The 70,273-nt window shown below is 42.3% G+C and overlaps 5 protein-coding genes across 6 annotated transcripts; 3 read left to right on the top strand and 2 right to left on the bottom strand.

Moving 5' to 3' along the window:
- Positions 1 to 3,686: 3,686 nt before the first annotated feature.
- OSGEP (O-sialoglycoprotein endopeptidase) lies at positions 3,687 to 10,708 on the bottom strand. Of its 2 annotated transcripts, none has more exons than XM_087822552.1 (11): positions 10,087 to 10,708; positions 7,931 to 8,050; positions 7,573 to 7,748; positions 5,697 to 5,792; positions 5,513 to 5,562; positions 5,291 to 5,369; positions 4,687 to 4,752; positions 4,522 to 4,603; positions 4,210 to 4,285; positions 4,017 to 4,115; positions 3,687 to 3,872 (listed from the first exon to the last, which is right to left on the bottom strand). In XM_087822552.1, exons 1-11 carry the CDS (start codon positions 10,199 to 10,201, stop codon positions 3,833 to 3,835), a joined length of 999 nt encoding a protein of 332 aa, XP_087678678.1. In that variant the 5' UTR covers positions 10,202 to 10,708; the 3' UTR covers positions 3,687 to 3,832. The 2 variants fall into 2 exon arrangements, with proteins under 2 accessions (XP_087678678.1, XP_016055044.1); XM_016199558.2 differs by having other exon boundaries at positions 4,513 to 4,603.
- Positions 10,709 to 10,760: 52 nt separating this feature from the next.
- On the top strand, positions 10,761 to 13,384 carry APEX1 (apurinic/apyrimidinic endodeoxyribonuclease 1). Its single transcript, XM_016199555.2, has 5 exons — positions 10,761 to 10,825; positions 11,111 to 11,230; positions 11,429 to 11,625; positions 12,248 to 12,440; positions 12,610 to 13,384. Exons 2-5 carry the CDS (start codon positions 11,173 to 11,175, stop codon positions 13,125 to 13,127), a joined length of 966 nt encoding a protein of 321 aa, XP_016055041.1. The 5' UTR covers positions 10,761 to 10,825; positions 11,111 to 11,172; the 3' UTR covers positions 13,128 to 13,384.
- Positions 13,385 to 13,472: 88 nt separating this feature from the next.
- On the bottom strand, positions 13,473 to 16,955 carry PIP4P1 (phosphatidylinositol-4,5-bisphosphate 4-phosphatase 1). Its single transcript, XM_016199557.2, has 7 exons — positions 16,770 to 16,955; positions 16,236 to 16,426; positions 15,782 to 15,888; positions 15,253 to 15,358; positions 14,986 to 15,038; positions 14,797 to 14,887; positions 13,473 to 14,321 (listed from the first exon to the last, which is right to left on the bottom strand). The coding sequence occupies exons 1-7, from the start codon at positions 16,909 to 16,911 to the stop codon at positions 14,178 to 14,180; spliced, it is 834 nt and encodes a 277-aa protein (XP_016055043.1). The 5' UTR covers positions 16,912 to 16,955; the 3' UTR covers positions 13,473 to 14,177.
- Positions 16,956 to 28,466: 11,511 nt separating this feature from the next.
- On the top strand, positions 28,467 to 34,643 carry PNP (purine nucleoside phosphorylase). Its single transcript, XM_016199560.2, has 6 exons — positions 28,467 to 28,537; positions 30,290 to 30,459; positions 32,769 to 32,872; positions 33,071 to 33,246; positions 33,359 to 33,549; positions 33,972 to 34,643. The coding sequence occupies exons 1-6, from the start codon at positions 28,527 to 28,529 to the stop codon at positions 34,187 to 34,189; spliced, it is 870 nt and encodes a 289-aa protein (XP_016055046.1). The 5' UTR covers positions 28,467 to 28,526; the 3' UTR covers positions 34,190 to 34,643.
- Positions 34,644 to 60,879: 26,236 nt separating this feature from the next.
- Positions 60,880 to 61,527, top strand: RNASE10 (ribonuclease A family member 10 (inactive)). The gene has a single exon (XM_016199630.2). It carries the CDS (start codon positions 60,880 to 60,882, stop codon positions 61,525 to 61,527), a length of 648 nt encoding a protein of 215 aa, XP_016055116.2.
- Positions 61,528 to 70,273: the final 8,746 nt, after the last annotated feature.

Consider the following 70,273-nt stretch of genomic DNA (forward strand, 5'->3'; position numbering starts at 1 on the left):
TTAAGCCTGGCTATTCAACATCATCAAAGTGTGTCAAAAGGGATGGGCCTAAGAGAAGGATGAGGTGTGAAGGTATAGAAATTGTCTGTCAAAGATAGTGATGGGAGGTAAGTGTATTTACTTAGTTACCAGGACTTGAGACCTCAGGTAACACAATGTCAGAAAAATCAATTTTTCTTTGAAGATCCTACCTGTTATGTCAAGTTCTCCTGAAACCGTAGGGACGGGGGAAATCTTTAAAGTTATCTCCTAAATTCAGGTGGCAGGAATGTGGACAAAGAGATATAACAGTAGGGTGAGGGTGAGCTGAAGTGTGGTCAGGAGGGGGTATGACCCAATACCAGAACAGGGTTTCTGGAAATACTCCAATTCTAATAATAGTACACATCTACACTTGATCTTAGCCAAAAGGCTGAGACGCAATTAATAATAGTACACATCTAACTAGCCTACACTTAGGGTGTCCCCACTGACTGGGTGAGCTCGAGGAAGGATGCAACAACATTCTTTTGTGTTATCCTTCTACGTTTGCCAGTAAATACAAGGTTTTTTGGATGCCATAGGAATGGATTCTCAGAAGGGAGAGGGGACCAATTCTAAAACAGATCCTGTTTTAGGGGAAATAGAGTTGGGGAGTGGGGAAGAGAAGAGCAGGGCACCCAGTAAAGTGAAAACAAAAGGGAATGTGAGAGAAGCTGCATGACATTTCTCTGGGATAGCAACAATTTTGTTCTGGGAGAAGGAAGGTCTGATATTGAGTTGGGGGCAATTGCTACGCTGGATAAGGATTTGCCTTACTCTTTCCCTCTCTTCCTGGGTAGTATCCTTACATTGGATACTCAAACCCTGTCCCAGTCCAAGCAGGGCCTGTGGACAGTGGACATGTACTGGCTCAGTGATGATGGAGATAGGAGCTCTGTGGCTCCCTAAAAGCCCCAATTTCCCTGCAAGTTCCAGAGGAGAACAGGAAAGGGAGGATAGGGTATAAAGTAGAGGGAGGACTTGAGAAGAAACCCTGTACATACGAAGCACCCAATACCCTCCTCCCACCTCAGAGGCCATCACGGTTTGCTCCCTTGTCCCCAACAGAAGGCAGGCAGGGAGGCCCATTTGCTCTCTTATGATCAGAGGGCTGACTGCGCTGATCTCCTACTTACTGGCACAGAAGAAAACCCAAGGTTATGGCCTAAAATGCAGAAGACAGGAAGGGGAGGAGGGTGTATTGGGCTACTTGTTGCAGATGGAAGGACAGGAAAAGGTACTGGGAAATGTAGGCAAAATGTCCAGTTCCTCTCTTGTCTTGCCCTAGGATACATTCCATCCTCAGAGGGTTCAGGCTTGGCTTCCAACATGTGACCACTACCTGAGCTCACAGACAAACCTCAAGAGATGTGGTCGGAACCAACCCCCCTACCCCGTACACTTCTCTTCCTGTCTTCCTTCCTCCTTCATAGCTAAGTACCTAAAGGAGCAAGTGCCAGACAAGCTATATTTTCACTGAATATTCTGGCAAACGAGAGAGAGGAGCCAGAATCTGATGGGAAAACAGAAGCTGTAGTTTCTACTGACATCTGAATGAGTTTATGGTTTCCAGTTTGGAAGAAATGCAAGTTTAGACAGAAAAACAGAAAAACTGAAGAGTAAAGAAGCCCTGTTATTCCTAAATCCCCAGGGACAGAACTCTCTGGGGAAGACAGATACTCTCTGATCCTTGCTAAGTCTGGTGTTTCCTTTCTCTATAGCCAAAGGCTTTTGAAAACTTGGTGACCTTACACCAGTTGCAGAAGCCACCACCACACAGGGACCTGGAATCTGCCTCTCTCAACACTCCTGCTCCTTTAGGCTACATCTCTGAGCAAGACCTGTAGACAAACCAAAAGCAGGTATATAGGAACAGGGCCAGCAAGTGGGGCAACTATCTGGGATCAGAGTAGGGACTGACAATGGCACTTACGTTGTCCTCTGCTTGTTCTTCCTAGCCATGTAGTTGGAGTGGCACATGTGTCTTCATGAAGTCCTATGGCAATGTTTCCTCGGGATGCTGCCCTCAGTCATGTGAGTCTGGGAAAATTCCAAATTGCAGGGCATAGATGCTAGGGGTAGGGCTAGTCCAATGGCTGGAGAAACTGAGGAACAGGCTCCATTCCTCACACTGTATTCCCTAACAGGAGCCTACCCACAATCCCTCAGTCAGCCTGCCCTGGGGCCTGACATCCCCACCGCCTTCATTCTGGTAAATCAGAATGCACTGAACCTATAGGAGACTGAGCCAGGAGGAGCCTCACAAAGCCATGATTTTAGTCTTTTGGCTCCATGAACTTTGAGGCTATTCTTGGGAAGCATCAAACAAGAGCCCAAAGCTTGCTAAAGTAAGAACGCCCTACTACAGTGCCAAAGGTCCTCCCTTCAAGATCCACTCCACCCCATGATATTAATAAAAACTTACACATAAATACCAAAGGCAAATGTTAATAACTCACTTGATTCCCAATTACAAAATTACCCAAGCCTAGAGAGGCAGAGATCATTCCTCTTCTCAAATATATTCCAGGAGGGGAATTTATCTTCTTGCTACTTGTATTCCAAACACTTTATCATCCATCCCAAAGTTTCTAATTTTAAACTTCATTGTTTTAGTGCATTTTCAACCCACTTATGTATCTATTCTTTGTAAATGAAAAAGTACTTATCACTATTTTCTACTTAGTAATCAGAAACTTACTCTTTTCCCAAGCTCACATAATTCCAATTCTTTTTTAAAAAATTTTGGCCCAAATTTTAGTTTATAGTCCTTTGATTATCTCTTTGGTTTACTTCCCCATCAATGTATTCATCCCTCAGCAAATACTGACTGAATGGCCATTCTAAGTACTGGAAGATAATATGGCAATGAATAAAATAAGATTAAAATTCCCTCCTCTCATGGAGTTTATATTCTTTTTTAAAAATTATTTTTCGATGATGTACGATATTATATTAGTTTCAGTTGTATAATATAGTGATTACACATATACCTTACGAAGTGATCAACCTGAGGGTTTATATTCTAATGGGAGGAGACAAACAATGATCATAAGTAAAACCATTAGAGTAGAAGGTGATAAGTGCCATGAAGAGAAATAAAACAGAGAAGAGAGCTAGAAAGTCTTGGAGGAGTGCAATTTTAAGTCGGGTTGTGAGAGAGAAACAGCGATCAATTGCCTCCCATACATGCCCCAACTGGGGATTGAACCTGCAACCTAGGTAATGTGCCCTGGCCAGGAATGGAGCCCACAACCTTTTAGTGTACAGGATGATGCTCCAACCAACTGAACCACCTGGCCAAAGTGGAACAGTTTTATTCTTGAGTTATAAATTAGTATGCAACGAGACCTGGCTCCAGGCTATTTTGAGGGAAGTTCTGAGCACCTACTTCAAAGAATTTAAATGAGACAGTGAATGTAAAGCAGTAGTACAGGCCTGATACTAAAATATTAGTCAGGATACCATTGTTAAGGGGATGTTTAAAAGAGGGCCCAAGATATCCCTTCAATCTTAGCCACAGAGCAGCAATCCCCAAGGCGACCTGCAGTCAGCCAGGATGCTGCTCTGACCTCTGCCTCTTTATCCATTCACCCCACCACCAACAATTTATTCAGTGCCATCTCTATATTGTTCCTGAAAAACATAAGCCAATTACCAACATACAAGAGCAAGAATATTTTATTGCTGTATCATCTTGAGGTTCAAATGATGGGAGCGGGGAGTCCACAGCCTGACCAGGACTTGCATGTCAGGATAGACATAATGGGTTCCACTTAGTGCACTATCTACTCTGATCCCGTTAACCTTGTCAGTCCCTCCAGGTCACTTCTACTTCATCTGTCCGATACCTGTGAAAAAAATGGAAAAACTTGGTGGATGACTATCCCTTAGCATCTTCCATTCTCTGCCTTCATGATTCTGGTCCCTCTGCTCTGCTGATTTTTGCCTACCTCCCATATAATACTATCTACACCCCCCAAGGGGGTACTCACCTCTGCGTGACCCCAGAATCACTGAGGGGAGTCCTGTGTCCTGCCCGAAACATCTCCCAGCCAGCCTGGGCTATCATGGCTCCATTGTCAATGCAGAATCTGGGAAAGAAAAGAGAGATGAGATTTGGGATCTAAAGGTGCAAAACCACAGTAATTGGAGAGAAAAAAATCAGGAAAGGACAAGGGCCTTTACCTCTCATCTGTGGCAAAAAGCTTGGCTCCGCGTTCCTGACACATTGTCTCCATCATTTTCTGTAGCCTCATGTTACCTACAATGAGGTGGGGTAGGGTTAACTTAGTTCAGTCATTTCTCCAGTCTAGCTGTATACTGCGTGTGCATTTACTTAGAAAAGTGAAGTAGAGGTACTAGGGGGCAAGGATTGGGAAGCATAGGATAAGAAATAAAACTAGTAATTTTCCCAAACCCTTAAACTATCAGGAGGAAGATGCACATGCCCAAGAATAGGAAAGAGGAGCACAGTCCAATGATACATACACCCCACACCTCCCACGATGAGGGCCTCCTGGGAGCCACAATGCGCCATGGCCCGCTCTGTGATCTCTACCAGCATTGCAAACACAGTTTCCTGTGGGGGACAAACAAAGTGAAAATATCAGAGGGAATCCCAACGTAGCCCCAACTTTCTGTCCCAGCTCTTTATTCCATTACCTGCAGGGAGAAACACAGATCCTCAGGAGTACACTCGCCTGTGGCCAGCATCCGCTGGGCTACATCCTATAATTAAAGGGGAAAACAAACAGATTAAACAATGGTTTGGGAGATGCCATGAGAGCAAAAATTAGTGCACTTGGAGTATCACCATGTTTCATACATCCAGCACACCCCGTACCACACTTTGCCCTTCACTGGCACCAATGGACAGAATGGGTAGCGTTCATTTAAGATTCAATAATTATGAATACCTGCCCTGGCACCACCCCCTACCCCTCTCTTATCCTGCTGAATTTCTCTCCATTACACTAACCCCTATCTAACCCTTCATATTTTATTATTGTCCCCTTTTTGTTCCTTTTTCTCTTTTGTATCTTATTCTGTCTCCCTGTTAGAATGCAAGCTCCAAGCAAGCAGGGATTTTTGTTTTGCTCTATGCTAGATCACTATTGCCTAGAGCAGTGCCTGGCACACAGAAGATATTTGACATCGAATACGGGCCAGTATTGTGTTATATGCAGGAAATACAGTGGTGAGCAAAACAGATATACTTCATTAAAAAGCATGTAAGTGCCCATCTCCTCACCTCTTCCACACTCACCTCAATGAAAGACAGGATCCCTGAGAATGACACGTCCATTCCTTTTACAGTGTACGGCAGCTCAATTAGCTTCTTGCCTCTATGTGGGAGTATATGAGGCACTAAGCCTGCAGTCAGCTGGCTGCTCACCGTCCAAAGCCCCTCCCAAACCTCATTAATACATGTACAGGAAAGTCCCTGAAGCCCCAGCAGTCAGCCTCCTTCCACCTTACGGCCCCTTACCGCTTTGCCATCTGTTCAATGTTGTAGCCTGGACTCGGGTCGTTGGAAATCTAGCAGAGAGAAAAAGAGGATTAAGTCGGATATCCAGGAAGCATAAGCAGCTAATTTACTACTTTTCCCTCCATTTCCATGGCTTCCCAGAAATTCATCCACATCTTATGTTCTCTGCAGCCCAACGGCTTACCTTCAGCACTCGAGCAAAACGATCCAGACAATTACCCACAGCAATATCGATGGTTTCCCCAAAGATGCGGTACCGATGTTCTGAATATGCAATCACCTAAGGGTGATGAGGGTGTCCATGAAACCTCAAGTCTGTAAAGAGGAGTATTTGGCTTTGGGGAAGAATATAGCAGAGGATCAACATGGCCACTAGAGCGTCCAACAAGAAATGGGAAGAAAGTGCTTTGCCAAACCTTGAATGGGTATTTTTTGTAGCACTTATCTGAGAAGAAAATCACATATACCTTGAATATTCCCAGAGCAGATTCCTAATCTATAGAAGACAGTCTAGGTCAGGGCAGAAGCAAACTGTCGTTTCAAATACATTTTTCTAGCTTAGAGGTTCCTGATATATGCCTTATAAGCAGTCTTGACAGTGTAGACGAGGGAATAGGTTTTCTTGCTTAGAGGCAGGGAACCAGAGTCCCTTTAGAGTATCTTATCAGGGCAGCGCTATTTGTAAACAGAACAAGAGGTAGAGATAAAAAACTCAAAAATCCCCTACTGTGTCAGACTAATGGCTGACCCAACTCAATCCTGGCAATCAACTTATGTCCATTCTTCATATGTGACCAACTTCTAGCACAGAAAATATTTATCACCTGCTAACACATATGCTCCATATTTCTGGCAGTGAGTGTTTCCTAGGGACTACATAAGTGCTACTCAGGATTTCCTTCTCTTCTGATGTAGATTTTACTCTGCTGTCAAAAGGCTGGTGACAGCCCTGGCTGGGTGGCTCAGCTGGTTGGAGGGTCGGCCCATACACCAAAAGGTTGTGGGTTCGATCCCTGGTCGATGCAGCAGGTCGATGTTTCTCTCTCCCCGCCCCCCACCTCCTCTTTCTAAAATTCAATAAAAACATATCCTCTGGTGAAACTTAAAAAAAAAAAAGTCTAGTGACAAAAGGGGAAGGAAAAATTCCTGCGTTTGGTCTTCTATCATCTACTCTTCTCCACCCAATCATCTTCCGTTTTTTACACCAAAGCAGGGAAGAGGAAAAGAGAAGACTTGATCACGCTCCTCTTAACTCTTGAAAACCACCATTGCTCCTTTCCACACCCCAAGTCCCTAACCTCGCATGTCATCCTTCAGGCCTCAACCAGCTACATGCCCACTACCTGTTAAAGCTCCCACATGGTTTTCATGGAAGTGTGTGCTTCATCTTTAATAACTATTTCACACAATGAAGTTTTAGAACATAACTCTTTCATAGGCTGGGGACAATGACTATTTCTGACAATAACTTCATCATGTGTTCTTTGGCAAAAAAAGCTGAAGTTCTCCAATCCCAACCTAAAAAGATCTTGTGAGGCCAACAACTCTGGCTTCCCCTGTAAACTTAAAATATATTCAACCATTTATAAAGTGTTTTAAAAATTATTTATATTTTCACAGCCTTAGAATAACAACTTCTATATATTTACTACCAGCAATGCAAAACAAAACATATAATTATCATAAAGAAACAAACTGAGTAGTGCCCTTTAGTTTTAATTGCTAAGATCTGTAGAAAAAAATAAGCTCCAAAATAATGACATTGAAAATCCTTTAATTATTTTGAGGGCTTCCATATTTACCATTCTTTCTGTTTCTAAGGAAATTCCTAAGAAATTCCTTATCTTTATAACCATATATATACAAGTCATTTTATGTTCTGATTATCCTGCCCAAATTTGCAATGTTACAAACTTTGTTGTGGATTTTCTAGTGTGTCACATTTTAGGTTCAAATGAGCCTAGTTTTGTTCTTGCAGTTCCTGCCACTCAGGTAGAGCATAAAAGGTGCTGGTACAGTGCTTTAGAAATTAAAAAGAAATGGTGGAGTATTCTAAATACCTGTGTATTTCCTCCACTGACATACAGCACAGTTGGGCTGGTGGCTCCAGTGATGAGACGGCCCATCTCAATGTGGCCTATACAGTGGTTCACACCTACCAATGGCTTATTCCACAGCTGGGCCACAGTACGGGCCACAACAGCCACAGAAACCAGTGGGGCACCCATGCCAGGGCCTAGGAAGATAGAAATGGGAGTGAGAATCCTTTAGAGATTGGGAAAAACAGAGCTGGAGAAAGCAGGAAATGTGAGAGGTGGGGTCTAGGTAGTGATGGTAGCAGAGGTGAGCTGTCGGCTATTTGGACATAGCCAAGCTCCAGGTATATTCTTCCACTGCTCACCACTCACCCAGCCATACCTTTCGTGTAGGCAATGCAGTCAATATCCTGGGAGGTTAATCCAGCCTCTGTTAGTGCCTCCTGCAGCAGGTCCAGGATAACGGCTCGGTGGTGCCTGGCAGTATCGCCTGGAAGAAACCCTAGGACATGAACACAAGTCAGAAATCATAGGGGATTTTTGTAGCAAAGGTACACAGAAATCTAAGACAGATGTTTTAGTAGTAGGAAGCGTCCCATTCACTCTTCTCCAGCATCCTGTCTTCCAGGTGCTCAGATATACTGTTCCCAGCCTGTTCAGCTAGGCTGAACAGCCCCTTCTGAAATGCCCTTTTTCATAACCAACTTCTACTTAGTCTTCAGGACTCAACCCAAGTGACACCTATCTCATACCCTTTGGTGATTTTCTCTGTGACCCTATAAACTCTGTGCATGATCACATCATTGTATTTAATATACTGTATTTAACCATGTCCAGTATTTTCATCATAAGCCTGTTTGCTGTAACATTTTTGCCACAAGCATTTCCTCCATAAACATTTTTGCAGCATAATTGGCCTTAAGGCAATTTCACAGTAAAAGAGGAAATAATGGAAAATAAAAGAAGGACATTGAAACATGAAAATTAATAGCAAAATTTTAAAAACTTTATAGTGAAAATACATTATCTTTGAAGTCTTTTGTTCATAGTATTATACATTTTATTTTTTTGCTTGTTGATTTCACTTTGTTTGGCATCACATTTTTTCTTTTTCACTATAATTCTTTCATTAAGAGAGGTATCAGTTTCAACTAAAGAAATCAACAATGAATGCTCTCGGAGATTGTTGTGAATTGATAGCCCTCTTTTCTATTTGCCATCGCTTGGTAAACTTTTGGTTTTGATGGGTGGGAGGGAAGACTGATCACAAAGGATTTGAAAACTGATTAAGTTAACATTTTCTAGTATAGTATGCAATCTAGCTTTCACACAGCTGAGTAGTCTGGCTTATACATAGCTGTTATCATCCACTATTTTAAGACTACCATATACACTCATCACTGCAGAGACCATTATAAGGGCTATGATTTATTTAATATAAAAATGGGAGTAACTGTGACAATTTCCTCAGTGGAAAAATGAAACCAAACTGTCAACTAGCTGAAATACATTAAGTCTGCCAAATGTCAACCAAACTGTCAACCAGTTATTTTATCTTTTACAGTGAAACAGTGAAATTGCCTTATGATCAATTAGTTGTGCAGTGAAAATGTTTGTGGCAAAAATATTTAAAACCACATTTAACATGTAACAGTTATAGCATTATAGTTATTTGTAGTTTCCCCAGTTTAACTGTGAGCATCTCAAAACATTGGCTATTTTATTCATCTATGTATTCCTGGTGCCAAAATGCCTAGAAGAGGAGTGCTAAACGTGCATGTATTTCTAAGGAGTAGTAACCTGTCACATCATCACCTGTTCAGGGAGGCTTTTCAGGTATATCCAAGTCAGTTGCCCTCTCCTATATATATATATGTGTATATATATGTATACACACACACACATACATATATATATACACACACACGCACATACACACACACAGGTGTTTTGGGGAAGGGTAGGCATGATATAACATCATAACTTACAAATAACATTTATTAAAAGGTGTAATGTGACTGGCACTTTCTCACGACCCAGTGATGCAGGTGTCATTCCCATTTTAAGAGTAAAGAAGTCCAGAAACATATACTGAACATGAATATTGTAAAGCCAGCCAATTCTGCTTCCCACCTGAACTGGGCGTTTTTACGCTCATCCTAAAATAGTCTGATCGCATCTATATGTTATACTCTTTATCATACTGTAAAATTCTGTTTACACGTCCAACTCCATAGCAGGCTCATCACATCTACTTTCGTGTGCAACTATTTTTGTATCCAACAGCCAGCTGACTGACAATCAGCACATAAAAGGCGCTCCATAAGAGTTGAATGAGCCCTGAAGACCCAGGTGCAAGTGCCTGTGGCTCTTCTATCCATCAGCTCTGTGACGTAAACGTCACAGAATCTCTGAGACTCGAATCGAAAACTCTACGAGCGGACAATGCGCTCCACGCCCTCCTTCGCTAGTGTTTAGGAAGATGGAAAATGATGCCGGGCGGAGAAGCACCCTTCAGATGTTCAGTTCCCTACTCACCTGTGCCGGGAGGCGTGACGTAAGTCCGCCGCGGGTTTGCCAGCACCGTGCCATCCCGCACCACTCCCACGCCAATCTTGTTGGCGCTGCCTTCAAAACCCAGCACGGTTGGCATGGCCGAGGCTGGGAGAAAGCGCCCGCGGGGCTCCCGGCTACCCCCGCAGCCGTGGAGTCCTCGCGGGTCGGTGCAGAGCGCAGACCCCGGAGGGCGGAGGGAGATGAGCCCGCAACTGCTAAGGGGCCGCACGCACACCCACAGGCTCCAAACTTGGGCGCGCTGCGCCGGCCCGCCCCCGTCGTCACGGCGACCGTCAAGGCCCCTTGAAGAACCTGTCCTCCGAACTGCCAGGGACGCCGAGCCGGCACCTGCTCCTTACATTCCTGCCCGTCCCTTCGCCTGTCGCCGGTCGTCCAGCCCAGCCTTCTGCACGCATTTGTTGTCCCTCGCGCGCAGCGCCGAGATCGCGGTTAGAGTGGCAGAAGCAGTCACGCAGCTGGCACACCGATGAACAATCCGAGAATGGAGGGCTGGGGCCTTCACCCCTGGAGACTTTGGAGGAGGGGAGGCCTAGCTTCTCCGTCACGTGGTGCAGACCGACTAATCGCGGGAATTTCTCCGCTACGTGGGGGGAGGGGAGAACTACCCCAGATCACGTGACCAAGCCAGTTACCCACGTGGGAGCACAGCGTGCTCCATTCTTTGTGCTGGGTGAGAAGGATTCCGGCTGAGCTCGAGCAGGTCAGACACCGGGTTGCTTGTTCTTTTGCCCATCAGAGGGGCGTCTCTGGGCTGCTGACCCGCCAGCGTAAGCCGAGACCCTTCACTGAGGCCCCCGAGTGGCCTGAGGGACGATCTCGCGAGGAGGGTGCAGAGATCACTCTGAAACGGTCTCGGGTAGTGGGTGAGGGGCTAATGGGCCCATGGCGCATGTAGGCTGGGAAGGGATTCACAGGTAACGCGCCGCGCACGGGAGGAGCCTTTTCCCCAGCTTTAGCTGGTTTCACCACTTATTTGCGTCTGTAGGCAGGGCGGTAAAAATACAGCTCCGCTGGGCGACGTGGTGCCGGAGGGCGTTCGTTACAGTTATGCCGAAGCGTGGGAAAAAGGCAGCGGTGGCAGAAGACGGGGAAGAGCCCAAGACTGGTAAGAGCGTGAAATAAGGCCCCCTCCCTAGAGGCTGTGATGGTGGTGCTTCTAATTTCTTCGGTAAACGGGAAGTACGGACCGACGCACCACGTTTTTGCAGTTTGTGAAGTCGTGGCAACTGCAGGCTCAGTGGGCCTATAGTTAACTTCGGGTGAAAGTTGTATACCTAGTTTATCACTATGTGTTATTTTATAGAGCCAGAGGCCAAGAAGAGTAAGGCGGGAACGGGAGCAAAGAAAAAAGAAAAAGAGGCAGCAGCAGGAGAGGGGTCAGTCCTGTATGAGGACCCCCCAGATCAGAAAACCTCGCCCAGTGGCAAATCCGCCACCCTCAAGATCTGTTCCTGGAATGTGGATGGGCTTCGAGCCTGGATTAAGAAGAAAGGTTTAGATGTGAGTGGAAATCAAGTTGGGGAAAAAGACAGTCTTTAGTATTGAATGATCTTGGAGTTTAATCACCTTTTCCCACTTTAGTCTGGTGGTTTGGTTTTTTTAATGGCTTTCTTGTGGGAGAGGTACAAGGAGGGGCTTCACCAAGTCATACCAACAGTTTCTTGCATATCCATTCCTTGCATTCCATTATCAGTCTTAAACGTCTTATGTCTTCATCTCTTCCCCAGCATGTTGAAAACATCTTACTGGACTTGCTCTATTTTTATCTTCAGCATATTCTGTTTTTAAATAACTATTGCTTACACAATGCAACATACAGATGATGTATTATAGAATTGTATACTTGAAATTTACATAATCTTATTGACCAATATCACCCCAGTAAATTTAATAAAATGTAAAAAAAGAAATAACTAATGCTTAAAAATCTTAGCAATCCACTGCTTATAGAAAAAATACAATCTCAGGGTTGCATGTCTTATCTCCTTCTAACTGCTTAAATTCTGTGCTGCTAAAACTGTTAAACTCCTTATGCACAGGGACTCTTATCTCTAGTACTTAGCACAGATTCTTCAATGTCTGCTGAATTGATACTATTTTTTATACCTTTCCTTTCACTCAGTGGGTAAAGGAAGAAGCCCCAGATATTCTGTGCTTGCAAGAGACCAAATGTTCAGAGAATAAACTACCAGCTGAACTTCAAGAGCTGTCTGGACTATCCCATCAGTACTGGTCTGCTCCTTCAGACAAGGAAGGGTACAGTGGCGTGGGCCTACTCTCTCGCCATTGCCCACTCAAGGTCTCCTATGGCATTGGTGAGACCCTATTGATATATTAGTGCCTGAGCTCTTCCAAACCAATTGCTAATCCCCCACTCCAGCCCCAATTCTTGATCCCTTTATTCTCCACTCTTGTCTTATACTTTTATTTTAAAAAAATGTTCCCCTTATACTTCTTTATACTGATATTTCATCCTTTCTGCAGGTGAGGAGGAACATGATCAGGAAGGCCGAGTGATTGTGGCTGAATATGACACATTTGTGCTGGTAACAGCCTATGTACCTAATGCAGGCCGAGGTCTGGTGCGCCTGGAGTACCGACAGCGTTGGGATGAAGCCTTTCGCAAGTTCCTGAAGGGCTTGGCTTCCCGCAAGCCCCTTGTGCTATGTGGGGACCTCAATGTGGCTCATGAAGAAATTGACCTTCGCAACCCCAAAGGAAACAAAAAGAATGCTGGCTTCACTCCACAAGAGCGACAAGGCTTTGGGGAATTGCTGCAGGCTGTGCCACTGGCTGACAGTTTTCGGCACCTCTACCCAAACACGGCCTATGCCTATACCTTTTGGACCTACATGATGAATGCTCGATCCAAAAACGTTGGTTGGCGCCTTGATTACTTTTTGGTGTCTCACTCTCTGTTACCTGCATTGTGTGACAGCAAGATCCGTTCCAAGGCCCTGGGCAGTGACCATTGTCCCATCACCCTATACCTAGCACTGTGATACCTCCCCCAAATCATTTTAAGCCTGGGAAATAAGCCCCCTAAACTAGCTTTAAAACTTCTTTGCTTTCTAGAGAATTCTGCACTGTATTTCCCTTGTAAAAATACGAATCCTTCAACCAGGCTCCCAATGAGATGGGTTTCAAGTCCCAAGGTTTTATTTTTGTGTGTGTGGAGGGTTTTTTCCCTTTTTTACATTAAAAGCTACTGACAACTTCTTTTGAACTGTCCATGTGAAAATAAAGAGCCATAGTTTCAGCCTTGCTATCTCTGTATTCTATCCCTGTGGAGCTATAAATTCCCCTCATTTTTTTTTCTTACATACAGATTAACAACTGGAAAATGGTAGAGTCATGACCTTATTTATTTACAAGCACAGGATGAGTCCCTGACTTCCCCCAACACAGTACCCCTACCTAGCCCAGTGAAATACTACAACTGGGGGGGAGGAAGGGGTAAGGTTGGAAGGAGTAATTAAGGGAAACACAGGACTAGGGGAACATACCCCATATTAAATAGTTATATACACATTAGTTCCTGTGGTTCTGTACAGAGCAGCAGCTGACCCCACCCCCACAGGACACGGAATGGGGGGAGAGGAGACTGAGGGTACTGAGGCCACAGCCAGTCCCTGGTGAAGTGCAATAGCAGCAGCAAGGTCCTAATGGTGCACAAGAGGGAGGGAAACCCCCAGGGCTACACACCCTAACCCTGCCCTGGAATGTATAAGGGACAGGAATGGCTCAGGGAGCATATAGGAAGGACAAGGCTAGAACTGTCTTTTAAGACCCAGGTTTAGGGGTAACATTTCTCCCACTTCACCCTAAACACAGCGACCCTTGGAGGAAAGCAGATGGCCAGCAGTGGTCTTATCTACCCCTCCGAACTTAGGTGAGGGCCTGGTTCCTTCCTACCTCTCCCCAGGGAAAAGGAAGGCAGCTGCTTCGCTCCTCTTAGAGAAGCCCAGGGAGCCTTTTGTCACGGTTCCCTTTGAAGTGTCACTGTCCCCACCAGGGAGGGGCCAGGCACAGTCTGTGGGTGATCGTGGGGCTCAGGAGAAGTTCTGGACAGGGTGGCTGACCTTCATACAGGCCCAATAGAGGGCCCGCCCCAAACACAGCACAGCCAACAGGATGACAAATGCCCAGGCTGCATAGATGCCTCCATATCGCCGTGCATGGTTCCATGTCCCAAACTGACAAAGGAAAGAAATACTGGGTTACTGTGATGTCTCACCACCTTCTAGGAGCCCTGGCAATAGTAACACAACTCAAGCCTCAGTCCCTGTTCCCTATCTATGTGCAGCCTATGTCAGGGACCTGGTAAAAGGCCCAGTTGTTTAGTTTCCTTCCCCTAGGCAGGAATATACTGATACAATCCCAAACATCTGTCAGTTTTTCTTAATGTCTTATAATTGTGTCAGGTCCCTAAATAGCAACCCCTAATTTATACCACTTCTCCATTGTCCTATCCTCTGCATAAAGAAGATGGCTGTTCTTTACTATAGTAACAATGAAGACTATCAGTTACTTTCAACTTCAGCTCATCTATACATTAAAACACAAACCAAACGCCCTTGGTCTCTTTCCCTTTTTTTAGGTTAGCCATTCCCAAATCTTAGCCTATAGAGATGAGGCTGGAGAATGAAAAGAGTTGGATCAGTTACTCACAGCAAGGCCAGTGGCAGTGATTGCCAATAGTAAGCCAAGCAAGAAGCAGCAGACACATCTCTTTCGTGGATATCTACGCCCAATAGATGACCTGTGGGGATGCAAACAGAAATAGATGCTTGAAACGGTCCTGTAATTTTTACATATTACCCGATTACCAGCTCAATGATGCTACTCGTAATCACTTACACTTTCCTGCAGTGAGGGCAACGTGCCAAGGTTCGGTCTGTGAACTCTGTCCACTATGGAGAAAGAAAAAGGGAGAAAACCAATTAATAGTACAAGCAGGGTCATCTATTTTGAGAGTCCTGGGGCAGGGGATGGTGGGAAATGATACTCATGGAACAGTCCTGTTTAGGATTCATTATCATAAACCAGAAATACATTCATTTATTCCTCCTGGGTCTCCTCCCCCCCGCCCCCCCGCCCCCAGGACTTCCCAGTAGCCCTCCTCACCAGAAAAGTGTTCTTGCAATGTCCACAGATGACCCTGACACCCATGGGTTGTGGTTCTGGACTTAGAGGTCCTGGGTGTACAGGTCCCAGATTAATGATTCTTTTGCTGTACAAGGAAAAGACTATGTTTAAAAAGCTTTTAATCTTAAGGACCCCTACACTATCCCTCCTTCATACCCCCCACTCTGTGCCTCCCTATGTTCCTCTAGTTCGCTGTACATTTAACATACTCTGCAAAGAATCCTTGAGGAAGAGCACTGCTTTAACTACAGGTCTCTAACTTCCCTTTTATTTCAGGATAACTAACCCAGGCCCTGAAACACTCCATCTTCCTAAAGCATGCTGTTTCATCCCAGTCTTTTTATTGAGATGAGAAAGATGGCTATAACATTCTAGAAGCACAATAGTCCTTAGCTTTTACTTCTTCTAAATAAACACCAGGCTGTCTCACCTTGACATTCTCTATAAACATTCATCTTTTTGGGTTTTCCAATTTTCCTCACTGATGCCCTTTCCTGATGCCTCTTACCAGTAGGGTCGAGGACAGGCAATCCGCTGGGAAGTCACTTTGCAGATAAGAAGACAGTTACACGGGCATCGAACATATTTTTTCCCTGGGGGTGCATTCTTGATTGGCTAGAGAATAATGGAATATTGGTAAGCAAATCTCTAATCCCAATCCCGTTCATTTCCTCCAAAAACACCTTCTAAGGAAAGATCAGATAGATAAGGTCTTAGCCAAGACAGAGAAATGAAAGAAAGGCATACAGGGTAAGATTAGCAAATGAAAACCAGGCTTAAGTACCCAGGATAGGTATGAAGGTGAGGGATTGTAAACATTAGCTTTGGTGAGTGGTTTCTGGGGAAAGGGCTGTATGAGATTACTGAAATCTGAAGTGCACTGGTCAGGGTCTAGAATCAAGGAATCAGAAAGAGGATCTAGGAAACGGGCCCATTTATATATACGTATATGTATAACTCACGGTGGCTTCATTGCAGACGCCACATTTGACTACGTGCTGATGCATCTTGCCTTCCACGTTGATGAGCGACTGGCAGACTCGGCAGGTGATCATGGGGGCATTCCCACTGTCTGGGCTGGTCAAGGGTGAGTAGGGGGGTGGGTCATCCCCAGGCAACACGGCTGGGTGTCCCTCGGGGAACGGGGGAAATGCTGGGGAGGAAGGTAAAAAGAAGGGCTGGCATCACTTGCAGACACCCCCACTGATGCTCCACGGGGTCAGGGATCTGTTTCTGTTCCTCAACCCTTCTGACCAAACTCGGCGGGCTTCTTTCTTAGAGTCCGTACTTCAGCTTCCTCAGACACCCCTTCCGTTTCCCAGCTCCGGTGGCGATTGAGGAGGAAGAAAGCCTCACCCTGTCACAAGTGCAGCAGCTCCGCACCTGGCGCTCGGGCCCCGCCCTCCGCCCGCGGCCCCGCCCCCTCCCGCCTCTCGGAGCACCCCCGGGAACATCTCCGACCCACCCCGGCTTACCCTGGGGTGGGGCATGTTTACCGGCTCCGTACGGTGGTGCTGAGGGGGTCAGGCCTCCCCCGGGCCCAGCCCCACTCCCGCCTGGCCCCGCTAGTCCGTTGCCGCCGGCGCCGCCGTCAATGGGCTCGGAGAGCAGCGGAGACCGCTCTCCATCCGCCGCCATGGCCGTCACCACCGCCTTCAGCTTCGGCCAAGGATCCGGCTCCAGTCGCCGCAGCCACGGCCACCGCCGCTACCGGGTCCCCAGGGCGCCTGCGCGCCCCGCGCCCAGCTCGCCCCGCAACCAGTGGCCTACCCCGCCCCGGCCCGGCCCGCAGCACGTGATAGGCTACCCCCGCCCCCGCCGGGTTATCATTCGTGGAGAAAAACCAATTCCTGGTCCCGTGACGGCAGCTCTCCTTTACCATTGGGGAGCGTCGCAGAAACGTCAACTGTCACATGACCTTCCGAAAGGCCGCTGGGCTTGCAAAACCCGCACGTGATGAGAGGTTCCGCGAGCCATTGGCGGCGCGGGCCGTCGCGCTACCTCCAGACCAGGAGGCGGCGCCGGGCCGCCCGACTCGCTGGTCACGTGTCGGGAAGCCGCGAGTCCTCTGTACGCGCCGGAGCGGGCGTGTCGTCGTTGCTCCCCATTGGTCCAAAGACCCCATTTAAAAAGTTTTCTCCCTTTTTGCGCTTATAATTGGCATCCCATTGGCTGGAGGCTTCCATTCCTCGTCCTGTGATTCTTGGGGCGCAACTTCGTTGGCCCGAATTTAGCGCCAGAACCCGGAGGCGTGGCTCAAGGAAGCGGCGTGGGAGCGAGCGGGGCCCGGGCTGCCCGAGCGGCGGCGGGGCCGGGAGACGGCGCTCACACGCTCCGCTCCAACGAACACGCTTCAGGAGCCAGCGAAAGCTGTGCCACGAGGAACTGGATTGGAAGGCTAAGACTGTAACGCCAGCCTTTCTTGGAGGCGCTTCTGGAACAGGACACAAAACTGGGTCAGGAAGCTGGTCTGCAGACTTCACTCTTTCCCCTGTCCATAATTAGATTGTGAGATTTTCTTTGCATGAGTCTGCATCTGCCACCTAAAGGAGGTCTCAGCGTTTTACTCAATTTTATGACCCCCCGCCGGATCCTAAACACATCAGCACGAGGTGCTTTTCGGTGGAGTTAACCAATCAAGACCGAGGATATTTTCATCACCTTGTTTGGCGGAGGAGACAGTCTTGAGACTGGTAAAGAGTCAACTTTGCCTCCAGCCACAAGGCTGCAACGGAGGTTGCCCTGACAAGTATTGGAAAAGATATTAAGCAGCTCAGGACTTTAAACATACAGCCAATCCACCTACCCCCTCTCCTGTTCATCCATATTCGTACATATTCAGCTTGCACAGCAGCTAAAACTACTTTTCAAATCTTAATAGGTGCTCTACTAAATGGGTACCCAGGCAAAGATGGACTGTGTAGGTTCCCCGCCTTCCCGATTAGTAGAAGGAAACTGTTTTTGTTTCAAGTTTATTCGTTATTTCAGGGTAGAGCAGGGCAGTCAAGGTGAACAACTCTGTTATGCAAAGAATAATTTAGAAGGATTTCCTGTATTATGTAAGGGTAGAGTGAGTAGGCTGTTATTCTGGAATTCAAAAGTGAGTCACTTTAGAGAATCTTTGTTTTATAGTGTTAAATAATATCCTTTAGTTAAGCCAGTACAGGATAGGAAGGGCCTCGCTGTCAAAGGGAGATGGTTCCAGTTCCTGCTCTTGGAAATATCTGATTGCTACAAATGGGAATACTTTAGCTCAGGTCTATTAAATGTAGGGGTACCTTGACCAGCCAGCGTGGTTCAGTGGTTGAGCATTGACCTATGATCCAGGAGATCCTAGTTCTGTTACCTGTCGGGGCACATACCCGGGGTTGTGGGCTCAATCGCCAGTATGCCCATCAATGACTCTCTCATCATTGATGTTTCTGTCTCTTCTCCCTTCCTCTCTCTCAAATCAATAAAAATCTATTTTTTTTTAAAAAAAGTAGGGGTTCCTTGACTGAGAATAATGCTGGAATGGCCACCTTTTGCCGAAGAGCCCCTCAGATGAGGATTCCATCTTACCCCTTCCCAGAAACCAAAGCAGAACCCTGAAAATCTATCAATAACCTCTGAACCCAACCTCTGATGACAGTGTCCCGCCAACCCCCTTCCATAACCTTGTGTAGCCTTCATGGAAGCTTGAACCACGCCTGGATTCCCCACCGTTCCTCACACGTCATAGTCCGAATTGTGACTAACTTACACCAGAGAGGCAACAAGGAATTAAAAAAAAACTTTGAGGACCATGACCAGTTTAGCTAGAAGCCTCCACTGAGCCTAATTTTGAGGAAAGTGCAGCCCTTCCCAGATATTTAATAATAAAGGTACTGTTGCTGTCCCAGCCTTTAAGGCTTCTATAGGGGCTGGAGACTTCCCCTGGGTTCTGATTTTTAGACACAGCTTTTTCAGCTCAGCTTCTATTTAGAAGTAAATATCCATCCATCAGTTAGGTCCCATGGACACTTAAAGAACTATAAAACCTCTGGATACAAAATAGGGAACGGGTTGTAGCTATACAGGGGGACAGGCCAGTCTGCTGTTTGTGGCACACACATGCTCAAGTGTTCACTCTGGGGTGGAGTAGGTTCATTATTTGCACCTTGGTTATACATATTCCAAAACCTATCCTTTTGTGACTCTCCCACCCTCACCAAAGCCATACTTACAGTTCACTTAAATCTAGTAGTATCAAAGTGTGAGAAAGATGGAGGATTGGATACAGTACCAAGAATTCTCTAGGGATGGGTGAGTAGAATGGCTTTTAAAAAAAAATTTTTTATTGTAGTTTGGGATCTTACAGGTGAAATATAGGGATGTGGCTAGAGAAGTAAATAGAGAAGTAAATGTTAACAAATAGAAAGAATGTTCTCTCTGACAGGTATGCAAGACACTGAAGGAAATGTGTGATGGAATAATCCCTGAATATGCCCTATTATAGATCCCTTTTAATGTCAGGCTAACCTCCACCCATATAGGTGTGGGACAGGGTTAAGGGAGGGACAATGGCCTTCTAAGTGCTCGCATGATGTAACTGCCTTATAATAAACGATATATTATTTATATAATATAATAAATTCCTTTGAGACTTGAGTTCTAAAACTCCCTTGGAAGGAGCCATTACTTATTCTACTGTTCTAGGCACAGTATTTTAGGAGAGACCTAAGATCAATAAATTCTGTGTCACCTCCAGTAACATAACAGTCTGGTAGTAGTTAGAAGATACATGCCCAGAAAGCAAGGTAATCTGTGAAAAGGGCCATTAAAGAGGTAGGAAAAAAACCTATTGGCATGGAAGAGAGGAATGCCTTTTCTGGTCAGTCTTCAGTTATCCATTTCTGCTTAATGAACAACAAACAAAGTACTGTGTTTTTTCCTCATGATTCTGCAACTTGTCTGGATAGTTCTTTAGTGGTCTCCCCTGGGCTCATTCATGATCAGATCAGGCAGTCAGAGGTAACCATAAAAACAGAATGGTGCAAGATGGCCTCACTCACAGGTCTGGGTTGTATGTGCTGGCTTGGCTGGGCTTCTTTATTTCATGGTGGTACCTCAAGCAGTGGTCCAAGAGGGTGAAAGAGAAGAAAAAGGCATCTTTAGTCCTTCATTTCTACTACGTTCTAGTGGTCATATTAAGTCACAAGGCCTGCACAGGTTCAAAGTGTGTGGAAATGAACTTCAAATCTTGGTGGGAGGAACAACAAAATATTGTGGTTGTGTTTTTCAACCTACTATAAATGGTAGAATTTCAGCAATCAATACATCTGCAAAATATTTGTTAAATGTCTGGGTTTTTGTGTGAAAAGCACTCCTTAAGAAACTTACACTCTGGGTAGGGTGACATAATAATGTAAAAATTCACAGTATAAAATATAAGCACTAGTAATCTTCTATTACATGGAAAAAATCAATACTAGAAATTCATGATATAACACATATTTCATAAGAAATTAATTAAACAGTATAGTACAAGTTTAGGGAAATAAGAAATCACTTCTAGTCAGAGCAGCCAGAGAAAACTTTAAAAAGTATGATGAAGGATTATTTTATTGTTGTTCATGGATAACTTGGATTTGAGTTCTGTCTTGAGTAGGTCAATTGGCAGAGAAATGCAAAAAGTAATGACACTATCTGTAATTTGATCAAAGTTAATAAAACACTTTTACATCCATATTTCTTTATTTCAAATTCCCTTATGATACTGCCATTTGCAAATATTGCCACTTGCAACAACATGGATGGACCTTGAGAAAATTATGCCAAGCAAAATAAATCAGTCAGAAAAAAACAGGAACCATGTGCTTTTACTCATATGTGGAATCTAAAACTGAAACTCATAAACACAGACAATAAGGGGGTGGCAGGTTAGTAAAGGGTAAAAGGGGCCAAAGAGATGGTGACAGAAGATGATTTCACTTTGGGTGGTGGGAACACAATGCAATATACAGGTCATGTAGCTTAGAAATGTACCCTTGAATTCTACATGGTCCTGTTAACAATGTCACCCAAATAAATTTAATAAAAAGTATATAAGTAGGTTCAAGTCCCCCTATGAGATGGACAGGGAAGGCAAGACTATCTTTATTTTACAAATGTGAAAACTGAGGCTCTATGAACTAGAGTTACTTAAGCTGAGAGAAACTGAAATGGGGCTAAAAGCCTATGTCTTCTGACTATTGTTTAATGCTTTTGCATTCACATCATCTGCTAGGCAGATTGAAAGGGCAGAAGCACAGAGGTGGTTGAATGCGTGGTATTCAGACTGCAGCCTTTTTTATGCTCAATACCTGGCATGTAGAAGTTACTTGATATCAATCAAGAAGTTGTTATCAATCAATTAATTAACTTAAGCCCCATCTTGAAGTCAATTTATGTACCAAGCAATTTTGTCAGCTGTAGTACCAAGCAGGGTGAATATTCAGCCTGGGACTCTAGCGAAACTGACATCAGTTGTTTATGGCTGGCATTGGTTTTGATTGGTTAGTACCTGTATTATATAGATAAATCATTTCAATACACTAGGTATCTTATTTATGGGGTGGGCTCTTCTCACTCAGATTTAGAAAAATCAGGCTATGGAGGTATGTTAGTTTGCTAGGGCTGCCATAATAAAACACCATAGACTGGGTGCCTTAAACAACAGAAATTTATTTTCTCACAGTTCTGGAGACTTGAAGTCAAAGATCAGGGTGTCAGCAGACCTCTCTCCTTGTTACGCAGCTAGCTGCTTTCTCTTCTGTGGCTTCACATGGCCTTTTCTGTGCACACACATCCCTGATGTCTCTTTGACTTCTTATAAGGATGCCAGTCATATTGGATTAGGGCCCCTTATGACCTCGTTTTAACTTTAATTACTTTTTATTGATTTATTTATTATTTATATTTTTTATCCTCACTTGAGGATATTTTTTCCATTGCTTTTCAGAGAAAGAGAGAGACATTGATTGGCTGCCTCCCACATGGGCTCCGACTGGGCCAGGATCGAGCCTGCAATGGAGATACAATGTGCCCTTGGCCAGAATCGAACCCTGGACCCTTCAATCCGCAGGCTGACGCTCTCACCACTGAGCAAAACCAGCTAGGGCTTTAATTACTTTTAAAAATTCCCTATCTCCAAATACAATCACCCCTTTCCTGTGCGAAAACAACACAGTCCCGTACTCCATATTCAGGGCAAAGAATGGCTTTGGTGATATGCAGAGTGAGTTAACCAAGATGAGGCGTAGTATGGAAGGGTTGGATGGGGTGGGGTAGAGTGAGGACTAGTTTTAAGGAGTTAATTTCTGTTTATTACACTTAGCCTTTGCTCCCTTGTGTTCCATGCCCTTCTTGTGCCCAGTTCTTTGCCCTTTCCTTTGGGGTATAGTCTGCTTCCTTATCTGGGAACTAAGGTTGTTGGAATTGAGGCTAAGTTCGTTTTTTTTAAATCTTCACTCAAGGGTATGTTTTTACTGATTTTTAGAAAGAGAGGAAGAGAGAGAGAGAGAAACATGGATGTGAGAGAGAAACATTGATCAGTTGCCTCCCGTATGACAGTGGACCAGGGATGGAACCCAAAACCAAGGTATGTGGCCTGACTGGAAATCAAACCTTCAACCTTTTGGTGTATGGGACTGTGCTCCAACCAGCTGAGCCACCAGCCAGGGCTTTGAAACAATTTTTTTTTTTTTTTTTTTAATTTTCATTCTGTTCCTGCCACTGAGTGAGGCAATATAAGGATCTCACTCTTAAAGGAAAGAAATAAAAGTGATCCATTAACAGGAAAAAAGCCCCCAAACCTAAAATAAAATAATATTTCAATTTTAGGAATTGGATACAATAGAGGGTCTAAGATTGGTAGTTGTGGTGGAGTAGGTATTTAAAAAGGACAACATCTACTTGTGGTCCAGAGGCAAAGAGAAATCTCAGGAGAGAGAGTAGGAATAAAATAGATTTTTCACCTAAAGGATTCTGAGAGCCTGAGTCTCCTTCTATAAATGTTGATGTTGGGAGTCACTATCTGGAGACATCCTCTCATTCCATAAGGCAGTGCTGAGTGATTTAGAACTTGTTGTTTCTGTTCTTCAGGTTCCTTGACCTTGAGTGTGAGGAACGGGTATGTTAATAAGTACTGTATGGATTTAGGAGTCCCTCAGTAGTTAAGGGGGGTGATAAGATAGAAGGAAGGGTAATAAGGCAGAAGTAGGCTATAATCAACCCTTGATGATTGTTTGATTCCTGACTACAGGAACCCTAAAATTATAGAATAAAACATAATTCCAGCTTCTTTTATGTGGCTACCGGTAGCGTGCCTAGAAAAAATAAGTGTTGGGCAGTAGCCCTTTCTGTGATGATTGAAATGTTCCTGTGCTATGCAATAAGGTAGCCACTAGTTTAGGATCTCCTAAACTAGATTTAGGGGATCCCTCTGATAAAAAAGTAAGTACTATGTGAAAATCAGCACAGAACAGGACATGGGGGTAGTAGTATTGGATTCCAAGATTTGAGAAGTTGTGCAGTGTCCAACCGGCACATAAATTCCTTTAGTAATTATTTGTGGCTATTTAAGAAAAAAGAATATGTGGCTATGGAGCAGTTCAAATGTGGTTATAACTAAGGAACTGAATTTTTATTTTTATTTCATCTTTATTTTATTAAGTTTAAATTGTTACATGTGGCTAGTGGTTACTGTTTTAAATAGTGTAGGATTAGAATTGCTGTTGATCGGCTGGATGTATCTCTAGTTTTTCTTCTGATCCAATTCATAGTTAGGTTGGTCTAGAGAAATAAAAATGAAAAAGAGACAATGGGGTATAACAATAATAGACAATGTTTACTGTGTGCTTACTATAATTCTAGGCATTATCTAAACACTTAAGCATTTTATATAATCCTTGCAACAACAGTAAGTAGTATTATTATCCCACTTTATGTATGAGAAAACTGAGGCATAGTGAGAATCTTACTTGCCTTGGATCACACAACTGGTAGAAAAGAGGTGGAGATGAAATTTATACACAAGAAGTTTGATTTCAGAGCCCACTCATTTACACTACACAGATTCAAGATAACGATGTGGCACGGAGCGACTTAAGGCCATTTGTCCCAAAATCTGTGCCAAGGCGAAGAGTCACACAGGCACCATGGTATGTTAAAAAATTTTAAAGGAGCCCTTGCCAGTGTAGCTCAGTTGATTGAGCGTCATTCCATGCACCAGGAGGTTACTGGTTCGATTCCAAATCAAGGGCACATACCCGGATTGTGGGCTGATTCCCCATAGACGGCATGTTCTCACATCGGTGTTTCTATCTCTATCTCTTCCTCCCTTCCTCTCTCTCTAAAAATCAACAAACTATTCTTTTAAAAAAATTTTTTTAAAGGAAACACAGCAATAGTCAACATTTCTTATATACCATGCAAACTACCAGCTTGAGGTAATTCACAATTTGAACATTAGATTGTGCTACATTCCTGTTCATTTCAAAATATCTTTGTGAAACCTGATTTTAGGAGAACTTTCTGATAAAAAATATAAGTACTATGTGAAAATCAGCACAGAACAGGAAATGGGGGTAGTAGTATTGGATTCCAAGATGTGAGAAGTTGTGCAGTGTCCAACTGGCACATAAATTCCTTTAGTAATTATTTGTGGCTATTTAAGAAAAAATAATTAAAATATTTTTCTTCCAACTTGTGTGTATTGCTTCTTAAAAATGGTTACTAAATAGCTATGAACCAACTACTTTAAATCCACACTGTTAGGTATTTCTTTTGATTTAGAGGTGCTGTAAAAAAAATTGCTGAGCTACTAAGCTCACTATAAACTAAGAAATTGGGGACCTCTGGTAGGGGTGCTGAAAATAGATCAAAATGGTCATGAGGGAATAAACCAGCAATTTTCAACTAGTGTGCCGCAAGAATTTTTTAAAACATGCAATACATGACGATTTAGCCAGGGCCATGGACTGATTTTCCCTTAGACTGTCAAATAAAAAAATGACAAAGGCAACATAACAATAGCTGTCCAGTGTGAATTAATCGAAATTATCTTTTTTTGTCACATTGGCAAAAACCATATTTTTTGGTGTGACGCAGAATTTTAGTGATTAGTTTATATGTGCCATGCGATGAAAAAGGTTGAAAATTGCTGGAATAGAGTAGGGGACCTTCTCTTGAGATGACTGTAAAAAATAATATAAACAGAGTCACTTTACGTATGAGTCAGAGCTGCTTGTGCAGAGGAACTGCCTTGTATGTCCTACTCCTCAAACTCTTGAAATGTTAAAATGGGCAAAATAACCTTTGGACTTAAGAAGCTTTGTATCCTGAACAACTGTTTCCGTGGATAAGAAGAAAGCAGATGTTATAACTACAGGCTGGAAAACATTCTTTAGCATTATCATCATTGTATTAGCTTATCTGCACCTATAGAAATTCCTTCTATTTGTGTATTTGTGCTCGTGTTCCTTTCTCATAAGCACCCCTTCCTTTCACTTCCTATTTGGGCTGCTGCCTGAATCCGTGCTTCCTGAATAGCTATTCTTTTGAATCTCAAAAGCTCATTTGCTACTCACTTTGGCTTTTATTATTTTTATTTTCAAATTATAAGAGAAAGTTCATTTAGAAAGTTACAGAGGTAGTAGAAGTGAGCCCACTGGGCTTCGTGGACTCTGGAAAGAAGTTACCGAGGCAAAGGAAGGGCCCTTGGAGTTTAGGAGTGAGAAAGGCAAAGGTGACCGCCTGGGGGGAAGTAGCGGGGGAAGGGAAGGACATGGGCATGCTCCAGAGAGGGAGAGCCTACGCCTATTATTTTTAAGTTAACAAGACCTAAAGGGATATAATAGGCACTTAATAGGTATTTTATATTTTTGACCGTTAAGTCAGTGTTCATAGTTCAGCAGATGCACACAAACACGGAACACCTGAATCTGTACACTTTAAAGGTCAAAACCTGTGAGGATAACGGTAAGAGATGTAAATAAACCAAGGTTAAGGGTAGGACTGGATCCAAGGCAGGGTCTGATGCAACCTAGAGCCTGGGCCCTCTTGTCGAACAGACCAAGATAAAGATGTGGTTTGAGGAGGCCTGCTGGGCCTCATAGGGTAGACTCCTCTCTGGGCCATTGGTGAATCTGAGATTAAAGAGATTGGGGCTTCAAGGGATTATGCAGAACACTGGTTGCTGAACTTGAATTCAGAATAAAGAATGTTGTGTAGTTCTGAAGGTTATGCCACTTGGCCAAGGTGGAGTCTGGTAAATTGTCCTTGCCTGTCACATAACACTCCATTTCTTGGATGATGGGAATGTTTAAATATACTGCAGACTCTTCCCCATATGATGCTATAGAAACACTGCAGAAAATTGATACTTGACCCTGAATTTTCTTTTAGGAGATGTATGGCAGATCATCTATTTTTGGTTTCACACATACTAACTTTAGGCAGGGGTGGAAAACGTCCCACCTGAGGGCCATATGTGGCCCTCGAAATCATTTGGTCTGGCACTGCTAAGGCAATCACAGGTGGGACTCGAAATTCAATAAATTCAATTAAATGTTTAACCAAATATAGCAGGCTAATTTTTATGTGGATAATTTTGTATGGCCTGAGAATGATGCTATAAATATCCAAATGTCCTTGGCAGAAAAAGTTTCCCCATCCCTGCTTTAGAGAGTCCATTAAAATGAATTGATTAAGTTTGTACTTTCTTAGATATAATCATGTTCTAATCTCTTTTGTGTAAAGCGGGTTGGATTTGGAGTGTTTAAAAAAATTTTTCAGCACTCAAATTGGGTAGATATTTCCTGGAACAGATTTAATATCATGCTTTTGATGTTTCAATTGTTCATAGCCTCATTACTAAGATCACTAAGCTTTACTTTATTTTTTAAAAAATTTATTGGTTGCCTCTTGTTTGTGCCTTGACCAGGGATTGAACCCACAACCCTGGTATATCAGGACAGTGCTCTAACCAACTGAGTTACCCAGTCAGGGACACTATGGTTTACTTTAAATGAGCCTGTTATTTTTGCTAAAATTACTGGATGAATAGGGATAGTAATAATAATAATAATAAATACAATAATAACAATAATGATAGAATAAAGCATTCATTTGGCACTGAGCTCCATATGTAGAGTCTTAACTCTTATATCCCTAACACTAGAACAGAACAGAGTTTGGAGCATAGTTGATGCTCAATAATGTTTCTTACATGAATGAGATAAAAACAGGGTTGGGAAACAGTGGCTTGGACCATGGTGATGGGAAAAATGGCAAGCAGGAACAATTAGACTTTAGGTGAGTGGACACAGGTGGCAAATAGATATAGCTAAGCAAGGGCCATTGATTTGCGATTTTATGTGAGGCTGGTTAAAATTGTAAAAGTGCGGAGAGGAAATAGCTGAATCCTTACAAGGATGTTATATTGGGTAGTTTTGTTACAGGAGTCCTTCTCTAGCTATCTGTATTGCTTGGATCCAGGATTGTGTAAATCAAGGTCTTGTCCATTTTCCCATCTCATCCCACCCTTTGTCTATGTTGAGAATCCAGGAATTCTTTCCCTTAGAACTTTTATCTTCTCCCCACCTGGGCCTAGATTTAGACCCCTAATCTATTTCCCCAAATCCTGTAACCTCCAGGTCAGCAATGTTGCTAAGGTCGACCCAGTTTCCCTTGTCCAGGAAGCAGCAACTCAGACACAACTCGGCTCACTTAATTTTCTTCTGGGGTTGCACGATCTAATGTTTAAATTTTTCTCTTTTTAATCTCTCACGGTGTGCTGCAGCACCACCCCAAATAGGGTTGCAGGTTCATGGGCGAAGGGTGGAGGTTGTGTATGTGCCGGGGGGTGGGGGGTGGGGGGGTGCTTCTCCTCCTGGCTTCTAGCCTTCTTCCCGCACAGTTTCCTTCTTGCGGGAAACCTGGGCCCTGCGGACCGAAATAGGTGCAGGGATGAAATGCTGGATGTGGTGCGCGAGGCCCGAGAAAGGGTCCAGCACCGGGGAAAAACCTCGGGTTGACAGCTCAGCCTGTGGCGATTGAATCCGGGTGTGTCACCATGGAGATGGGCCCGCCCTCGTGCTTGGCTGCCATTGGCTGGGCGTTCCCGGGCTGGCGATATAAGCCGGCTGCCCCCTCGCCGCGCTCTGACTGCGAGGGCCCGAGCGAGCTGCCCAGCTCGGCGGAGCCGGAGCCGGCGGAGAGGGGCGCACTCCCCGGGAGCGCCCGGCGGGACCATGGAGAGGCGGTGAGGAGGGCGCCAGGCCCGAGACAGCCCGAAGGCACCTGGGGAGGGGAAATGGCTGTCACCGAGACCTGGAAACTTAGCGCTCTGGGCCCCGAGGTGGCCGGGAGAGGGAGCGAGTGCCCTGGAGATGCAGAGGCCTGGCACCGAGCCGCGTGACAGGGACAAAGCGGCAGAGCGGCGGGGCGGCTCCCCCCGCGGGGGCGCACGTGGGCATCGCGCTGAGGTGGGGCAGCCGGAGCAGGAAGGGACCGGCTAGCAAGTGCGGTCTACTCGGAAAGGTGGAAAGAGGGTGTGTGTGTGTGTGTGTGTGTGTGGGGTGTAAGTGTAGAGGGAGGAATGCACCCCCCAACACACACACCGCATGTGCTCTTCCCAGATTGCCATTCTAGAGTCTAGGTAAAGCCACAAGGTACTTTTTGTGCCCTATCTAGAGCCCCTCCTTCAGAGGAGAGACCGCTCACGTCCCTCACCCACGGATCCATTCCCTCCAAACTGGAGGTTCACTTAAATTGAGGATGGAGTCTCCAAGGAGAAAAGGAAATCCTTATTTAGTGAACTGAGCAACAGCCCCTGCCCTCCCCCTCCCCGTTGAAAACCCTTTTCTCTGCTTTGGTCCTGGAAATCTCAGCCAAAGTCTCCAGCATTAGGGGTCACTGGCTTCTGGATGTCCAGGGATCCAGGGTGTTCTTGGGGGACTGAGGGCCAATGAGGAAGTCCTATAGGCTGTGGCTAAATGTGCTAGGTGTTCAGGGCTTCACACTTCTTCCATTTCCTTTGCATCTCTTGGGGTTGCTATTTGATGAACTTTATACCATTTTATTGCTTCTGTTCTCCATCATCCTGTGGCCCCAGCTCTATTGCCCTCACCCCTGCCCCTTACCCAGCTGCTTTCCTGAGGATAGCCTGGTGTATTGTGGGCATCTTGGTTTCAAAGGCTCTGCTTTCAAAGGATAGGATTTCCTCTAGAGGCTCCATTAGTTGTGTTCAGCTCTGTTGCACCTCAGTTCGACTTTTTTCCTTTCTTCAATCTTTGGTCTTTCCAGATGGGTGTGAGAATTGGACTGGACTTGGGAGAAAAATTCTAGGTTGATTTTTTTTTGGGGGGGGGTGGTGGTGCTGATATATGGGTTCTGGGTAAGTTTTTGTCCTTAGGTCTCTGAAGGGCAAAGAACCTTGGTGAAGAGAAGGGAAAAAGGGAGAAGGCAGGGAGAAGAACACAGCAAAGGAAAGTGGAAGAAAGATTCAAGAGCTGTGGACCCAAACCATGATTTATGGAGTCATAGGTCTTTGGAGCTTATTGGCAACAAGGTTTTAATTAATTTTCAAGCTGTGCCTATAACAGAGGTGGGGCCCTTTACCCTCCTTCATTTGATTATTTTAATTGTACTTCTGTAGACTCTGTGATCCCTTCCTCTCTAAATCTTTGTCATAAGGAGAGATATTAAACCTGACAGTGGTAGCAAAACTTGAGTTGGGGCTGGTGGTGGAAACATGATATTTTGTCAGGCTTTGGAATGAATTTCATATCAGACTTTCAGTGGGTCTGATTCAGAAAGGGGAGTAGGCGGGTGGGTGAGCTTAGTGTGGCCTTTCCTGAGAGAGAGGAGCCTCCACTCTGGGGCAGCTCTTTGCCTTCCTTCTGTGTCCCCTGCCACCTCGGTATACCTGCCAGCCTTTCTGCAGTAAAGGCCATTAATCTCTGATGCCCTTGGTATGGGAGCAAAACTCACCTTGATTTTTCTTTTTTTCTAGATTCACATATGAAGATTATCGACACACTGCAGAATGGCTTCAGTCCCACACCAAGCATCGACCTCAAGTGGCAGTGATCTGTGGTTCTGGCTTAGGAGGCCTGACTGATAAATTAACTCAGACCCAGATCTTTAACTACAGTGAGATACCAAACTTTCCCGAAAGTACAGGTAAGGCAAGGAGGAGAGAGGGATGGGACTGAGGGATACTGATGGGATTCTGAAGGGAGGGCTATCCTCCTATGCCCCAGGTTTTTTGTGTGTTTTTTAAATCCTCACCCATGGGCATTTTTTCCATTGCTTTTCAGAGAGAGTGGGGCGGGGGGAGAAACATCGATGTGAGACATCTCGATTGGTTGCCTCCCACATGCACCCCTACCAGGGCCAGGGATCGAGCCTACAACCTAGGCATGTGCTCTTGGCCAGAGTCAAATCCAGGATCCTTCAGTCCACAGGATGGTGCTCTAACCACTGAGCAAATTGGCCAGGGATAGACCTGGTTATCCTCTATAGCATTGGGCTAAAGACAACTGTTGTAAGAGTGGGAAATAAACCACCATGAATCAGAATGACTTTAGAATGAATTTCCCCTAGGACTTTCATAATAGGGTATGTGTGTATCAGTGGTACTATATGATGACATATTTCCTATGCTTTAATGACTCAACACTCCTTAAAGCTCTACAACACCTCCCCTATACACACCCTGTTCACCACATACATGCCTATCTAATCTATCACTCTTCAGCTTAAATGGAAAAAGCCTTTCCTGGAACTTCCCATGACAAAGCTGGGCCTCCCCTGTCCTATGCCCTTAGGCCATTTCTAATCTCCCCAGCTCTAGTTTCAGTCCTAGGATAAGACATACACTAGTGCAAAACAACAAATGAACACACAGACTACCATGTTCTTGCAAACAAATATGCAAATGATCCATGAACACACAGAACCTAACACACTTGACCTTTTGAGGGGGGAAAGGGCAGATAACCCCTATGCACAGAGGGACCTGATACCCAGCATCCTAATAGCAGCTGGAAAGCTCTACAGCTAAGGCTTAGAAAAGGGCCACGTAAAATAGGGGCAAGTTCCAAGTGAAGTACAAGGGTAGCTTATTTGGTTTACTTATTAATTTTTCAGACAATTAACTTCCCTTGGTTAATGTAATACTTCTTTGGATTTCTAGCTTCCTTCCTCTTTCCTCTGGAGAGTTATGGCTTTTAACAGATTTTAAATATATATATGTTTTTATTGATTTTAGAGAGAGGGGAAGAGAGAGGGATAGAGAGACAGAAACATCGATCAGCTGCCTCCTGCACAGAGTGCTCCTTACTGGGGATCAAGCCTTCAACCAGGGCATGTACCCTGAGCAGGAATCGTTTTGGTGACCTCTTGGTTCATGGGTTAACATTCAACCACTGAACCATCCTGGTGGGGCAACTTTTAACAGATTTTTCAGTTATTTTTCAAACCTTTTGGCGCAAGACTGGGAGACCAGAGCAGAAAGGTGGGAATGGAGGTTGGAGAAGGAAATACTAAAAAGAGAGATGGAGAGCAAAATTTTGTAAGGGAGACAGCAGTGACTAACGTTGACTCCACCTGCCACTCCTACCTGCAGTGAGAAGGGCACTATACTAAGTGATAAGGGGATTGATTTTTTTAAACTTCCTAACTCTCACCTATGTTCTATTACTGGTAATTAAAAATAAATAAATTCTATTTCTGAATATCTTTCAACTCTTCCTCTCCCAAACCATCCATTCCTTAAAGGATAAGTTGGCCATGTCCATTAGAGGAGACATGCCAGATGAGGAAAATGATAATAGTGGTTATTCCATCTGTGTGGGGGTTACTCGTGCATTCCCATGCCCCTGTGTACCCCACTGTGGGCATGTATTCCCACAGGACAGTTTGGGAGTCCTAATGCAGGAGACTTGTATGGGTCGAAGCCCCTTACCCTTATTCAGTAGCCTCTTTAGGAAGCAGAATATACCATGAGCTCCCTATCAGGGGTAAATATGCATTTAGTTTAGTTTGGGTAATGAATAGGAACACACATTTTAAGAACTTTGGAAATTTGGGAAAAGTGGTTTATAATTATTACATTCCTTATTACCCTCTTATTCTATTTTTTTGCTTACTTTCATTCTCTTACTGTATGGCTTTCTTGTTCTTTTGAAATTTCTTAAGAAAACAAAACAAAACATTTTTCCCCCCTTCCTTGATATATGTTCACATTGAACATCCTTACCCCCAGTTCTAATCTTAGGATGTCTTTATATACTTATTTGTAAGTTTATGATTAATTTTGGTCTCCACCAGGCGTCAAATTTCTGAACGTGAAGATAGTAACATCTTGTCTTGCTTAATTATATCTTCACATGTCGAGGACAGTGAGTTGGCTCACAGAAGGTGCTCAGTGGATATGTGTTGTATGAAAACATCATCCCATTTATTTCCCTTTCTTTCTTTGTATTTAGTGCCAGGCCATGCTGGTCGACTGGTGTTTGGGTTCCTGAATGGCAGAGCCTGTGTGATGATGCAGGGCAGGTTCCACATGTATGAAGGCTACCCACTCTGGAAGGTAAATTGGGGGCATAAGTCTGGTTGGCTCTGGAAGAAAGGGGAGAGAGCTCTCTGTCCCACTTTATTGCCTAACTACCTAGGCTAGGTAGAATTTTGGTTCCCTCCTTTCATGATGTATATAGAGCACGCATATCTGAATAGTGGATTGGTGAACTTTTAAAGAACACTTTCTGATCTTTTATCTTTTGTTTCTAAGGTGACATTCCCAGTGAGGGTTTTCCACCTTCTGGGTGTGAGCACCCTAGTTGTCACCAATGCAGCTGGAGGGCTCAACCCCAAGTATGAGGTTGGAGATATCATGCTGATCCGTGATCACATCAACCTACCTGGTCTCTGTGGTCAGAACCCTCTCGTAGGGCTCAATGAGGAAAGGTACTTAAATTGCTTTCTTGTTTATAGATGGGAGGGTTTAAGGACTTGTCTGGAAGTGAGGAGAATGCTCATTGTATTCCATTAATCTGAGATAATCCAACCTGTGCCCTAGGTTTGGAATTCGTTTTCCTGCCATGTCTGATGCCTATGACCGGGAGATGAGGCAGAAGGCTCACAGTACCTGGAAACAAATGGGGGAGCAGAGAGAGCTACAGGAAGGCACCTACGTTATGGTGACAGGCCCCAACTTTGAGACTGTGGCAGAGTGTCGTATGCTGCAGAAGATGGGTGCTGATGCTGTTGGTGAGAAGGGGTACTTGGCTAGAGGCTTGAAGAGGGAAGGATCTAGTAAAATAGAGATGGGAAGGAGTAAAATATTAGAGACCCGATAGAAGATCTAACTTAAGGAAGACTGAATTTCTACAAAGTGATTTCTAGAAAGATTAAGGTGGTGAGGTTTGGTGTGTTGTAGCATCAAACCTCCCCACTCAGCATCAAGGGCTTTAACCGCTGTAATGCTAATGACCTATCCTTGATTTGATTAACTGTTTCTAAGGATTATTCTAACAAATGTCATAGCCACCTTCTGTACCTCTGGCTGGACGATGGAGCTGCATCATTAGAACTGACTTCAAAATTACCACAGACTGTTACAGATTAGGTTAAAGGGTGAAGAAAGAGTCATTTGAGGATCCTAACACTTGGCTTTCCTTTCTCTCTATCAGGCATGAGCACAGTACCAGAAGTTATAGTTGCAAGGCACTGTGGACTTCGAGTCTTTGGCTTCTCCCTTATCACTAACAAGGCCATCCTGGATTATGAAAACCTGGAGAAAGCCAACCATGAGGAAGTTCTAAATACTGGGAAACAAGCTGCACAGAAATTGGAACAGTTTGTCTCCGTTCTTATGGCTAGCATTCCACTGCCTGACCATGCCAGTTAACCAGCCCCAGAGTGGTCTGGCCTCTCTCTTATGGGACCCAAGTAGCTGCTACCTACTTTGGATCCTTACTGGGGTGACATGCCCCTGGCCTTATATAGTAGCAGAAAGGAGAGGAAGATCCCTATCCTTCACTTTCCCCACTTCTCCCACCAGACCCTTCTGGTGCCTAGTGCTCTTTTGCTCAACTGTCTTCTCAAAACAGTTTCCACTCCCATTATTTCCCAGGAGCTGGAACCCAAGCCCAGCCCTATAACATATCAATGAATGTTCCCAGGGCTACTGAATTTGACACTGTATTAGCTGCTGCTAGCTTTCTGAGATTATGCTTTCACATTTCCGGGGGCTCAGTTCTACCTCCCACAGAATACTGGAGACCACACAAGGACCAACCCAATCAATACCTCTTGGACTTTAATACTATCATATTTTAAGAATAAAGAGAAAGATGAAATAATTTCTTCATTTTTGTGCAATTTGGGATAAGGCTGGGGCACAGGCCAAGACTGGCATAAAAGACTGTGCAACCACGTGTTGTGTGACTGCTTCTCAGACAAGTAGCTAAGAACTGAGATGATGTGGTCTGTAAATTCAGGAAAGGGTGAAGAAAAGACAAGATGATGAAAATAGAGAAAGATGTTAGCTGATGATAAGGAAGGGCTAACTTATGGCATATAATAGCCACTTCTCTCAGGCCAGTCTTGCATCTGTCCCATGCCTTCTGATTGTTTTCCTGTCTACACTCATGAATATCTGAATTAGTTTACCGATTTCCACTTCCATTCCTGCTGTTCCATTGTTGCCAGTTCCTTGTTAAGGCCTAATTATATTTCCTCTTGATTGTATTTGCTTCTCTCCACTACTCTTAACCTCTCATAATCAGTAGCAACTGTACTCTTCGCCCCATTCTGACAGTGCAGTGACACATACCCCTTTATCTGCTGCCAGACACTTCACTGATGATTAGAGTTTTGTCAACCCCAGGCAGCTTGAGTTGGCTCATACTCAATTTCTCTTTGAGCACTTCCTTTCCTCCTATTGCTAACACTCTGGGCTCTGGTCTTTGTCTTCATTTTTGCCTGGCAAGAACTTCCCTGTGACCCAGCAGCCAGGCATGGCCCTTTTCTGGCTCATTGCCCTGTTTGTGTTTATCAACTTGCATTCAGCTGGCTGGCATGTTTGAAAACCACACTACACGCCAGGCTTATTTGCCTTTTGAGAAAGGATAGTGCTGGATGAGCCTTTAATGGTGACATTTCAGTTAGTAATATAATATGGAAGAAGCATTTTGGACAGAAAGCTTTTGAAAACTCTTTCAAATAATGTTAAATTAAGAATGTAAAAATGGTCTTTCCTCAAGTGCCTAACAGTCTTTTTAAAAAATTGTATTCTTCAATTACAGTCCACATCCAACACTATTTTATTTTAGTTTCAGGTGTACAGCACAGTGGCCAGACAACCACAGACTTTTCAAAGTGGTTCCCCCCTCCCCCCCGATAATTCAAGTACCCACCTGGCACCATACATAGTTATTCTGATATTATTGACTGTATTCCCTATGCTGTACTTTATATCCTTGTGACTATTTTGTAACTACCAATTTTTACTTCTTAATCCCATCACCTTTTTCACCCAGTTGCCCCCTCCCCGCCAGCAACCATCAGTCTGTTCTCTGTATCAATGAGTCTGTTTTTGTTTTGTTTGTTAGTTTATTTTGCTCTTTAGAGTCCACATATAAGTGAAATCATGGTATTTGGCTTCCTCTGACTTATTTCACTGAGCCGGACACCCTCTATGTCCATCCATGCTGCAAATGATAAGATTTCTTTCTTTTTCATAGTGCGCTACAATCCTAAGAAAGATACGTTTGAAAAACCATTAACTGTTCATATAAGATGGTATAAAATAGGTACAAGTCACATGTGATGGGAGCCCAAAGGATGGACAGATTGTATACATTGGACCATGAGCATAGGTTGTTTAGGGAAATTTTCATAGAAAACTTTGAGCTTAATCTCCAAGGGTGGAAGACAAGAAGAGGATTTCCCATCAGGGTGAGAAAAGCACAGGGCTCTGAAAAGTATTGGGCATGTTCGTGGGTCATTGTCACAGCAGGTGTGACTGGAACAGAGGCCATGAGGGGCTCTGGTGAGATGTGGGCAGACAGGTAATTGGAGGTCAGAGGAGGGCTGCATTTGGTGCTTGGATCTTTCTTAAAAAACAATATTTTCTTTAATCCTCACCAAAAGATATGTTTATTTATTTGAGAGAGAGAGAAAGAGAAAAACAGAGAAACATCGATGTGAGAGAGAGAAACATCAATCTGTTGTCTCCGACTACACACCCTGACTGGGGAATCGAACCTGCAGCCTAGGTATGTGCCCTGACAGGGAATGGAACCCCAACCCTTTTGTTGTACAGGATGACACTCAACTGAGCCACCCGGCTGGGGCTGGGACTTTGCTTTCTTACTGCTGATCTGCCTCTTGGCAAGATAGGCCAGAAACCAGAATAGTGCCACTTGAAAAGTATGAGAGATGAGTGGAATATTTAAGGGCATTTCTAGCTTTTCAGATTTAGTAGAGGGTGTTGTGTTTCATGACAGAATATTAGATTCAAGAAGAAAATTATGCATTTGATGTCCTAATTCAAAAGTCGAATTCTTAGTTCTAACTTACAGTATAAAAAGTAGGACTCACCTACTTTATATGTATATACATACATCAAGTGTATACATTACTATATTCATGTTAGGGCATTAAATATACCCTGAAAGTGACCAAAACAATATTGTGCATTCTTTATAATACAAGCTAAAAGGTGTGGCAAGGAAAGTAGCTGCAGGCAAGTGATAATCAATTATAGGTAACATGTATTAATTCAAAGTTAATTCATTAGAATTTTAGGTTTGAGGGGGTATGGGTTGAGGAGAGAGAATATGAAAATGAAATGTCTTCAAATTCCTATTTTAAAATAGCTTTACTGAGATGTGATTCATATACACTAAAATTCACCCTTTTAAAGTATACAGATCAATGATTTTTAGTATATTCAGAGATAAGTGAGATCACCACCATGCTTAATCAGATTGAAATGGTTAAATTGAAGAAATCATTAATGGCAGCAGTGGGAGTCAACTTTAGAATATTTTCATCCAAAGGAAATCGTGTATCTTTTAGCTACCATTCAGCACCCCCCATCTCCCTAGCCCAAAGAACCACTAATCTACTTTCTGTCCTTATAGATTGAACTCTATGGAATCTTACGGAATTTTGTGCCTGGCTTCTTTAACTGAGCAGAATGATTTCAAGGTTCATCCAAATTGTAGCATGCATCCATATTTCCTTTTTATGACCAAACAATATTGCATTATGTGGATACACCACTTTAAAAAAGATCAAATGTCTTCAATTTCAAAGTTCCAAATAAACCAGCCCAAATTGAATGTATCAATTTAGGTAACCGAGAGAGTAAGACCATAAAGTCAGGGGAGGTAGGTCTGGGAGGGCCACCTAAAGGGTTGTTCTTAAAAAAACTGATGATGAGACTTCTCCAGAGGGGCCTTCAGAATGACGCCAAATGGCTTGTTTGTCCTGAATCTCATGATAGGTGTCAAAACACACCCTTCATCAAGTTAGGCTTTCTTCCCTGAACCTGCCATGGTCATCTTTATCGACACCAGTAATGCTTATTAATCATGTATTTTGAATAGAACATTATCCTAAAAACCATACTATAAATTGATCATAAGAAAGTGCTTGCAGCCTAGATGGGAAACAGGATATATGTATAAAAAAGGAAAAACAAGCCTGAATTAGTTACGCCCTCTGTGTCTACTTGTAGTCATTTCATATGTTACATTGTCATTGTTTAGAATTGGCTTCCACCACTGAACTATGAGTGAGAAAGGACTAACTTTTTGAAAAAGGAATGCAATAATGTGTGAAAAGTAGCACGTGCTACGTGTCAATGATGGCTTTTGCTACAGGAATTCAGAGGAGAGAACCAACACTGGGGATGGGGAGTGGGAAAAGGATTGTTGAGACCTGAGTTAGGTCTTACAGGAAAGAGAGGTAAAGAGGACTGGCAGAAGGCATTACATGCAGGTGAATTCAGGAATGTTTAACCATTTAACAGGCTGAAATGGTTAAATCGAAGAAATCATTAATGGGAGCAGTGGGAGATAAGGTGGAGAGGGACTACATTGTTTAGGGCTCTGATTCCAGGCTGAAGAGTAAGAACTTGATTCTTGAGGCAAGATGGTCAATCACTGAAAGCTTTTAAACTTAGGACTGACAGGTGAAAATCCCATGGTAGTATTTTGATGAACTGAAGCTTAACTAGAAGCAGGAAGGCTTGTTTTGATGGTAGAATTATTTCACCCCAAGAAAGCTGTATAGGATAGCATAATTGGTGGTGTTAAGTATATCATTTTTAATCGAGTTGAGGTCTTTTGTAGTGTTTAAAAGAATATGCTGTTGGGAGCATTTGAGATCTTGCTTCCCTCCATATGTTGTCAGTTTGGCTCAAATAAACTTATAAATATTCTCTAAAAAATTAAATAAAAATAAAAAGTAAAAAGAATACGCTGTTATAAAATAAAATGTAGCCCAGCCAGTGTGGCTGAGTGGTTGAGCACTGACCCATGCACCAAGAGGTGGCCGGTTCTATTCCCAGTGAGGCACATCCCCAGGTTGTGGGCTCCATTCCCAGTAGGGGGTGTGCAGGAGGCAGCTGATCATCGATGTTTCTCCCTTCCTTTCTCTAGAAAATCAATTTTAAAAAATTAAAAAATAAAAATAAACTGTAAAGGTAAAGTGCAAGAATTAGAAATGAAAATATACATTTATGTTAAATTAGTTTTCTTTTTTTAGATTAAAATTTTGAATAGGTGATGTAATTACATAGTTAAAAAACTAAGCAACATTAAATGTATGCCGTGAACGTTAGATGTATACAGTGAACGTTAGATGTATACAGTGAACGTTAGATGTATACCGTGAACGTTAGATGTATACCGTGAACGTTAGATGTACGCAGCAAAAAGTTTTACCTTCATTCTGTCCTCCATCTGCCCTTTCTGCCCCACCCACTGGTAACCACTTTTATTAGTTTCTTGGGTGTTCTTCTTCCAGGATTTATAAATGTATAAACAAGTAAAAATACGTATTCTTATTTATTTCTCCTCTTATTATTACACACAGAAGTTAGCATGTTATATGTATTGTTCTGTATCTTGCTATTTTATCTTAATATATCTTGGAAGTCTTTCACATCAATAAATCAGTGTGCTTTCTTGAGTTAGGTCACTGCTGTCAAAGACACATGTCTGTTATCTCAAATTTTTTAGAAGCAAAGGAAGAACATGGTTTAAAAATTTTTTAGCCATTTCCCACTTTGTTTGTTGATTACTAATAGGGATACAGACAAAGAGGTGGCATTGCTTGCTGCCCCTTTAAAGCCAGAAACTGGGGAGACTAGAACCATTCATTCTGTGAAGTGCCTTCTACTTAAATTGATTTGGCTTAGATTTGCATTCCCTTTTTTTTTTTTTGGTAAATAGGACTCTGTTTTTCATAATTACTTTTTGTTTCTAAGGGACACCCTTTGAACAAATACTGGCTACCTGCCTGCTTTTTCTGTTGTTGTACATTTCTATTTTAATAAAAACGAAAAACTTCCTGTCCTTAATCTTTTTGCCAGACTTTAAGTTTTTGTCTAAATTAAATTTGATGTTGTTTGGGATTACTCTGCCTTTGTTCTCTTGTATTTAGGTCAAAGAAGGCCCATTCTTCCATCAGGTTTTCACTTTCACGTCAGTCCTGAGTTTGTTATTTCAGGAAGCTTACTTTATCTCACTTGTCAGTCTCTTTGTATTTTCTTGTTCTCTTTTTTTCTTTCTGTTATTCATGTTTTTTGTTGTTTTTTTAAAAATTTCATTTTGTTTGTCAGCTACTTGATTTCAGCCTTAGTCTTTCCTTTTCCTATTTTATTTTGAACTGTTTCTGCCTGAGCTCCTGCTATAATTTTATAATAAAAGATTAGTAGAAATATACTACTTCTTTATGCATAGCCTGGCCTGTCCTAGTTCTATCAAGTGTTCTTTTTACCATCAAAGGTTGTCTGTCAATGCCAGTGCATAATATTAATCCCCACTGCTCCCCCCAACTAATAATATGCAGTTACCGCACTGTTAGCACCCCACTGACTCCATCAAACAAAGTGCGAAAATGATTTAATTTCCATTAGGGGACAAAGTTGATATTTGGCACAGTGGTTGTTTTTGATATGTTTGTTTTAGATCTGGGAAAGTTCTCACTCTGGATATCCATAGATAGGATGTTAGGGTTCCTGTGAAGCCCCTGAAATACAAGATTATGTGTGTGTCTGAATTTTGGGGGACAGGAGGAAGTTATTAGGTTTCCTTGGATGCATACTCTGCCCATTGCCCCTCCTCCTTCACAAATGGATAGAAACTACTTTTTTTTTTAATAAATAGAGATGGAATTATGGTAAGAGTAATTTTGGATATTTTCTGCCATTTTTCCTTTATTTTTTGTCTTCTTTTTTTCTATTTTTTAAATTCTTTATAGCTGCCCAGATTTTAAAATATTTTCTATCTACTGGTTCTTCACTTCAGGACAGCTCGACAGCTCGATGGCTGGTCTGAGAGCTTGTTAGCAGGACTCCCAAGGATCTAGGAAGTGGATCTTGGTTATGTTTCCACAATACTGGGTTCAGGAATGCTCTCCGACCAGAATATCCTAGCCTGGGGAGTCTGCAAGAGATGTCTTAGAGAACCTAACTGTGTTGTATATTCTGTAATCCTTAGACACATGAAGTGCCTCTGCCCCAGGAAAGGCCTGGACATGTTCACATTTGCTTATGAGCACAACTAGGCTAGACTGAGAGACACAGTTACGTTTCACAGTCTAGTATGACTCTCACTTAGAGGTTTCAGTAACAGTGCACTCTTCTGGTGAAGGTGTTGGAGTGAAGATGTTTGTACTTCTGTCTGAATTGGAAAAACTTGTTTGTCTTCTTGAGTCAACTGACTTGATTCTGTGCTTTTCTGGATAAATAACCCTGCTCGATTTGTTTAAGTGATGTCTGTGTCAGGTGCTGTCATCGGTCTGTGTGTAGTATTGGCATTTTTTAATATAGTGGGCACTCAGACAACCATAACATTTACTTGACAACTTTATGTTGCTATTTATGTTTGTCCATTTTTTCCATTTATTTTGAACTTTGTCCTTTTGATAATCAGATCTATTAAGCCTTATGTAGAAATGCAGGTGTGTGTGTGTGTGTGTGTGTGTGTGTGTGTGTGCATATACATATACAATGCAAACCCCAAAATGATCGACCTGCAAACTCTGTCTCTCTGTGAAACATTGAGAAAGCTTGAAGCTTTTCTTTTTTCTTATATTTTTAAATATATCTTTATTGATTTCAGAGAGAGGAAGGGAGAGGGAGAGAGAGAGAGAAACATCAATGATGAGAGTGTCGTCATTGATCTGCTGCCTCCTGCACGCCCCCGACTGGGGATCGGGCCGCAACCCGGGCATGTGCCCTGACCGGGAACCGAACCTGCGATCTCCTGGATTCTGGGTCGATGCTCAACTGCTGAGCCACCCTGGGCTGGGTACTTGAAGCTTTTTAATATTTCACATACGACACCTATGAAGTGTATCTTTTTAGGCTGCTGAGCAAAGAGAGTTGAATACATGAGGAGGGTATGTTTATCCCACTTATTTAACAAATGTTCTTCAGAGAAGAACAGACGGTGTTCCTGCCTTCCTGGGGCTTACATTAAATAGAGGGAGTCAGACTACAAATAAATATAAATGAAAAAGTAATGTAATGATGAGTATTAAGAAAAATTAATCAAAGTAAAGGGCTAGAAAATAATAGAAGGTCCTAGCTGGCTTGGCTCAGTGGTTAGAGGGTCAGCCCGAAGGGTCCTGGGTTCGATCTGGCCAAGGGCAGGTACCTCGGTTGCAGGCTCCATCCCTGGCTCCAGTTGGGGCACATGCGGGAGGCAACCAGTCAATGTGTCTCTCTCACATCGATGGTTCTCTCTCTCTTTCTCTCTCCTTCTCTCCCTCCCTTCCACTCTCTCTGCAAAGCAATGGAAAAAATATCCTCAGGTGAGGATTTAAAAAACAAAAAGAAAGGACCCTTTAATAGAAGAAGAAAAGGCAAGTTAAAACTACAATGAGATTCACACTCACTGGAATGTCTATGACAGATAAGACAGACATTACCAAACGTCAAGGACACAGTGGAACAAGAACCCTCACACATTGCTGGTGAGAATGTAAACTGATGTAGCCACTTTGGAAAACAGTTTGGCAGGTTCTCAAAAAGTTAAGGATAAAACTACCACATAACCTGTCAATTATGCTTCTATGATATCTACCCAAGAGAAATAAAAACATATCCACACAAAGACTGACACACAAATGTTCACAACAACATTACTCACAACATCCCAAACCAGAAACAACTGGTGAATGATAGCCAAATTATATATCCATACCATGGAATACTACTCGGCAAATAGGGGAACAAACTACTGACACATGCTATGTCATGGGTGAACCCTAAAAACAAGCTAAATAAAATAATTCACATACAAAGGACAGTATCCTATGATTCTATTTACATGAAATGTCCAGAAAACGCAAACTTATAGAGGGTAGACTAGTGGGAACAAATAAAGTGTGTAACAGAAAAAAAAAAAAAAAAGAAAGAAATACTGGCAAGGAAAAAGAAAGTTTATAAAAAAAGAAAGTAGATTAGTTATTTCCTGGGGCTCGGTAGAAATGGAGATTAGTGTAAATGGGCATAAGGGATCTTATGTGGGGGGAGCAGGGGGTGAAAATGTTCCTGAACTGATTTATGGTAATGGTTGCAACAGTGAGTAAAGCTATTAAAAATTATTGAATTGTATGTTTGAAACGGGTAAATTTTATGATATGTAAAATATACCTCAGTAAAGCTATTAAAAAGAAGGTAATAAAGGAGAGAGCAATTTCAAATAGGCTGGCTCAGGGAAGGCCTTCCTGCGGAGATGGCATTTGGACAGAGGCCAGAATTAAGGAGGGAGTGAGCAACACAATGATTAGGGAGGAGAGTTCAAGCAGAAGGTAGAGCTGGTGTAAAGGTTCAGAGGGAACTTAGCAATTTAGCAAGAACAGGGAGAACGATGTTATCAGAGTAGAGGGAACAACAGGGATAGTGGTGGGAGTTAAAGTTGGAGATGTAGTCAGGTGTTGTAGGTCATGGTAAGAAGTTTGATTTTGATTTTGAGCATGAAAAGAGGTTACTGAAAAGATTTTTAAATGGATTGACCTTTTAAAAAAAGTCTCACTGGATGCTTTGTAGAAAATCAACAGTATGAAGCAAAAGTGGAAGTAGGGAGATCAAATAGGAGACCACTGCGGTAGACCAGGCAGAAGGCTGGTTTAGCTTGGACCAGTGGTGGTGACTGAGGTGATAAGAAGAGGTCAGATTCTGGAGATATTTTGAAGGTATATCAGACATGACTTAGAAGTAGGGAATGAGAAAAAGAGAGAAATCAAGAATATCTCCTAAGTTTTTGGCCTGATGTATCAGGTGAATGGAGTTGCCATTTCCTGAGATGAGATCTTTAAGAGGGGAGCAATTTTGCTTTTACAGCTGTTAAGTCTGGAAAGGCTCAACCTTCAGGTGCTTGTGTGGAGTATGCAGTTGGATAAATGAGTCTAGAATCAAAGAGGAGAGTTTTAAGCTAGATATATAAATTTGGAAGCCATTAGCACATAGATGACATTAAAGCAACTGATCTGGATGATATCATACAGGGACAGAAATCAGGATGAAGAGAAGGCTCCGGCAAAGGAGTGTGAGTGACCCATTAGTGGGGTAGGGGAAAACTCAGGAAGTAGGATATCTTGAAGGGCAGGTAAAGAGAGTGGTCAAGGTCACTGCTGATCTTGACAAGTAGTCTCAATGGAGCAACAAGGATACACCTTGGACATGGGAGCATGCAACAGACCAATGAATCTCAGAGGCAAGGAGGGGGAGGGAAGAGGTTAACCAAAGAGCGTCTGTGCATATATGTATAACCCGTGGACACAGACAATAGTGAGGTGAAGGCCTGGGGACAGGGACGGAGTGGGGTGGAGGGGGTCAATGGGAGGAGACAGGGGGACATCTGTAATACTTTCAATGATAAAGATAAACTTTTAGAAAAAGGATTACACCTTGATTGGAGTGAACACCAGAAAAGTGAGAAATGAGGAAACAGCATGTACAAACAACCCCATTGAGAAAGTTTGCTATATAAGGAGTGGTGGCTGGAGGAAGGATGTGGGGGTCAAGGGAAGGGACTTTTATTTTTATTTTTTGATGGAAAATATCTTGATATGGGAAGGAACCAACCAGGACTTGGGTGTGATATGAAGGATGAGAGAAGATGGATAGGAATCCTTGATAATGAAATGAGTCCACATTGGGAGCTTGGCTTTGACTTGATACCTGTCCATTAGAGGGCAGTAGAGCTAAGAGACAGAGAGATTGCTCTGCAAGGTGGTCCCTGCAGGAGGTATTGACTGTTACATACTCTTCAAAGATATTAGAGGGAATACATTCTTTCCTTCCCAGAACCTCAATGCTAACGTCTAGCTCAGAGACCCCAAAGGCTACTTGTATAATGTGGCCAGGCTTTGAGATCTGGAGGAAGGAAGCAATTATAAAGCTGTGAGTGTGGAGGAATGGCTAGTACAGGGAAAAGGTGTAGCTATTATGTTGAAACATTTTAAAAAATGAGGCTGTATAATAAATAGTGATTACTCCCCTGGGAATAATCACTGTCACTATAATTTCAAAAGAGCCTTTGATGCTGAATTGCAGAGTGTGTGGCCAAGTTTTAACCAAAAAAAACCAAGTAGAGAAGGACCTAATCTGTGATGAGATGGAGGAAGACACTGGCCCTTTTATGTGAAGAACCACAGCATGTAACATGTACATAATGCACTACAGTTTACAAATGATTTTACATTTAGTTTTGATATTTATAGAGACCCTTGAGTAAGTATCATTAATATTATTTTAATTTTCATTTTTCAGATGAAAAGAAGGAGGTATAGAGAAAGGTTACCTGACTTTTCCACCATCACACAAAGCAAAGGAATGGCTAAGCTAGGACCCAGATTCAGGACTTGAATTTATAGAGAGTGATGTGGGTGGGTAATGTGTCAAAGCACATTACATATTTAGGCTGAATATGAAAGGTCTGAGGGAAGTTAAGGTTGGTGGCACATGGAAGATGGACCAGGTAATGAGGAACTGTATTCTATTATGTTAAAAGAATTGTTGAGCCCTGGCTGGGTACTTCAGTTGGTTAGAGTGTTGTCCAGATAAGCAAAAGCTGCGGGTTCGATCCCCAGTCAGAACACATGCCAGAATCAACCAATGAATGCATGGATAAGTGGAGCAACAAACCTTTCTCCCTCCCCCCAAATCAATCAATAAATTCTAAGAAAGAATTGTTGATGTAAAAGGAGAACCAAATTTATTCTATGCAACTTTGAAGACTTAGGATGAGTCTTGACTCCCTGCCGGAGCAGGGAGACAGGTTCCACTAAATATTAGGAAGAGCTCCACAAAAAAGAGATTGTTGAGTTATGTTCTTGAAGTGTTGAAGCAGGGGCTAGATGAATATTTGGCAAATCTGTTGAGGGAAAGCTTTTACCTTGCAACCTCTAAAATTTTGTTCAAGTCTCTTGAAATATTAGGAGTTGTTTACAAAAGCCTGAATAACAATAGTACAGTTTCTCAACACTCTGGTTGTACAGAAGGAAGGCAGGATGTTTACCTGTACTTTAATGCTGCAATAATTGCATATCCAAGCATGTCCACTTCTGCAGACCCGCCGCAGGCTGCTAGAGTAGGAATCTGGGGTGGAGGTGGAGGGTGGAGGGTAGCTAGGTTAGAAAGAGTAAGGAACTGACTGATCCCAGACAAAAGTGGAAGCAATTCACTGCTTCATCAGGCAGGGAAGGCAACCCTCAGTTCAGCAATTGAAAAATCAGCAGCAGCATACCAGAAGGAATTCACCAGGGAAGGGACCTGTGTCTCAAAGAGGATGGGAGGGGGAAGGTTTACACAGGAACTTTGGGGGTGGGGGGGTTTATGGGTGGAAGCCTTGCAAGGAGGCTCAGTCCATGGTGAAAGAAACCATTTGTTCCGGAGGTAATTTAGAGGGAGGATGTTCTGTGTGGGCATTAGCTTATGAGGAAAGTGTTTGTCAGGGAGAGGGTTATGGAGCTAGTAATATGAATAGGAGCACTTGTTGAGAAATGTGGTTTGTGGGGAGCTTGCTTTGCTGGGGCTGTGTTCCCTGCAGTGAGAGAGGCTACAAGGGCAGAAGGAAGGGTCCCAGCGGTGGCACATATATTTAAAATTTATGTGATTATAAAACTTACATATTAAAGTAGAACAATTGGACAATATAAAGAATAAACAAAGAGGTCCTCTGTCCCCTCACTGTTACCAATTTGGCGTACTTACTACGGATTTGATATATTTTTTGGAAATTTTTAATCTCGTTTGTCCAAAACTTTCTAACTTGAAAATCTTCAAGCCTAGAGAAAAGCTGAAAGAATAGTGTGATGAACACTGGTATATGTATCTTCCACCTGAGTCATCAGTTATTAACATTTTGCCACATGCACACTTCCTTTTGTTTTCCCGAGCCGTTTGAAAGTCAGTTGTTACAGACATCATGTCGATTCACTTTGAAATGCATTGGCCCGTATCTCTAAGAATAAGGACATTTTCCTACAGAGCAACACTACTGTTACCTCACTGAAGAAGATCAACATTAATTCAGTGAGGTCTTCACTGCATATCTTATTTTTCAATGTCTTACTACCGATTCCAAGTGCTTTCCCTTTTCTTACATCTCTTGCTCATTTTTGAAGGCAGAATTTCTATCACTTATCTGGTTGGCCAGTTAGACCAAAGCAACTTTTACCGGGGGAGGTGGCCAACAGCGTGGGAACCTGGGGCATCTCTCGGACTCCAGGATTCTTCCTTTCTCCTGAGCTCAGCTCAACTTCTCTCCTCCAGGCTGTGGGCTCCAGCTTCTTTTGGGGACCCCTCCCTCCCTTTTTCTTGCTCCCCTTCCTTCCTTTCCTCGCTCTTTCACCAAATCTTGCTGTGTGCTAATAAATCTCACCTGTGCTTCAGCAAATGCTAACTTCTGCGCCAGGGTCTGCTGAGCCAAGTGAACTTGGTCTCTGATCTCAACACAGTACAGAAAGGCAGAGTTTCTCCTTGGTGAGTGGTTCCTTTTCTCGACTGTAACCTGCCTTTGGGAGCATCAAGCCCATAGCACTGGCTTGTCCGTCTGGTGACTTTTCCAGGGTACATGGGCTTCTCACAGAATAAACCTCTGCTCCTGGAACTGCTAGATGTCCCATCATCATTATCAGACCAGAGCACCACACACAGCTTCCTGAAGAGAAAGCAAGCCTCTTTTCCTTGAATTTTAGCTTAATTGCTTTTCCATGGGATGATTTTTATGCAGGAAAATAAATGATTTGCAAATTGAGGGGCACTCATGTCTACAATCTTGACATAAGCTTTATTTATTTATTTTTGTTTGAGGCAGTGGTTGGCTATTCTTTCAAGATGTTCCTATGAGCCCGGTGAGGCGTGGCTTAGTGGTTGAGCATCCACCTAGGATCCAGGATATTGAGGTTTGATTCCTGGTCAAGGCACATGCCTGGGTTGTGGGCTCGATCCCCAGCAGGGGGAGTGCAGGAGGCAGCCGATCAATGACCCTCATCATTGATGTTTCTCTCTCCCTCTCCCTTCCTCTCTCTGAAATCAATAAAGATATACTTTAAAATAGATAAATAAATAAACAAACAAACAAACAAACAAACAAACAATAAATGTTCCTGTGTAAGAATGTGAACATGGAGGTATGTGAACTAATTTTAATGTTTCAGAAATTTTAATGCAAACCACAAATTTACTCTGAAGAAGACTACAGCTTGCTAACTAAAACTAAGTTTCTTTGAATCATATCAACCCACTGTGGCAACCCTAGTTATCCCATTTTTACAAGTTTTTAAAAATTAATATAAATGGGAAAATTATACTGTGGTGGTTCACAAGTATAAAGCAAAATTTTCTCAAAATTTGAAATTTCTGGTATTGAGAATTAAATCAGATCAGATCAGCATTTGGTAAACAGTAGTCACCATTTGTAAAATCAAGCCACCCAAACTCTTAATCTATCACCAGAGTGGGAGGGGAACTAAGAACCCACAGATTCTAGTTTTGAGGACCAAAATGCAGGCATAGGAAGTATAACAATTTTAACATCCTTACAACTAAAATACAATCAATCAAATTGTATCTTGACTCTTTCCTCTTACCTTAATTTGATTCATTTATCATTTACAATAGATAGTTTTGGAAGCTCCCTTTAATCCTATCTTGGAACAAGGTGGAGTATGAAAGAAAACAAACCAACAAGCATGTTAATATATTTTAAGAAAGAGATTGGAGAGCTTAGAGATTAGAAAGGAAAATTCTAATTTTGGGAATTGCTTCCTTGTAAACCACCACTATTCAGGGGTAAGATGCTGCTACAGTGCTTAATTCTGAGTCTGAAATGTTTCCCCACTCTCATCCTGGCCTGAATAAACATTACTCACCAGCCCTGCTCACCAAGCAAACATCTCTTCATAAACAAGTTTACAGTTCATTTTGTAATTGACTGGTGTGAGTCAATTTTGTGAGTCAGGATGGACAGACAAAATAAAGTGTGGACCTGAGTTGAGAACAGGACCTTGCGTGGCTTGGGTAACTGTGCTGTCTCCACCTCCTGAAGCCCTTCCTGGATGCCTTTGTTATCTCTTCTCAGCCCAAGCAAGAGAAATAATCATAACTTAACAAATGCAGCTCATAGAGACCTAATAGTAAGAAGTGTCCTTGGTGATTAAAAGATTACAAGCCACCAATTTAACCGGTGTTTCATTTTTTGACTTCAGAGGTTTCTGACAATTGAATTAAGTGTGGTTTCACTAAAAGTTGTTTGAGGACTCTCTCAAGTTGAAGTGTCACATAGTTACAACTGTTTGAAAGTTTGGTCCTTTCTCTGTGAAGTTCACTATTTCAGTATTTTGGGGCTGTTCTAAAAGAGTTGTGTTACTATTATCTGTCAGCCATTTCACAAATGGTCATCTTCCACTCCAGCAGACACACACACAAGCACACACAAGCACACACGCACAGGCATTCCTTTGCCAGCGTTCTTCCCTTCTCACTCCCAGTGTCCAGGACTATCCTGCACCTCAGGGATTGCCAAGGATCCCCCACTGGAGCTCCCCTGACAGTCTATCTCCACATCTCCATAGTTATTCCTATTTACATTGCAGCTTCCAAAACTATAGTTTTAGTCAGACAGATCTGAGTTCATTTACTGGCTACAATGATCTTGGGAATTTTACTGAATGTTCAGGTCATTTTCTTTTACCCAATCCCAAAGTCTTAGGCCCTTTCATCCACCGCGCTGCTCCTGCTGCCCACGGAGGGCACGGAGGAGCCACAGTTGTGAGCAAAGGGAAGCAGCTGCTCCAATGAACAACCAAACCAATTTGGGGAGTATTTCATTTAAAAAAAAAAGTCAGGGGAAGAAGATGAATGTTAAAGGAATGTATCTCAAATGGTGGAATCTCACACAGTGTGAATAGCCAGTAGGAGAGAATATTTTTGGGAGTGTAATAGAGAAAACCCTAAAGAATCATGTCATTAGGTGATTTTTGTCCTGTGTTTACCAATGAGGCTGGCCTTCGGCGCAGCCACGGGGCCCCGGAGAGAATCTGAAGGTATATTTGTAGTCTAACGCAAATGAGCAACACCAGTCTCTCTTCCTCTCCCTCTCTCCTCGGGCCAGGCTGACTCCACTAGCTCGTCATTTCCCTCAGAGTCACTGTCTGGGGGTACAGAATGACAAATAGCACAGCACTTGGCACCTTCCTGGCGTCTCTGTCCTGGTCTCTAGCACTAATGCCCCCCCCATCCTTACACCCCTCTCCTGCCTCTTCCTCAGCCCTTAGAGAATTCCGTTTCCTTTCTACTCATGGCAGAAAAGGGTGAACGAATAAAGCGAGTCACTATTGTCAAGTTACTAAATTACTAAAATCGAATAGGCTTAGGCCTGAAGAAACAATTTCACTCTTGCTCTAGCCAGGGAACTTAACTTTTTGAACTTCTCAGTTATATATATGTCCTTAGACAGCCTTTTGATTACCCCCTGAAAGACTTGGGAGAGAATGTTCATACATCTGGACCACCTGACATCGGTTATCCAGACCGTCAGACATCTGGAAGATTATAATCATGGACCAACCCGGAGGCTAAGAACGCAGGATTGATTCTTCTCAAGAGTGAACTTCTTACTATAAAAACTCTCAGCTCTTCGTTCTTCGTCAGAGCACTCTGGGCATTGCCTGGTTGTGTTCCTGGTATGTAAGACCCTTGAATAAATCTGTATGGGTTACGTCGAGTCAAATCCTCCCAATACACACACGCTTGGTCCACAGCAATAGCTGCCTGCCGCCCAGCCTCAGACCTGATGGGACTCAGCATCAGGACCAGCTGTGTGGGGTGAGGCTAGCCACCACCCGGGTCTGAGACAGTGTCACTTACAACATGTCCCTCCCTGGGCTCACTCTTCCTTGAAACCTCCTCTGTTTCATAAATTCCTTCTCAGAACTGGGCAGTGGAAAGCAGAGGTGGGTCAGGAAGTGGTTTGAACTACTGGGTGCCAACTCCCCAAAATAAAAAAACGGTCTGAGCTCACTCATCCTTCAATTCTTTCCTCACAAAGCCCACAAACTTCCTTTTTGTAATTTCCTCCTCCTTTAAGATGATTTTCTTTTTTACTTTTTATTATGAAAATTTTCAAACATACACCGAAGTAGAGAAGAGTATAATTAATCCCAAAGTGCCCACCAATTTCAACAATAATTAACACTTTGCCCATCTTGTTTAATTTCTCCTCCCTACTTTTAATTTTTATTTATGTATTCATTTATTCCTAGAGTGTTTTTAAAGCTAATTATACCTTTATTTTTAATGGCTTCTGCCTCTCCCCAAAGTTAAAGCTGGGAGTCCAGCAGGGGAAACCAAATTTAGTGTGTTCAGCCCTTGACTCTGCCTCCCTAGCTCCCCACCCCTGCCTTACAGTCACAACCAGGTGCAAATACAATTTCTTAGCCTGATATTTATTTTTCTAATAAATAATGTTGAGTACATTCTTTATGCTAGAAACTGTGCTAGGTACTGAGGAAATGAAGAGAGCTAGGATAAGAAACTCTTAGTTCAGTAGGAAAGCAAAAAAGCAATACTGTTGGTGTGGCCTGATTATTTATATACTGTAGTTGCAGCAAGAGTGTTAATTTGCCACATGGGCCTCCTTAAGTCTCCTTTGTGAAAATAGAGGCATATATTATTGACAAGGCCACAGAATTAACTTCTTTCTGGAAGTTTTCTTAAGGAATCTCAGGTTGACCTTTTCAAAGCCTCTGTCAGTTGCTATCTTGAACATACAGAAACCAAGCAAAATAAACCCTTTCCACCTACTTTCACCCATAATACCTACAAATTTGGGTAAATTCCTTTCTTCCCCAAATTCCCACAATTTCTTAAAATTTCTGGCCTGCTAGGAAGTGATCTTCCTTACCTCCTGCAAAGCTGGGATGCTATAATCCAGGTCCTAGGTAAGTTTTTCTGAGAGGACTTCGTAGGAATTGGTTCATTATAATGGATTAAATGAGCATCATTCTCAAAAATAACATTCTGGGCATGACCTTGGTCGCAAAACTGATTTTTCCATTATATCCTGGTAAAAATGAGGACAAATTCTTACTGAACCTATGCAAATAACTATACTGTGATAACAAGTAAGGAAACTTGATAAGAGTTTCTGAATTCTTGGCTGGGAATGTGTGGGTCAGTGAGAATCAGATATGATTTAAAAATGTCTATTTCACTCAGACAGAAAGAGGGGTAGGGGGAGGAAGAAGAGGGTAAAGGAGGGGTAAATGGTTATAGAAGGAGACTTGACTTGGGGCGGTGAACACACAATAAAACACACTATAAAATATTATAGAATTGTACACCTGAAACCTATATAATTTTATATTAATCAATGTTATCCAAATAAGTTCAATAAAAGAGAAAAAATGTTTAGTTTAGTTTTTAAAAAAACAAACCAGAGCCTAGTAATTTGGTATGAATTACAGAGTTTAAGGGGGGGGGAAAGCCTTCTTTATATATTTGGAATAGAATGTTGAACAACATTAACATTAAACTAGAACATTAAAAGAACATTCCAAACCAATAACCACGAACTTTCCTTTTCAGATCATTTAGTCCTTTATAGCTAAATGATCTATAATGATTTATAATTCTTGTTCCGCTGGATCTTGAGAGAGCCATTTCATGAAACCATCTGATTTTTTTATTAAAAAGAATTCTGGAAATCTCGACTTAGTCCACTGGTTATCTGAGTATGAAAGTTATCTAAGTGATGTTAACTCAAAGCCTGTACTTAAGAGTCTGTGCTTCAAAACATTAATAGTTTGAAGTATCTGGTACAGTCCTTTTTCATGAGGCTGTGAGACTGCCTTTCTTTGATGAAGCCACAAATTCTGGCCTGTAATTTATAGCAGAGCCTTAAGGCAAACATTAGACTAAAACAAAAACTACATGTTGGTGACAGAGCCTTAAAATGCCTGGGATTAATTTATATCTGATAAGTTTCAAATGTGAAATGTTATGAAGATTCATAAGAAAAATAGTGCAACTTACAGGGAAATTTAATTGTTTATTTGGCATGTAAAACTAACGGGACATGAATACACTATACTTATATAAAGCTACCCATATTAATTTTAGTAAATATTAAACCCAGCTTGTTATTTTAACATACTTTTTCTCTCAAAACTGGAGTTTATATTTTAAACATTTCTTTTTTAAGTATACTTTACTAGACTCAACAAGTTCAGTTTCTGTAAACCTAAGAAACAGTCTGACCTCAGAATTTTGCTAAGCTGACAAAAACCAGATGGCCAACTGAAGGATGCTGACCTTAAAGATTCATATCAGGACCAACAAGGACATTGTCTGCATGTCCACAACCCCTCCCCCTGATCTCCATTCGGCTTTCCCTCTCCTCCCTCCTCATAAAAAACTTATGCTTGTACTAAGATGTTAAGTTGTAACCATGATTTAGTATCTCCTACCTACTAATCAAAGTTATATGTTCTGTAACAAATCAAAGTATATAATCAACCCTATGCTCTCCTCTCTGGCCGAGTTCTCATTGCAGTTGTGAGAAACACTGATGTTGGCAATAAACCACAGATGTCCAGGGAAGGGAGGAATACTAGTGCCAGCAGAAAAACTAGAGATGTCCAAATGAAGCAAATTGGAAGAAAGATAACATCAGAATGAAGGAAGTGAGCCTGAGTTAGAGCTGTGAGATTACCCTTCAGCCCCCTCTCCCTACTCCTGCTCCACTTTCTCAAGAGAAACAGCATGTCCACCATCCACCTAGGATATTTCCCCCTCTAGAATTCCCACCAACTCCCTATAAGAATTGCCTGCTGAACCAGAGGTGTTAAGATGGGTTTTTGAGGACAGGAGTCTCCCCACTCCACTCCATCTTCTCAAGTTAGAGGCACTTGAATAAACCACTTTCCTTCTTGCCAGTGCTTGTTTCACAAGTTTGGCTTTTGTGGTTGTGGGCAGCTGGACCTGCAGGTTGTTTCCCTGGTTTCAAAAAAGCTAATAAAACCATTTCAAACATATTTTTAGACAAAATGTTTCTAAAGATTATTATTAAGCCTATTTCAAAGAAGTCAGTGAATGTTACACTGATTCATAAAAATGGATGAACATAACTTTTATAGAGCATGCAATCCAACTTTCCTACCAGAGGTGTAGGCTGTGAGAAGACATAGAACTTGGCAAAGGGATTCATAGGTTAGATGTGGTTTTGGAAAGCTCCTTTTGTAGACTGTTGGTTCTGAAAGTTCCTGAAGAGTGGGATGGTTGTGGTCTGTTTTACTGATCATATGTTATTAACAAAACTCTTCCAACTTTACAGAAGCTGCCAAAATCATCACTCAGTTAGAAAGAACAAGACATAGTGTGACAACTCCCCCGGAAGGTCATCTAACAGAGCCAGGGCTATGCAGAGCCTGAACAAGTGAGAGCCCAAATCAGGGGAGCTGCTGTGGTTAGAGAGGGGATAAAAGGATTATAACAGTGAAAGATCTGGCAGAGGTTGTAAGGATTGGGTTCTGTGAATTGCAGCAGCTTTATGTGAGTTCATTTTACAAATGCAAATTATTATGATTCTTAATAATAACTGAAAATATCCATCTTAGATATGCAAGATAGTTTGGGGCATCAATGGTAACCAATTGTTCTCTAGACCCAAGAGGAAATGACCTAAACAGAACAGACTATCAAGGGCAAGGTAGAGAGTGTAAGGGAAGGAACAATGGTGGGATTCAGTAGACCTGGGTCCCATTTCTGTTCTGCTTTAGGCAAGTCACTTAACACCTCAGGGCCTCAATTTTATGATAAAACAGGAGAAATAATTCTAGTTTTTCTTACCTGGTGGAGAAGTTTAAGTCATTTATGTGAAAATGAACTAAAATATAAAGCTCCCTAGAAAGACTAAACAACACTTTTGTATGGATTGGAAGAAAAACTCCTTCTCTGGGTGAAGTCAACTCTGGGTCAGTTTGTATAATTTTGTGAGCAGACCATTGGTTTCAGTCTTTACTTACCCCCTTGGCTGGCCATGCTTGAGTGGAACATAACTTTCAGAACTATTTCTGTAAGAAGAATCACACTATGTAATATTATAAGGAAGCATTTACTAGCAAGATGTTTGCCAAGTATCTTTAGTAGGCTAGATCCCTTTGTGTTTGATGGGTTAGGGTAAACTGATGCTATTCCCTGCGCACAACTGAGCACTCTAAGATCCTGATGGAGGTCAGTGTTTAGATATTGGGTCATTTCACATAACATGTCTATCTCTGAAAAAAATGTCTCCCCCTAGCTGCCTCTGACCTGGACTTTTGTGTATGTGGTAGATGTGAGGGAAAAAACCCTGGGAAAAAAGCTAATGGCTTATTTGGGATCCACAACAGAGTTTGATTTCTTATTAGTAAAACATTGTTAAGCATTCTTTCCCTTCTTTTGTTTCCATGTTAAGAAGCTCTTCATAACTGGAGAGACATAAGGCTGAGCTGGATTCCAATAGCCAGTCAGCTGTCCCTAGGCAGAAGTAGCTGCAACTACAGAATGAAGGAAAAGTTCCTGTGTGCACAATGTAGCAAGACCACTGACCATTACTAATTCTTTTAAACCAGTGATTCTCCAGATTCCACCTTTTATAGCAAACATGTTGCATGTCCTCTTTACTATCCTGAAGTGTAATTCATAGATAAAATAATGCCTTTACACACATAAACCCGGGCAATCCATCTTCAGAGTCTGATCATTCAAAATAATTGTTCCAACAATTTTCTCCTGCATTATCAGTTTTTTCCTCTCTATTTGATCTTTATTATCAATAAACAAGTTGTTCTTTTTCCCATTAAAAAAAATAAAACAAAGTAAAAAAACACACCTAAAAATCCTTCTCTTGAGACTCACTTTCATTTGTCTCATGACTTAGTCATATCCTGAAGTCTCCCAAATTTGTATCTGAAGCTCACTTTTCTGAACTCCAGACTCCTATACTCACTCTATTCAACTGCCACTTAACATCTCAACTTGTAGTGTTAGTAGACATGTTGAACTTAACATCACACAGGGTTGGGTGGCATGGGAGAAAATCACCAGGATATACACCAAAATGTGAATAACAGTCTTGATGAGGAGCTTGTGTGTTATGTTATACTACAATATAGAACTTCTATAATGAGTATTAACATTTAAAAAACTTTTTTATTTTGAAATAATTATTGATTCAGAGGAAGTGGTAAAGATATTACACAGAGGTCCCATGTATCCTTTACCCAGTTTCCTCTAGTGGTTACATCTTACCTAACTACTATAATATCAAACTAGGAAATTGACATTAGCATTGTGTGTGTGTGTGTGTGTGTGTGTGTGTAGTTTTATGTCATTTTATTTCATGTGCGGATTCATGTAACCACCACTGCAGTAAAGATACAGAACTATTTCATCATCACAAAAATCTCACTTGTGGTGCTTCTTTATAGCCACACCCATATCCCTAGACCCACCATCATAACCCTTTGGCAGCCACTACTAAGTTCTCCATGTCATATAAATGGAATCATACAGTACATGACCATCTGATTTTTTTTTTTATTCAGCATAATGCCTTTGGCATCCATCCAGGTTGTTGTGTGTATCAATAGCTCATTCCTCTTTATTGCTGACTAATATTCCATGGTACATAAGTACCACTGTTTGTTTAGCCCTTCTCTTATTGAAGGATATTTGGGGTATTTCCAGTTTGGGGCTAATACAAATAAAACTGCTGTTAACATTCGTGTATAAAGTTTGTGTGGACATATATTTTTGTTTCTCTGGGATAAGTGCCCAGGAGTGTGATTGCTGGGTTGTAAATATGTTAAATGTATACTTCATATTTTAAGAATCTGCCACACTATTTTCTAGGATCGCTGTACCATTTTACATTCCCAACAGTAATGTGTGAGAGATTCAGTTTCTCTGTATCTTTGTCAGTGTTTGGTATTGTCATTATTATTATTTTTTTCTTTGTGAGCTATTCCTATAAATGTTTAGTGATATCTCTCCACTGAAAATCTCTGGAGTTCTTCTTCTGCAGTCTTGTCCCCCTCTCCTGTTCTTCACTGTGAACTCTAGTTGAGTTGGCTTCCTTGGACTCCCAATCTATCTTCCCAAATTAGGGAGACTGATAGACTCTGCCTGGGTTCCCCTTCTCTTGCCACATGGCCTAGAAACTCCAGGAAGTAAGCCCATTTTGTTTGTTTTCCATCTCTTGGTGATCACTGTTTTTCATTGCCCGTTTTCCAATGTCTTGAAAAGCTATTGTTTCATATAATTTGTTCATTTTTATAGGAGTTTCAGGCAAATTCCAGTTGCTGTTATTCCATCTTGACTGCAAGTGGAAGTCCATATTTTAGATTAATTTACAATGAGAAATAGTGCTTATGCTTAGATTCTAAGTCTTAAAAGGTTTCATTGTCAACTTTCTAATAAGAGTGTCTATCTCTCTGTGTATCTGTATACCTATTGTCTATCTATCCATCATCATAAATTTTGCTTAACTAGAAGTCAGGAGTTCTACTATCATAATTGCCATTACTTATCTATAGCATCTGAGACATTAACCTCTTTGAGTCACTTTCTTCATTTGTAAAACGAAGCATCAGTCTATGAGCCTTAATTCCTCCTCTGAGGCTCTAGAACATTGTTTGACATATCCTCGAAGCAGTGAGCGTTGTTGGTAGCTGCAGTCCTCAGTATGTGTTATTTCTAAACAGGAAAATGGCTTTGATAGAATAATGAACATATGTTGGTAATTGCTATGTAACAGCAATAACAATAACAATAGTTAATACACATATCCTTTTACATGCAGTATCTTAGATAACATTTGCAACATCCCTATGAGATATTATTCAAATTTGGAAGATGAGAAAACTCTAACCATAAGAGGAAAAAACAAAAATAAAAATCTGTCCAGTCTAAAGGTTATATACTTAGACTACACTCGTAGGTCCTTTCTTCATATTTAATCAAGGGTTACTTTCAAACAATCCCTAATAGGAACAAAACCACGGCAATTATAAAGAGGCAGGTGATGCGTGTAGTTGGATATGTTATCCCTGCTGACTCTAGGCAGCCAGTGGGTTCAGCAGAGGACTCTTTATTCCTTCGTCCTGTTGCAAACAGACCTCACTAGAATAAATGGACAAAACGGTCACCAAAGAGAAATAGCACAAGCAAATTGTGAGGGTGAAATGCAATAAATGCCTTACATGAAGTAAGTGCTCAATATTGATAGTTGTTATTATTATTATTGTTGCAAATTGTCAGTATCAGCACTGCAGAAAACCAGCTTGGTAAACTTTGCAGATCACAGAAGAGGCTTCCCAGACCGCCATGTGAAACTCCAGCTTGAATGACAACGTAAAACATCCTCCTAAAAGGGGCTTGTTTATGTCTAGAGAGGGTTTATATAGTGCTTTAATAATATCCAGAGTACTTTTAAAAATATTATTTCATGATGTCATTTTTAGTTAAAGAAGTGACTAGAATCAGCATTCTAACCTTCCCTGTTTTACTCACCCAGGCTGTAGGGACTGACAGTGATGTGATGGTGTCACTTTAGATATTCTCTTATCTAGGGCTAAATTATCAGAGTTGAAAAATCTAGATATTCTTATGGGAATGTGATTATTGGCTGAGGGTTGGAAAGGGGGAGTGGAGAGTGGAAAGCTGAGATAGGCTTCATAGGGAAGAAATGTAAAAATTCATGATTGACTCATATACTCCAAATGTTCTAAAATGTGAAAAGCAAAATAGTCATTTTGGCGAGATGACCCAAATAAAGGCCAAAGGTCTTGACATTTCAGAAATAACAGGAAAGGGTTAAAGGAAGTACATATGGAGACTATAAGGAAATGGCCTGGTTTGAAATTCATGGGCAAGATCAGGATGCTATGAATCTCAGGAGAGTGGGAGTAACTCAGGAGTGGAACAACTTACTGACAAAATCAAACTGTGGTTTCCCAGGCTCAAGACATTTCCTGTTTTGGATGTCTGGGTTTGCCTCAATGCCCACATAGCCTTACTTCAAAGTGCTTGTGGGAGCAGAAAGGAGAATTAACTGAGTGTTTTTATCCAGCGCTGGGTGGGGGAAGCGGGAAGGGAGTGGGCTTAGGACTAAGCCTGGATTTAAGAGCACATGGACCACAAGGTGATAATCATTTTTCTGAAGATCGACATCCAGGGACCTTCTCAGAGGGAAGACAAGTCTGGGAGGGAAAAACTTGTCATACAAGAGGAAACAATTTTGGAAGCTATTTACGTGTGTAGGTAAGTCACAGTGGTGGTGGGTGCCACATGGAACAGCATGGACTGTACTTTCTCTTTTAAAACATTTTTTAAAAAATTGAAATATTTTCAACCTTAAAGAAAAGTTACAATAATAATACAAGGAACTCCTGAATACCATTTACCCAGATGCATTGTTTAAGGAACCTTTTCCCACTTTTAAAAAATCATTTTCTTTCTCTCTAAACACACATTTTCACATATACATATAATCTATATTTTGAACCACATACGGTTTGAGAATAGTTTGCACAAACCATACCCCTTTGCCTTTGATATTTCTGGGTTCATTTCCTAAGCACAAAAATATTCTCTTAAATAATCATAGGACAATTTTCAAATTCAGTATATCAAATATTGATGTAGTATTCCTCGCTACTCAACAGACTATAGTAATTTTTTTCTGGTAAGGAAGGCCTCTTTTTTATTTTTTATTTTTTATAATATATCTTTATTGATTTCAGAGAGAGGAAGGGAGAGAGAGACAGAGAGATAGAAACACCAATGATGAGTCAGTAATGAGAGAATCATCAATCGGCTGCCTCCTACACTACTCCCAATGGGGATCGAGCCTGCAACTCGGACATGTGCCCTGACCAGGAATTGAACCGTGATCTCCTGGATCCTAGGTCGATGCTCAACCGCTGAGCCACACTGGCCAGACGAGAAGGCCTCTTTGATAGGGGGTTGAGACTGACCTTGTAGAAAAAAATATGTGCACCCCTCCTCTCAGCTCTCATTGGTATCTGTATTAGTAGAGGAACGCCAGCAAGTCAGTTTGGTTTCCTTTGGTTTCATTCTTATTCCAGTCTCCACTAAGAGCACAAAACTAATCAGTAGGAAATGCCCAAGTGCTAAGAGAGCCTCAGTAGTGGAAGGGAGCTGGTGCGACAAGGTGTACTTTTAGCAGGGTCCTAAGACGTGAAATTGAGCATCTCCCCCCCCCTCACTTCCTACCTCCCTGCCGCTCCTCAGCTTAGGAACAAGAATGGACTATGTACAGTACTTCTTCTATTTTCTTTCATCTTTTCGGGGGGAAGAGTGGGTAGCAAGGAGAGTAATAAAGACCTAAAGGAGCAAAAATAAATTTGGGATAAAAAAGAGAGAGATGGTCTCCTATGGCAATTCTAGTCCTTCCCTGAGAGTAAGGTTATCTACAAGAATGTCTCTCAAGGAAAGTGTGACACTGTACCGGCTTCTCTTCTCAACCAGTCTCTTGGGTTCCTTGGAACTAATTTCTGTTTGAGAGTCAGTTGATGTCAACTTTCCTCCACAAATGAACCGATTTTAGAACTGCTTCCCCTGGTGTTTCCTGTCCTGCAGGATCCACAGGTTATTACACAACGACAGGGAATGTGGTGGGGAGGGACCGGTGGTGCCTGGAGGGGAGAGGGTAGGGTGGGGAAAGGGAGAGGAGACCCCAAAGGCTATGCTGTCAGGGTTTAAGGAGTCTAGGGTCTCTACTGGAACCAAGTTTCACCTCAAAGTCAGTCCTTTCTTTTCCCTCCTCCTTTCCAGGCAAAATGAAGCTGACTCTGGTGCAAATCTTTTTCATGATGTTACTGCTGTTGCTGGGCTTGGGGATGGGCCTGGGTTTGGGGCTTCGGATGGCTGCTGCAGTCCTGGAGGAGAGTGACCAATCACTGAATGAATTTTGGTCCAGTGACTCAAGGGACAAGGCCAAGGCCACAAAGGAGAGAGAGGGCACCCAAACATCAGAAACCCTGCTGCTTAGCAACAAAGGTGTGGTACAACCTGGCTGGCCCGAAGAGCCCATCGTCAATGAAGATGAAGTTGGAGGAAACAAGGTGCTCAGGGCTGCTGCTCTCTCTCGGAGCAGCAGAGACTCTCCCGAGCTTGATCTGATGGCCCGGGAGTGCAATACCATGATGGCACACAAGATGAAGGAGCACAACCGCGCGTGCATCACCGAGTACACATTCATCCACGAGGAGGTAGAGACAGTCAAGGCTGTCTGCAAGGAACCCTCCGTGACCTGTGAGCTCCCGAGAGGCAAGTGCCACAAAAGCTCCCGTCCTTTTGATTTGACATTTTGCAAGTTATCCAAACCAGGCCAAGTCACTCCTCACTGCAATTACGTCACTTTCATTTTTGAAAAGTTCATTATTCTATCCTGTAATGACATGAAGGTCCAGGTGGTGTCTGGATAACAAAGCAACGTGTCATCTTTTCGCCCACCTTCTCCTCTCCCTCTTTCTCATGCTATTTCCCTCCTCGTAGGTCTTCTGCCAAGAAGGTTCTGGGAAGAGAGGCTGGCTTATTTTTTATCATCCCCCCATGAAAAGACAACTTTTTTTGCCCAAGGGCTCACCTACCTTGCATCTCCTCCCTGGGGTTAGAAGTGGCAGAGCAGGCTGACGATGCCTAGATTTGCTGGGCTCTTCCTCTCTCAGGGCCCATCTCCTGCCCTGGAAAGAGATTAGTGAAGGCGGCTCTAGGCTTTCCTGTGGTCCTGGTCATTCGTCTGTTCCCTGGTCTGTTGGCTTTTGGGTGTGGACTATAAGAGTTGGATGCTTCCTTTACCCATGTCCTTTCCCCCATGAAAAGACAACTCTTTTTTGCCCAAGGGCTCACCCACCCTGAGCCTCTAGGGCAATAAAACTCCCGGGGGTTTCCACATCCTCTGACAGGTTCCCACCAGCTTCTCTCCTAAAGGATTCCCACACTGTCCTCCTGTTTCCCCCTACCAGCCTCCACTTTGGACAAGTCTCAGTGGTCAGGCTTTTATGTGACTGTGGAGATGATCTCAGGAAAGCAACTTACCAAACACTCTGAGGGTACCTAGTGGCTCAAGCAGAAAAACACTGCTTCCATGGCTGATGTAACATGTGACAAGAGGCTGATCACCTCACTCACCAGGGACAGAAAATTAACTCATTATAGTCTAAATGCCACCTCATTCACAAAATCTTTACCAACTCCTTCAGCTCTGATGTAGCTCCCTCTTTGCCTTTCCAGTGTATATGCTTTAAGTCATATAATAGGTCCTCAATCCCTTATCCTAAATTTCCAAAGCTCTGAAAACCAAAAGGTTTTCTTCCAAAGGCTTCAAAACTCATTTAGATGCAAAATCAGACTGAATTGACTATGCAAGGCTATTTATTATCTTTATTTATACTATAAGACCATTCTACATTTTACTGAGGAAATAGCAATATGTTTGATTATGAACACTTCAGATAGACTCTTCTAGGGGTGTTTTAGTACAATCACTCTCACTTACATATTACTGGTTTTTAAAATCTTAAAAATTCTAAATTTCAAAATGCATTGGTCCCAAAAGTTTCATGTAAGGGATCATGGACCTATATATACTATTTAATTAGTCCTTAGTTAATTTGCATATACAATGTATGACCCTAGTATAGGGCATAAGTGCTTTTTTTTTTTTTTTATGGAAGCAACTATAAGTTTCTTCTATATTCTTCAGTACATTTATTGATCAATGATTACCTGGTTATTGATTATCCAGTGCTTCTCCAGAAATTATAAAAATTGTATAAAACAGAATAATTTAAGAGGAATAAGTTTCCTGACTCCTGTCAATTACTGCAGTCTAATAAAAAGAGATGAGTAGCCTAATGCCTGTTTTAGAGGGCTCAATATGGATTCTTTTCTTTTTAAGACAAGCAGGAAGAAAACTATCATTGTATGCTGGGCACTCTTCTAGATGCTGTCACATACCTGGTTTTACGTAATCCTTGTAGGGGGTGATGTTATATTAGCTCCATTTCACAGATGGTAAGTAACAGGCTCAGAGAGGCCAAGTTTACCTTTCCCAAAGTCACCCAATTCATAACCGGCTGACCTGTAATTTAAATGGGTGGTTCCTGCCTTCCTTTCCACTTCCCAGTTTGAGGCACCATTCAGTCTGCTCACCTGCATCCCAAAGGGAGAGGTTCGGCTATAAGTAGAGTCTGGGATCTGGATTCTGGATTCTTTGCCTTTGTGTCAATCAGAAAGCATTTATTGTGCAAAGCACGTATGTCCTGAGTAATACAGGAAAATGAGCGAGAGCCTGGGTGGGTGCAGGAGAGAATCTCTAGGCTGAGCACTCCTCTCGGGCATGAGCATAGGACCATAGTATGACTTTAAAGGCCAAGCATTCTAGATGGTTATGGATACTCCCCAATGTGATATAAAAAACAAACAATTAAACCATTGTAAGAAAGTTCAACAGAGTTTGGATTTTTCTCAGGATGACTACTTTAATCCTTTTAAAAATACGAAATATATATATATATACACATATATGTATATATATGTATATATATATATATATATATATATATATATATATATATATATATCCAAAATCAGTGTCCTTCTTGCTCTCACTCTCATTCTTGCCTTCTTTTTGGCTGCTGCATTGTTAACTTTGGGTGATGTAGCACTGAACATAATGTGACTGGGAGGGAGGGATCAAAGCCAGAAAATGAGTCCCTTACTATTTGCAAGACACTCAAATATTGTCTTCAGAACACTCTATACAAGTTTTCCTCAACCTTGGCTGCTTATTAGAACCACTTTATGGAGCTTTAAAAAACACCGTAAGTATAACCCCATAAGTATGATTAATCTGGGTTGGGACTTGGGCATCAGGTGAAGCCCAAGGATCTTGGGGCTTCTGCTACTATTCTTCCAGTGGCAGTTTTTCTGTAAATTGGTGTTTCAAAGACTATTAACAGAGATGCTAAAATGATTTGGGAGATGCTGGGTCAAACAGAGTTAAGTAGGTTTTTTTATGCGGATCTCACAGCCTTTAATATTAACATGTCTTGTGAACCTCTAAGAAACGGAGAACATATTCTGCATTTCAGAATTCATTTCACCTGGAACTCCTCCTCATTAGTCATTTAATAAACAGTTTCTAGAACTAGTGTTTGTAGGAAAAATTATTCTACACTTTTCTAAGCTTTGTTCATCTAGTACAGTTATTATAGGGCCCACTTTAAAGGTTGATATGTAGATGAGAGTATAAAATAATCTATACTCAGATTACCAACTAATCTTATGTGATATTTTCTTGGGAATCAGATACCCCAGGGAGAAAATTGAACCTCTGACACTTAAAAGCAATTGTGACCATGGACAATAACTATTGGTTCTTAGAACCTCATGTTCTTTCTTTGTAAAGTGAGATAACAATAGTACCTACTTTGTAGGGTTGTTATGAGTATTATATGAGATTAAACGACCCATAGTAGGGCTCAATGAATGGCAGCTGCTTTTGGTGGTGGTATTGCTGAGCTCACCACCCACAGAGCGCAATAATCTTTTTGATAGCATACTTTTGGAAGTACTACGATACACAGTGCAATACCATTAGCATGGGGCTCAGTTTTAGGCACACTGGCCAGTATGTGGATATGTGGGGTTTTGTAGAACTCCTCAAATTACATTCTTTGGATGACCCCCACATTTTATTACTTGAGGACAGCGCAGTCTTTAGACCTCAGTGAACAGGGCCCCTGCCCTGAGCCTATCCCCTTAGGGGTCCTCTACACTTAGAACTGTCTTTCACACAGAAAATCACCCTCTGGTGTCTGGGACCTACAAGGACAAGCAGTGACATCTGGACGAGGTATCCTGAGCTTGGACTGACACTGTAGGCCTGTGTCTCATTTCTTTCAACCAGCTGCCTCCAAAGAGTTCTGAGACTTGTGCCTATGGGGTCATCCTAGGGCCCTGAAGCCAGGCCCTGGTTGCAGGAGGGTGGTCTGGTAAGCAGATGGCTCCTCCTGGCTGGTGTGGGATTTCTTTTGTGGGATCACATAACAGCACGTCACCAGAATGGTGCTGACATATTGATTTTGGGTGACTCCAACACATCCTGTACATAGGATAATTTAGGACTCTGGGTCACCAGTGGTCACTACTGGTCTTTGGACTTAAGCATGTGTGTGGGAGACTTTCACCCATCTATGTTCCTACTGTTACTCCTGGTCTATAGCACTTAACAGTGGCAGGGGTAGCATTACATGTTCTTTTTCCTGTGAACCCCCAACTGCTGGTACCAGGGTAGTTACTACATCCCTTTGCAGGCTCCATACCACATGGAAGTATGGGGGTCTGCTCTTGTCTCCTCTAAGGACTTGTGAGACCACTGTTCTGCAGTGCCAATCGGGCACTTCCTATCAGTGTCCTCTCTTGGATCTCATTGATGGGTGATGGTATACTCTCTGGGGTTGGTCTTAATCTGTGCAAGATGAAGGATAGTCATTACTTGCATAAACAGGACTGCTCTTCCCTGCCCTTGTCTTCCCTTCTGGCTGGTGGCAATGCGTAGAAAGCAGGAATGCGGTATGGTTAGTTATGAAAGAGGTCACATCCTAGGAATGCAGTGATTATGGCCTAAAGACTTCAAGAGAAAATATGATTGAAAGATGTGTTGTTTTATGTTTACACTATAAAATTCCAAATGGCAAATTCCCCATGAACAAGAAAATGAATTATTCTCATTTTCCTGCATACTCCAGGTGCTATGATCTGAATGTGTGTCCTCCCTCCCCTCCAAATTCACACGTTAGAATCCTAATGCCCAATGTGATAGTATTAGAAAGTGGGGCCTTTGAGAGGAGATTAGGTCACAGAGTCCTCATGAACAGGATTAGTGCCTTAATAAAAGAGATTCCCCAGAGCTCACTAGTCCCTTCTGCCTTCTGAGAACACTATGAGAAGTCTGCAACTCAAAAGAGGGCCCTACCAGACCATGCTGACACCCTGATCTTGGACTTCTAGCTTCCAAAATTATGAGATATAAATTTCTGTTGTTTATAAGATGCCTGGTCTGTGGTATTTTGTTCTAGCAGCCCAAACAGACTATGGTGCTAGGCAAGACTTGCATTTGTGGCCATTATCAACCATGAACAGTAACAGAGTAAACTTTTTTTTTTTTAATTCAAAGTAACCTTTGAGTCATTGTAAGCTGGTATTCACAGGCAGACTGGATGATTCAGTGTCATGAGTCATGAAATATCCAGCTTTTAATAAATGGCATTAGGAAACTGTAGGGGCAAGAAGATCTATTTCAAATCAGACAGGTTTTGAAGAGCCATGACAATGTGCTACCTTTTTCTTGTGGTGAAGCATCCAAAATTATCCAAGAATGATACATTTGATAATAAAAAACATAAAGAAATGGTTCCTAGATTTAACAGGAAGAGATAGTGCCTGGACGCTACAAAGAATCTGCCTGTGTACTGATTGGACAATAAATGAATATGCATCTTTTCTCTACCCATAATTCTAAATCTTCATTGATAAGTCATTATACTTCACTTGGGCCCACAAAATGTATAATATATTTTAAAATCAAAATGTTTATACAGATAAGGGACCTATACTCCTTTCTTCCCCCTCCCCTATTTGGCCAGGGCCACCCACACCCTAGAAGTAGCTTTGCTTGTAGCCAAATCCAGGGTAATGTCTCATGTTCATGTCCTTGACACAGACTCTCCTCAAATCTCTCAAGTGCTCACTCTTGGCAGGCAATGTAGACTAGCTGGGCCCCCTTCAGCCCTTTTTTCCCCCAAGGTGGTGAAGCTATAACATCAGGCAGAGACTCACACCTGGTGGGATGAAAAGGGACTCCAAGAGACAGAGTTGTTGCTATTGTTAGCAACACTGATTTAGCATGTAATTTCCTGCTGTTTCTGCCTCCTTACTCTGCATCCTACTCATAAGCCTGCCCTTTCCTCTTCACATTTGCAAACTGGGTTTCAGTTGGTCTCTAGAAAGTGATTCCAATCACAGAGATGTCACCTCCACGAGCAGTTGGGCTAGCTCTTTATTAGAATTAGGATTCAGAAACCAGGTAAAAGTTGGATTTAGGGGAAGAATAAAAGGAAGAGAAAAATGGTGATTTCAAGGCTAAACAGAAGGACTATGAGGGAAGTGTGCATTCACATTGAGGCATAACAGCCTTGCCTATTTATGTTGGATTTTAGGAGACATTGGATGTCAGCTCTCCAACATTTAGCATAAGGCTGGTGTTTGGAGTTACATCTTTATGAACTTACTGTGTATCCCTGTACACAAGGATATAAAATTTTAACTTCAAAAAATGAGTGGGATCTTTAGCACTTTTATAGGTGACAACAAGAATAACAAAGAACAGAACAGCACTTATTCTGGAAATGCTTTTGCATGAGGTTGGCAGTGTGGTAATTACTGGGTATCCATTCATTAAAAAACAACAACAATTCTACAACAACAACAAAGCTAATACCAGGCATTGTATCTGCCCTTATAACACAACCACAAATGAGACCCGTAGGGGATAATTATGATGGGAAGAGGGAAAGTGATGCAATTAGATTCAGCATTGGGCACTGCTCTGGAAAGCTGCTCTGGCTAAGTTAGGCCAATAGACAGCAAGCAACTGCATTAGCAGACTGGGGTTAGGAGAATGTATTTCCAAGGTGAAGGAAGGGTATCCAAAGGGTAGGCTGATAAACATAAATACCCTTTACTGGGGAGGTGTAGCCACAGCTGCTGGGAGCGTGCTGAGAATTCATGGTGCACTCTTCTCTGGAGAATTGCCTCGGGTGCGAGAGGGCCACCTGTTGGCAATGCCGAAGAGGTTTTGTTCTTTCAAGGGTGGCCCACAGCCAATGACTGACTGATACAGAAACAAGAACCTGGACCTCTTGCCTTAATTTTATGTCAAACATGTTCTAGAGCTTCCAGTGGAGTCAGGTTTGGGGCTAGACTTGAACCTAAAATCACACCTTTGTTTAGCTTTTTCTTCTTCCCTACCCTCCTTCCTTTAATTCCTTAAAGGTTTCTCCTGAAAGCATTCTCTCAATAAATCACTAGCTCAAGAATCCCCATTCTAGGTTCTGCTTTTAAGCCACCTGGCCTAATACCTTTGCTAAGAGCAAGGCCTGACAGGGGCTGGTTCTTTAAGATGTACATATTCTTGGGAAGGGATGGAAAATTCATTTTACTTGAAGATCTTCAAGGAGCTGAAGGGCAAGGACCCAGGTTGAAGGCCACTTCAGGCAGGCAGGCAGGGTAGACTCTAGAATGTCAGTGTGGCATAGTGGATAAACACACAGAATCTGGAAATTCACGGCCTATGTTCAGATCCTAGTTCTATCATCTACTAGCTGATCTTGGGTAAATAAACTCTCTCCTCCTGTTTACCAGTAAGTGGGGAATATCCTGAGCAGAACTAACAGAATGTCTTATACATTTTAGAAACTCAATGTATATGTATTGAATAAACTCATATTTTTTGTATGGCTTATTCTCAAACATTGGCTAACATGCCCTGATCTTCCTTTATATATAGTCAATACCACTCACAAAAAAGACGGATTAGATCTGCTGGCCCTTAAATCAAGAGTGTTATCACTACACTATATTTCCAACTTTCTTGAGTCAGCCATCTCTGGTCAATATTGGAAACTTATAGAAGTTGCTTAATAAGAGCATTAGGATTTTTAGTTACTGTGGTGGCTTTAATGTCCGCCTATTCATTGATACTCTTCCCTTCAAAAGGTGAGCTTAAATCTGGGGGGGAGGAGCAGGTGTGGGGTAGAGGGGTTCAATAGGGAAAAAAAGGGGAACATCTGTAACACTTTCAACAATAAAGATAATTTTTTTTTTTTTTTTTTTTAAGGTGAGCTTAATTCCCCTCTCCTTGAGTGTGGGCTCAACTTAGTGATTCACTTTTTTTTCTTCTTCTTGATTTCAGAGAGGGAGGTAGAGGGAGAGAGAGATAGAAACACCAATGATGAACCCACCTCAGAACCAAAGACTCACACAGGCTGGGGGGTGCGGAGGGCGGGCACAAACAAACAAAAACTTCTGGAGGACTTTAAAGGAGAGATCTACAACAATACAGTCATAGTAGGGGACTTTAACACCCCACTGACTTTACTGGATAGATCTTCCAGATAAAATATCAACAAGGAAACAGTGACTTTAAATGACACACTAAATCAGATGGATTTAACTGACATTTACAGAACATTCCACTCCAAAGCTACAGAATAGGCATTCTCCCCAAGGTCACATGGGACATTCTCAAAGGCAGACCACATGTTAGGACACAAAACAAGTCTCTACAAGTTCAAGAAAATTGAAATCATATCAAGCACCTTCTCAGACATTTACACAATGGAATATTATTGTAAAAGTATACTAATACTCTTGTAAAAGTATGACTTGTCTACAGCTATAAAAATGAAGGATCCCTTACCCTTTGAGACAGCATGGTGGGGACCTGGAGAGTATTATGCTAAGCAAAATAAACCAGTCAGAGAAAGACAAGTGTCACATGATGTTACTCATATGTGGAATCTAATAAACAAAATAAATGGATGAACATAATAGATCCAGAGACACAGAGGCATGGAATAGACTGACGAATCTCAGAAGGAAGGCAGGGAGTGGGTGGGTGGTAGGGAGAGATTAACACAAGAATTTAGCCCGGCCGGGTGTGGCTCAGCGGGTTAGCATCGACCTAGGATCCAGGAGATGGGGGTTCGATTCCCGGTCAGGGCACATGCCCAGGTTGTGGGCTCCATCCCCAGTCAGAGGCGTGCAGAAGGCAGCCGATGAATGACTCTCTCATCATCGATGTTTCTGTCATACTCTCTCTCCCTCTCCTTTCCTCTCTCTGAAACCAACAAAGATATATTTTAAAAAAAGAATTTATATGCATATATGCATAACCCATGGACACAGACAATAGTGGGGTGAAGGCCTGGGGGAGGGGTACTGGGGAGAGGGGATCAGTACAGGGAAAAAGGGGGAACATTTGTAATACTTTCAACAATAAAGATAAATTTAAAAAAAACGAAACATCAATGATGAGAGAGAATCATTGACTGGCTGCCTCCTGCATGCCCCCTACTGGGGATTGAGCCCACAACCTGGGCATGT

This window comes from Miniopterus natalensis, chromosome 1 (assembly GCF_054644295.1).
Source record: "Miniopterus natalensis isolate mMinNat1 chromosome 1, mMinNat1.hap1, whole genome shotgun sequence".
In the NCBI taxonomy this organism is placed as follows: domain Eukaryota; kingdom Metazoa; phylum Chordata; class Mammalia; order Chiroptera; family Miniopteridae; genus Miniopterus; species Miniopterus natalensis.

What these genes read in the sequence shown, in the direction of transcription:
- APEX1 (XM_016199555.2), top strand. Translation starts at nt 11,173, where the DNA reads ATGCCGAAGCGTGGGAAAAAGGCAGCGGTGGCAGAAGACGGGGAAGAG. An exon ending in CGGGGAAGAGCCCAAGACTG is followed by an intron (nt 11,231 to 11,428) that starts GTAAGAGCGTGA and finishes GTTATTTTATAG; the next exon opens with AGCCAGAGGCCAAGAAGAGT. An exon ending in CAAGGTCTCCTATGGCATTG is followed by an intron (nt 12,441 to 12,609) that starts GTGAGACCCTAT and finishes TCCTTTCTGCAG; the next exon opens with GTGAGGAGGAACATGATCAG.
- RNASE10 (XM_016199630.2), top strand. Translation starts at nt 60,880, where the DNA reads ATGAAGCTGACTCTGGTGCAAATCTTTTTCATGATGTTACTGCTGTTG.
- PIP4P1 (XM_016199557.2), bottom strand. Translation starts at nt 16,911, where the DNA reads ATGGCGGCGGATGGAGAGCGGTCTCCGCTGCTCTCCGAGCCCATTGAC. An exon ending in GCGTCTGCAATGAAGCCACC is followed by an intron (nt 15,889 to 16,235) that starts GTGAGTTATACA and finishes ATTATTCTCTAG; the next exon opens with CCAATCAAGAATGCACCCCC. An exon ending in TGCCCTCACTGCAGGAAAGT is followed by an intron (nt 14,888 to 14,985) that starts GTAAGTGATTAC and finishes GCATCCCCACAG; the next exon opens with GTCATCTATTGGGCGTAGAT.
- OSGEP (XM_016199558.2), bottom strand. Translation starts at nt 10,201, where the DNA reads ATGCCAACCGTGCTGGGTTTTGAAGGCAGCGCCAACAAGATTGGCGTG. An exon ending in TCAGTGGAGGAAATACACAG is followed by an intron (nt 5,793 to 7,572) that starts GTATTTAGAATA and finishes CATCACCCTTAG; the next exon opens with GTGATTGCATATTCAGAACA. An exon ending in GGATCCTGTCTTTCATTGAG is followed by an intron (nt 4,753 to 5,290) that starts GTGAGTGTGGAA and finishes CTTTAATTATAG; the next exon opens with GATGTAGCCCAGCGGATGCT.
- PNP (XM_016199560.2), top strand. An exon ending in AAACTTTCCCGAAAGTACAG is followed by an intron (nt 30,460 to 32,768) that starts GTAAGGCAAGGA and finishes CTTTGTATTTAG; the next exon opens with TGCCAGGCCATGCTGGTCGA. An exon ending in GATGGGTGCTGATGCTGTTG is followed by an intron (nt 33,550 to 33,971) that starts GTGAGAAGGGGT and finishes TCTCTCTATCAG; the next exon opens with GCATGAGCACAGTACCAGAA.